At 34.8% G+C, this 50766-nt stretch overlaps 2 protein-coding genes across 4 annotated transcripts; both read right to left on the reverse strand.

Annotated features, from left to right (window-relative positions):
- Positions 1–795: 795 nt before the first annotated feature.
- LOC127710013 (ras-related C3 botulinum toxin substrate 2-like) lies at positions 796–11965 on the reverse strand. 2 transcript variants are annotated; one of them, XM_052215730.1, is made up of 5 exons: positions 11918–11965; positions 11102–11173; positions 7665–7782; positions 5800–5862; positions 796–3789 (listed from the first exon to the last, which is right to left on the reverse strand). In XM_052215730.1, the coding sequence occupies exons 2-5, from the start codon at positions 11146–11148 to the stop codon at positions 3502–3504; spliced, it is 516 nt and encodes a 171-aa protein (XP_052071690.1). In that variant the 5' UTR covers positions 11149–11173; positions 11918–11965; the 3' UTR covers positions 796–3501. The 2 variants fall into 2 exon arrangements, with proteins under 2 accessions (XP_052071690.1, XP_052071691.1); XM_052215731.1 differs by lacking the exon at positions 11918–11965 and adding an exon at positions 11556–11683.
- Positions 11966–24110: 12145 nt separating this feature from the next.
- On the reverse strand, positions 24111–32191 carry LOC127710010 (ras-related C3 botulinum toxin substrate 2-like). 2 transcript variants are annotated; one of them, XM_052215726.1, is made up of 5 exons: positions 31980–32191; positions 30803–30874; positions 28939–29056; positions 26811–26873; positions 24111–25162 (listed from the first exon to the last, which is right to left on the reverse strand). In XM_052215726.1, exons 1-5 carry the CDS (start codon positions 32012–32014, stop codon positions 24869–24871), a joined length of 582 nt encoding a protein of 193 aa, XP_052071686.1. In that variant the 5' UTR covers positions 32015–32191; the 3' UTR covers positions 24111–24868. The 2 variants fall into 2 exon arrangements, with proteins under 2 accessions (XP_052071686.1, XP_052071687.1); XM_052215727.1 differs by lacking the exon at positions 26811–26873.
- Positions 32192–50766: the final 18575 nt, after the last annotated feature.

Consider the following 50766-nt stretch of genomic DNA (forward strand, 5'->3'; position numbering starts at 1 on the left):
ATGTTAAAAACTGTTAATAATTACTGAAAATGTGACCAAAACTGACGTTACATCACAAATAATGCGTACCTGAGGAATCATTTCTTTGTCATTATAAAGTGATGTTCCAAAAAGAAGTTATTTTGTATTGATAGCTATATCACAACTTTTTCTAAATGAAATTTGTTGTATTTTGGCTTGATTAAAAAAAAACATCAACATCTTAGGGACAATTTCCACATTTCGTGAACTTACTCCAATATGATAACTTCAAAAATGAGCATACTATTTCCCACACATTTTATATCTGATTAACAATAGGTATGGTGAAAGATTAAACAAACACGCAAAATATATTTGTTAAAACCAGAACAATAATTATAATGTCTGTAAATAATCGTTTATAACCAACGAAAATTATCAACGACATAATTATTAATACTAAACATTTATAACTCACCCATCACCGACAACAACGCATTTAACATGCCGCATTTCTAAGTTTATATTATCGACAAATAAATTTATAACTTCTGTTTGTTCCACTTAAAACATATTGTCATTTTTGATACTTTGTTTTAACGTTTAACTTGATTATAACATATATTGTAGGGCTTCCGGGATAAACTGCAAAGATTTCTGATAATACATGTACACGTACTGTTTGTTCCACTTAAAACATATTGTCATTTTGATACTTTGTTTTAACGTTTAACTTGATTATAACATATATTGTAGGGCTTCCGGGATAAACTGCAAAGATTTCTGATAATACATGTACACGTACTTCTAAATATAAGCAATTTTAACGTCAAATGATAGAGATCAATTTTATTAAAACAGGAACCAAATAAAGCCAACAGTAGTATACCGGTGTTCAAAAGTCATAAATCGATTGAGAGAAAACAAATCCGGGTTACAAACACATAGCTACAGATCAATAAATATTTGAATAAATAAATCTAAATTTTGAAGTCATATAATTTAGCCATGCGTAAGATATACCTTATTCACTATTATATCTTTTTAATGTACATGTCATATAAATATCCCTGAATTTAGATGGTACAAGGCACTTACAAAATGATTATCAAGTATCCTCAATCATTAAGGAAAGAATCTTATTATTACCACAAACTACATACATTCCACATATTTAAATTGCAGACATATTTATTATTGCGGTTATCGTTATATACATCATTTTCCTGTTGTTAGATTGTTGTTCAGGTGCAAATATTTTAACAAAATTCAGAACAAATAAACAGTTTATTGGGTCTAAAAAAGGGATAACCGAAGGAATGGACAGATAGTGTAGCTTGTAGATTGTCATCACATTTGAACTCAATTCAACGGAAATAAGTTCACAATATTTGCATTCAACATTCATAACATTGATTTTTTCGTATTTGAATTCACTTAATTTGCAAAAGTCATTATTCCATGGTTTTTCAGAACAAGCACTTCACTGACAGGTAATATCGGAAACTAACTTTTTTCAAAATATCGGACTTTTAACAGTGCTTACTTTCTGCAAATGATTTGAATAAACAAATACCCAAAATATTATAAAAATTCTATGTTTACCTTGTGAGAGTGTATATATTAAGGGGAAATAACAACTCATCACAACCGTCACATAATATTTAAATGGTGCTGTTGTACCTTTAGTTTTAAAAGCCATACTGTCGTTGTAGTTCAATAAGTTGATCATGTTGATGTGATAAAAGATGTTGATAAAAGATGCTGAGTAAATCATTAGTCTATATGAATAAAAAGAGATGGGAAGTATTCCATTTGTGGATATGAAATAAAGGAGATGACTGGTAAACATCTATGAAACAACAAGTCTCCCTTCTTACTGTTTCTGAAGCATGACCATGTGCTAGTAAATGTAACAGTTTCCGAAAATATACGTAGACTGCAAATTAATTCATGTGATTTAGTTAATGTAAATATTGTTCCGTTCTTGCCGTACATATTAACCATTCCAGATGATAACTTAATTGATTATAGACTGTATGAATTTTATAGAAATTAGGAATTTGATAAATATCTCATTAATACAAAAAAACATATCCAAAAAAAATGTCTCTAATAAAAATTATATGTTTACCTTGTGAGAGTGTTTATATTAAGGGTAAGTAACCGCTAATCACATCCGTCACATAAGATTTATATGGTGCTATTGTTCCCTTGGTTTGAAGGTAGCACGGTAGTATTTGCCATCCAGAATTTAGGTTGCTCTTTTGTGTACCCTACTTAAGTCAATGTAACTGAACAGTGTGATTGGACAAAAAATACAGTATCAACTGAACATACTTTCCCAAACTGAGGGATGAATCAGGTGTAGAAAAATATGAAATAATTTTACATACAGGTGAAAATGAATTTTTGAGAATTTTTTAAATTTTGTATTCACTGCTTGATAAATGACCTAAAAGCACTAGTGGCCTTAGGTTTTTAAAGATATAAAAAAAAGTAAACGGTCATGATACATATTCAAATTCATTTCTGAATAGTATAATGAAAGTACTTCAGTTAACTGTTTATGTAGAATTTTTTGCAGTGTTAGAAAGTGGTGAAAATTCTCAAAAGGCTATCATTATCCCTTATGGGCCAGGAAATACTACCGTGCCCCCTTAAAAGCCGTACAATAATTCTAGTTTAATAAGTTGATACAATAAAAGATGTTGATAAAAGATGTGGAGTAGTCTATGAATGAAAAGAGATATAAACAATCAAACAAGCAAACACATTTTTTATATCAGTTTATGGCTTTACGCTAGACGTATATTTAATTATAAAATTGTGATTAACTTTACAAAAAATGTCTTCTATTTTATTTATTTATCAACATTGAAACGTAATCGTGAAATATTTTCCGTCTACACGAAACAGTGCCTATTTTACGATACCAAGCCGTACATCTAAGTTTCTAGAAATACTGATCAACGTGAAAAGTTGTAAATTTTCTCTGGCGTCAAAGCTAATATTTCGCGTTTAAATGTGTCACCGGCAGATGATCATGTTGATTGTCTGATTACAGACCACTTCCACTTCCCACAACAGCAAATAATGTCTACTGTCCGTCATTTATCAGAAGTTCTAGGTTAAGGGAAATTACTTAAAAACCAATTGTACGTTTGGATAAGCTTATTTCAATAAGTTTCCAAGTAGCAAAGATTGTCTTTTTATAAATGCTTTAAATATTTTGTTGAAACTGCATGACTTTTCCAATTGCATTACTGATTCTATAAAAACTAATTTCCCTTGCCCTAGGTTTACTCCCTTAATTGGAAGATGGTCCATTGACCTAGATTTCATTTTACACGAGACACCCATCGATTATTAAGAGAACAAAGATAAACTAGTCGAAACATGTCAAAAGAAAAACAGGTCATTGCAATATATTTGTACTATCTTGTTGTGGTGTTTTGTTCTTTAATCAGGTAATAAACTTCCAATTGTATCTTTAATACTGTACACAATTAAAACATATTATATAATTCTGAGTAATTTTCACAACAAAATGCATGATCTGTGTTGTGGTTTGTGCTTAGTTGCAAATAACGCAGCCCTTGCAGCCTCCTCAAATACAGATTGAAGCCCTTCCTGAGTCATTGCAGAACATTCTATATATTTTACGGCATCTATTCGTTTTGCTAAAGATTGTCCCTCACTGAATGTTATTGGATGACTATTTTTCTCCATATGTTTTGAATTTCCTGGTCCTTGTCGAATGTCGAGTTTTGTGCCAACTAAAATAATTGGCGTTCTTGGGCAGTGGTGCCTTATTTCAGGAATCCACTGTAATGAAAAACATTGTGACTTCCATTTTTTAACCAAGAATACTAATTCATTTGTTTAAATCAATAAACATGGATTCACCTGACTTCATCATGTGATTGGACATGTGGTTATCTCTGTCCACATCCCGAGCCACGTTTTTCCAACGCTTGTTCCGTATATATTTTAATAGTTTGTCGTGTATTTGATAAATGTTGTTGATAAACTGTTCTGGATGTGTTTAGTTGTTAGAATTATAAAAAAGTAAATGCTGCAGATCTACATTGTGTATCTTGCTGTGTAAATTTCTATTTGACCGTACGTATGGAAATTATTCTAATCCAACAATGATATTTCTATTTTATTAGAACATAACCAGGTACTTTTGCAATATTTGAATAATGAGAAAAAATTGTTTTTCTCAATTTTGATGTTACTGTAATTCACAAAAATATTACTATTATGCTGCTGGGACCTTGCACATTTCTTAATTGTGAGCGAACCGAGCTTATGGATGAACGTGTTTGTGAAGAAAAAGGTAAATATAACCCTATAGGCTGCCAATTGTAAAGATAGCATGTTTCACAAACCACGCCTCCTTAGGGAATATACTTAATATTCATATATATTTTGTGTTGTTTCCATACTGGTTCCCAGATATGATCGCCATATTCATATCATAGAGACATAATTTTGGAATTTTGCCAGTATAAATTCAGTTGGATACCGGTCAAATTGAAATCCCAGGAAGACTCAAACCAAAGGGAGGGGTAGCACAAATTTTTTAGTATAACTTTTTGATGTTCGAGTCATATAAATGTTGAAAATACGGCGCACAGCCCTATGTTTTGACCTTTAAGAATAAATGGTAGTGCATGTGAAATTTACATTCCAGAATTTTATTTTCTTTCTACGAAACTTCATAGTAAAAATGGCTTAGTTTTAGCCGTAAAAAGGGTTAAAACGGGAAATTGCACTGTCTATATTTACAGAAGTGCAACTGTTATACGATGCCTTCCCAAAAGTTTACATGGTTATAAGTGCAACTATATTTTCATCATGGTTCCTCTTATGTCGCATGTGTCTTTGGATACATAACATGTTTACGTGATAAAGCGTTATGTAAAAGTGTAACTCGACACAAATCTTTTCTAAACAGGTCCAAGAACTAACATTTAAGCCAATGCCTAGTCGATATCACATTCAGTAAAAAAAAACTCATCAAAGGTTACATGAATGTGAAAAGTTAAATCTGACTTATTTCTTTAAAAAGTGTGTGTGTTGTCACAGCATTTCTGAAAGTAGTTATTGTATACCTCTATATATCACTTCCGGTTCTTATAATCCATGGCTTCCAAATATTCTGATCTGAGCGTTCCTAATGAAGGTTTATCCAGAAAGGCGCTTCAGACGCATGAAATTTATAGAGTTTTTTTTTTTAAATTTTTATGAATGTATATCAGAGTGAAAATAATTTTTCGTCGATCTTTCGCAAAAACAGCAAAACATTACATTTTTAGGAAGTTGCATATAAAATACTGTAGCTTAATAATGATTTTTAAAATTTTAATTCTCTATTAACCGTTTACAAATTCTGCACGCTATTTAAAGCTATATGCAACACGGTATCAATAATTAAATAGATCTACATAGCACAACACACACTAACATCTATATTCGATCATTTTATTTTGTACAAAACTGGCGAAAAAGTGTTCACTGAGAATACGAATGATTACATCTCCCGTGAAATTAGTCTGAGGTTCAATTATTTGTCAATAAAATTGGTTTGTGTATCGCATAAAACCAAGAGCTAGAAAAAGAAAAAGCACATTAATTCCCCGTTTTCTCCTTTTGCAGAAATATGACAGTCCATGTATTGCAATTAAAATAAATCAGAAAAAAACTTAATAGATTAAATAGGGGAAGGTATTACAGACGGATGAACTGACCAAACGAACGGACACAATGATCACAAGACACCTTGTCTTCGCTTAGTTGGGATTAACAAAAGTATCTGTTATTACTTACTTTGTAAAGTATGTTATCAAAACTTGATCGATAAACTAGTGAAAAACAAGCAAGGAATACATCCTAAAAATAGAAGAATAGTTATGAAGAGATATTTTTTAAACTGTTTTTAGGTTCACCTGTATATGAACATAATAGTCATGTTCATGTTTCATCTAAATTCCACTTGATCATGTATTTCAGGTGATGTTTGCATGGTAGAATGAGATGATTAACATATTAACGTTTGCGGATGTTCAATTAAAAATCCACGAAGCTTATTGATTTTTTTTGTGATCGCTATGAATACCACTCATCAGTTAATGTAGTGCATCAAGTTCTATTTATCTTTAGCAATAAGGTAAGGATCATTTATCTTTTGTTTGCGGATTTTTTAAAAATAAATTGTTGAATTCTTAACTCTTTGAATAAGATTTTTTTAAAGTTTGATAGGGAGGTAAAACATGGTTTTTAAAGTTGAAAAGTGTCAACAACAAAAGATAATGAACGCGTCATTCATTTAAAACATTATGTTTGCGTATGTTCTCGAAAAAAAGAGTGTATACAATTAAAGTTGAGAAAAATGTTTGGCTGCAAAAATAGGATTTGTTTGTCACTGAATGTCAAAATAAAAACAAGATAGACAGTTCTTTAAAAATATAAAATAAACCCACCAAGATTGTTACAATTACACGAATGAGACTTAGATGAGTTGGTGGAGACATGCTTGTTCATTAATTACGAAGTGAATAAATGGTTATTTAAACTGATGTCACGGTGTTGAAAGTGTCACAGACGACATAATGATTGACCGTCTGAAATATGTGTTTAGTTGGTGACCATGGATAAAATCTGTTTGTTGTTCGTACACCACAGTCTTCCTTTTGTTATTGATGGCATCACATAATGCAACATCTCGCCAAGTTGCGGTACGTCAGTAGGGACTAAAATATTCGCATATTTCCCCAAGAGCATTCGACTACACTTACTGTGTTTTGAAGTGTTTGTGTCTCGCTATTATTTGTTTTGTTTTCTCTGTTAAACGTTGGAGGCTCTATGTCTTTTGTCTTTTTTCTTTTGACAGTGCGTTGTCTTTTTTTCTTTCGACAATGAGTTGCTTTTTTTTCTTTTGACAATGCGTTGTCGTTTTTTTCTTTTGACAATGCGTTGTTTTTTTTTGTTTTGATAATGCGTTGTCGTTTTTTGTTTTGACAATGCGTTGTTTTTTTTTGTTTTGATAATGCGTTGTCGTTTTTTGTTTTGACAGTGCGTTGTCTTTTTTTCGTTTGACAATGCGTTGTCTTTTTTAATTGTGGTTTTTGATTGCCTATTTAGTATCTTTTTTCAAATTATTTAAGGTTTTTCTATTAAAACGTATTATTTTATTGGTTGCAATGCATTACCGTGATTTCCCAGTGAAATAAAAACCGATAATCACATGTGAAATAAACTCGGTTATTTCACTCCTCTGACGTCATACAAGGTGTTGTCAAGACGTTGTCGATGACGTCGCATCAAAGCAAATAGTGAATGCGTAGAAAAAAGATATAGTTCCTTTTATTTCTACTTTAATTCCATTACAAAGCCAATTGTCAATGTAATAAAAAAAAATAACTAATCAAAGAATTCAAATATCGAAAAAAAACTCGTGAAGGAACAACACTGATAATTTAATCATGCGCTACGCGCATTCGTGAATTACGGTCACTCGTTGAATATTTTCTTTATTTGAGTTCTTCGATTAGTTATTCTATAAATCCACAAAATAACAAACGCAGATTGTGATCCGAATTATCACACGTCATACCACCGGTCTTGTTTGTATATCCCCATTCACTAGAACTTTTTCATTCGAACGAAAAATCTAGACAGACCAGAAAACTTACCGTTTGTGGATATGACAATGGACGGAATCGATCGTAAGTTTCTTGGCCTGCTGTATCCCATAATCCTAACCCTACATAAATGTCATCCACCTTTACAGTTGTTTCATAATTATCGAATCTAAAACAAATATAATTAATATACATTTTCACTTTCATGTAAAAATAAAAAAATGTGGTATTGTTGCCAATGAGAAAAATTTCCACCAGAAATCAAATGATGTAGATGTTAGCAACTATATGTCACAGTACAGACTTTAACGACGAGTAAAAACTCATACCAAATAGCAAGCAATTAAGCATCCGGACATGACATATGTGAAACAATACAAATGAAAAAAAAATAATGTTACCATTTAACAAAAGTTTTAAAAAAATAAAATAATATTCCAAATATATAAAGTTGCAATGAAATTCAGAAGTTTGTATATTTTTGAAAAGTTGCTGAATTTCAACTTTGCACTTGAACTTGTCTCAGTAAAGAGTCGTCATTCACATGTGTGCGCATGTCATGTATTTTTACAAGCACAGTTAGAATTACTAAACGAATGTACACAACTTTACAACATGTTTTATGCTTCAGAGGAGGATAAATGTTTACGATTACCTATAAACAATAGTAAAATTTTCCACTGTTGCCCTGAAATTGTTTTTGATTTTTGACAGAATATGGCATTAGGTACAAGAGCGGATTTTGGCCTAGTCTACAAATACTAAAAATCCTCGATTTTGTTAGATCGTCATTTTCTCTTATTTTAGCCCATCGACAACATTAGAAGTTATTTAATTTGGTTTCTATAACTCAAGAATCGGGAATGTTAAAATAGCTTCCTTTTGTTTGATGTGAAGCTACCTGATTGTGCAAATGCTACAGGTTTGTACATGCGATATCAACCATTAAAAGATGTACAGTTTTTGTACTCTTCCCAAATAAATTTGTATGTGAACCGCCAATGGAAAAAATATATATCCCATGATGTAAATAACATTTGAGATTTGAATGCTGTTGTTATGTTAACATTAGCTATACTGTATGCTAACAGCTTTGAAACCTAGGATATATACCGCAGTAATTAAATTCAGTGGTAGGTTTTATCATCTCATGGCCTCGAGCATCCACGAAGAGACATTTATTGTCGAAATGCACATCTGATGCAGAAAAATGGGTACCGTTAATGTTATTACTACCACTGGGTCGATGGCTTTGCAGGTGGACTGTTTGTCTCCACGGGTTTCACATGCCCAGTAGCCAGTACTTCGGTACTGCCATGCAAATACGGATTTTGTCATAGTTAAAATTTAGCAAAGTTTAGCTAGCTATCAAACCAGGTTTAATCCACCATTTGACAAGGGACTTTCCGTTTTGGATTTTCCTTGGAGTTTGGTATTTTTGTTATTTTACTTTTTGTTGTTATACAATTTTGGAAATTATGTTTACATTTGTTATTTCGGGGAAGTTATTAGCTTGCAATGTGGTATGTGTTTTCTTATTGTTGAAGGCCGTACGGTGACCAATATTTGCTGTGTCCTACCTGATTTGGTTTCTGATTGAAAGTCACTGGCAATCACATATTTTTTTATCTTTTAGTGCTACCAGCATCAACAGTGGTTAGGTTAAACCGGATTTTTTTTACATGTTCTTGTACCTGTAAACATTCCCTTTTGCCTATTGCATTGTATTTAGACCATAGGATGATAAACATTTTGAAACAAAATGTTTTACATTAATGACGAAGACATACTATAAATTGATAAAAATACTGCATTCGCTGATTGTTGATAGAAAATTGTGGCTGATAATTAACTTCTGAGTTTTGGATGATGATGATAATGGATGGCAGCTTAACATCCAGCGGCAAATGAATATGCTCGGGTTTTGGTGACGAAGATTGCCGATCGTTACATTGATGAACAAACAACGCAGAATCAAAGACAACGTGAAAAATAAGTGAGAAAATAGATCGAGCGATTTTTTTTCTTTCTTATTTCCTATTATTATTTCCATTTGTTAATTGATTTTGTCATAAAAGTTGTTAAATGAATTGGTGTAAAAATGTTTCTTTCAGAATAAATGAATACATTCTAACTTTCACGTTTGTTAATCTGTTTTCACTCGCTCTTGCACAGTGTGGTTGCCGAAGTTTCAACGACAGGTCTCGTGGTTGAGATTACTGAATACATTAAAACCGTCGGTAAACTAGAGTACAGGAAAACAATAATTCAATACAGTACATGGAACAGTGTTTCATAGTAAACCTTAGCCATTGACAAGTATATAAATAAAGGCAATAGTAGTATACCGCTGTTCAATAGTCATAAATCGATTAAGCGAAAACAAATCCGGGTCACAAACCAAAACACATCAACTTTAAGAGGAGAACAACGGAACAACAGAAACACTAAACTGCAACAAAAACAAACGCCAACATACATAGAAACGGACTATTTGGTAACAACTGCCATATTCCTGACTTGGTACAGGACATTGTAAGAAAAAATGATGGGTTGAACCTGGTTTTATGGCTAGCTAAACCTCCCGCTTATATGGCAATGTTAAAAAGACCGCTAAAATGACAACATTACTTGACAGGAATACAGTACAAATAAACGCATGAACACTCAGGACAGAGAAACACATAATTAAAGAATATAATAGTACATTACAACGTGTGAACCACAGAATAACAACGGACACCTCCCATGAATCATCGACAGCACACCAGGAAACCACAAACATATTATAAACTAGGCGTAACACGAATGTATCAACGCCACAAAAAGTGACGTATTTTTTGTGACGTTTATATTATCAAAGGTAAATTTCTAAAAATATAATAGATTTATTTTATTGTAGACACATACAAGAATATAAGATGAGTTTGTAATTGTGTTATTTTATGTATTTGCTAACCATGTTTGAACATATTCAACACTTTTTTAATTTGAAGTATTGTGATTGTAAGGTTTTGAGTCAAATGCACTTCAATAGTTTGAGAGAAACAGATCTGATTACATGCACAGGAAATCAATTAACGTATTTCCGAAATTTTTTTTTATATAGATCAATCATTGACGGGCAACTTACTGTGGTACAAACATACTCATGATATCATCTACTGCAAAATACAACACAGAAGATACCTTACTTTTTGAAGAAATTAACGCTTCAACAATATATTGTAAAAGCGAGTTAATTTTTGATTATTTTCTTCGTGCACATTGTTTTCTTTTAGAACTAGTTTTTCACCCTTTATATTTTTCTTGTTATATAAACAAACAATCATGTATTTCGGCTTTTTGAGGACGAATGAATGTGCTTATTTTGAAAAAATATTTATGATATGGGTGCGAGCAAAAGCAAAGAAATCCAAATTCAATCAACAAGGCCTTTGTTCAACAAATACATGTACAATCGATAATAAAAATGAATGGGTGCTTACATTGTTGGAATATATTTTTCGTCGAAACCATTACTGGAATAAACCATCAACAAGCATGTTTTCCCAACAAAGCTGTAAGAGAAAAAGGTGTTTTGATTATGAGCATAAATTGGAGAAGGATCGACATGAGAGTATATACTTTGAGTATGGAAAACCTTTACAAACATGGATGAAAAGATGTTCGATCTTGATTTTTATTTTTTTTCGAAATATTTACATCTTTTATAAAATAACATAAAAGAGCATTTAACAGACAAATTTATATTTGAAAAAAAACATATTATTTCCTTTACATTTGTTTATCTGATTGTCTAAATGTTTGACGAAAGGTTAAACAAACATGCAAACTGTATTTGTTAAAACTATAAAAACGTTTATTACATCTGTATATAACCGGTTTATGAACAGCAAGAATTATCAAACATACAACTATAAATAGCAAATATTAACTCACCCATCACCAACAACAACACATTTAACATGCTGCATTTTCAAGTTTAAATTATAGAGTAACAAAAAAAGAATAACAAAAATACTGAACTTCAAGGCAAATTCAAAAAGAGGAAGTATATCTGTTCCACGTCAAATTTATTGTCATTTTGCGTACTTTGTTTTAACTTGAAAGTAACATATATTGTAGATCTTCCGGGATTCACTACAAAGATTGCTGATAATACATGCACACATACATCGTTAAACGTGAAATTAAAGAGATCGATTTGATAAAAGCAGGAACAAAACATAGATAAAGATAAATATTTTGAAAAATAAATCTAAATTTTGAAGTCATATAATTTAGCCATGCGTAGGAGGTACCTTTTTCACTATTATATCTTTTAAATGTACATGTCATATAAATATCCCTGAAATTAGATAATACAAGGCCATATCAAAATGAATATCAAGTATCCCCTATCATTAAGGAAAGAATCTTATTATTACCCCGGGCTACATAAATTGCACATATTTAAAATGCAGACAGACTTATTATTGCGTTTATCGTTATATTCATCATTTCCCTGTTGTTGGATTGTTGTTCAGTTACAAATAATTAAACCAAATTCAGAACAAATAAACCAAATAAACCCAGTTGATTGGATCTGACAAACAGATTACCGAAGGAATGGGCAGACAGTGTTGATTGTAGTTTGCAATCATATTTGACCTCAATTCAATGGAAATAAATTCACAATAATTGCTTTCAACATTCATGACATTGATTTCATAGTTGAAAACACTAAATTATCCATGTAATCAAAGACATTATTATTAATAGCAAACATTTACTCACCCATCACCGACAACAACGCATTTAACATGCTGCATTTCTAAGTTGATATTATATAAACACACTTAAAATATATATTGTCATCTTCGATACTTTGTTTTAACTTTTAACTTGATGATAACATATATTGTAGGTCTTCCAGGATTCACTACAAAAGATTGCTAATAATACATGTACACGTACTTCTAAATATAAGCAAGTTTATTTGAAATGAAAGAGATCAATTTTATTAAAACAGGAACTAAACGTAGTTATAGATAAATATTTTTTGAATAAATAAATCAATATTTTGAAGTCATATGATTTAGTCATGCGTTGAAGATACCTTTTTTTCACTATTATACCTTTTTAATGTACATGTCATATAACTATCCCTGAAATTAGGTAGTTAAAGGTCATAACAAAATGATTATTAAGTATCCCCTATCATTAAGGACAGAATGTTTCATTAATACCCCACGCTACAAACAATCCACATATTTAAAGTGTAGACAGATTTATTATTGCATTTATCATTATATTCATAATTTCCTTGTTATTGGAGTTTTTCCGTTACAAGTATTTAAACTAAATTCAAAACAAATAAACCGACAAACAGTTGACTGGATCTGACAAAGGGAATTCGGAAGGAATGGGAAGATAGTGTAGATTGTAGATTGTCTTCACATTTGACCTCAATTCAACGGAAATACATTTACAATAATCGCATTCAACATTCATGACATTGATTTCATAAATGTATTGACTTAATTTGCTACAGGAAATATTCCATGTTTTTTCAGAACAAGCATTTCATTGACGGTTAATATCAGAAACTTACTTTTCAAGGTTTTGGACTTTTAACAAATTCTTTCTACAAATGGTTTAAATAAACCAATACCCAAAATGTAAGTTTAACTGTACAAAATGTCTCTAATAAACATGTGCCTTATGAGAGTGTGTGTACTAAGGAAAAATAGCCGCTAATCACAACTGTCACCCAAGATGTATATGGTGTTGTTGTTCCCTTTGTTTTAAAGTCCGTACTGTAAATTCTAGTTCAATAAGTTGAAAATTCGTTTGATGTGGTGGAGCTTTTGATATTGCCATTTGTTAAGGGACTTTTTGTTTTGAGTTTTCCTTGGAGTTCGGTATTTTTTTTTCTTCTATGAATCAGCAAGTCTACCTACTTCCTGTTTCTGAAACATGACCATGTGCGAGTGACTATAACAGTTTCTTTAAACTTTAAAAAAAGTGGGGGTATATTGTATTACCTCTCTCTGTCCGTCCATCCATCCGTCCGTCCATCCATCAATCCGTCAGTCCATCAGTCTGTCCATCCGTCTTTCTCAAGAAATACAATACAAGTATTTCTGAAATTTGGTTTCAGGGTTTATATAAGTCAGTTATACCATGTGATGCGTTTTCAGATTGATCACTCAACAACTTCCTGTTTATCGTCAAGTATTGGGGCTAGGGGTATCATCAGTGAGCAGTAGCTCACACTTTTACTTGTTTCATTTTTTTCAAAGGTTTAGATTTTGGCGTTTTCTTGTTATACAGAATAACAATTCCAGTTGACGTCTAAATTGATTCTAGACTGTATGAATCTTATAGAAATTAGGGATATGATAAACATCTCATAAATACAACCAAACAATCATATTCAAAACAAACAAACAATTAAAAGCCAGATCTGACCTATAAAACTTACCATGTGATAAGCAATTAAGCATATTTGGAATGAGGGGTGGAGCTAAGTTATAAATATCACACACATCATCTGTTGACATAACAACACATGGCTAAACTCAGTTTTATCAGTGGCAATAATACAAGGTTATACAGTATAAAATTCCAATCAATGAAATAGACAAGGAATAAGTTTTTAAATTTACCTTTTAATTATTCTGAATATTAGACTTCAGTGAAAGAAAATAATAAATAAATCAAGTACAATTACATATCAACTCCAACTCTGTAAATTGTAATTAATTATTGTTCCCTTTCCCTTTATTTTGTCTTTTCTTTTTGTATATATCGTTAATATAGCGAGACCAGATTTTATCTCTAAATTTATACGTTGCTTTTTTGTAGTTTTTCTTTCCCTTTTTACTCCGTGGTCTCCTATGATCATTGAGATGGGACACTGATGTATAATCACGATCAACGTTTTCGTTCCAATGACACACGGCTAAGCTATTCCTTGCATTGTACTGTAAATCCCCAAAAGAAATTCTCTTATTTTGATAAATGTTTATTACATTATTAAAACTTTCAAAATAAAAAGTGTCTCTGCCAAGAGTGTAGTCATTTGCATATTTGTAAATATTCGATCCGAGGATAGCATTCACAAGTAGTTTTTTAGCTACTGGATCCGAAATCACTATCCGCGAAGGTTCATAATTAGTATCTTTCTGGCATCTAGAACTTTCAATACAACCAGTATGGATATTTTTGTAATGGTCTACAATATTCAACAAGGACGATTTCAACATTTCTTTCTGTTGGTTACAATTTCTCATGCACCAATGTACGTGTGTTGCCACTGGCTCTACTTTATCATGTTTATCACTCAACTGAAAAGACCACGTTTTGCCTTTAGAATATTGAGGCCCGGATGAAATCTTTTTCATTGCTGTTTTCATTGCCTTCACACAATGCCAAGCATCATTTTGGTTGAGCGTTTCAGTTTCTTCTCGGATGTATTTGTTTATTGACAAATTTCTATCGTGGCCATGAACACCGACTCGTACATCTTTATCCTTCATGTACTGGTAAATACGCACGGTTCCAACTTTTGCATGGCGCTGGGAAACGATATCATGAGCCTTTGTATTATGCTCACATTTTAAAACTTTGTGAGTTTTTTCTCCAATTGCTACAACACTGGTGTCTTTCGCATTTTTCCTCCATCCATGGCGTGCATCGGACATAATGTCTATTGAGTCAAGGTATTCATTTGAAGCAATTTCCTCTAATAAGGCAGTGTCAATACATTCATTATATTCCTCTTGTATATGTTGTTGGTGTTTATTGAAGAAGCTTGTTCTCTTTTCCTCATTTAACATGCCTATTCCGGAACCACTAACAAATCGTTTGTAGTCCGAAGGAAGTATACCACTGCATACAATACCATGGTTTACCCTGCTGTTTATTAGATACTCCTTTGGTGGTAAATAAGCAGTCGACGACCAAAACAAAACATGTGGTGTCTCCTTGTTTCCACATTTCAAATTGGTTTTAACTACATGTCCCTTTTGAATAAGTCTATTAGTACACAGGTAATGACTGCACTGCCTTGCATGCCATTCTATAACTTGAATGCAACGGCGAAATGAATCCTCAGCAATAAAGAAAATTTATGGTTAACATCAGTCTTCTTGGTCCTAATATATGTGCTTGGACACATTGCTGGCCCAGGATTTTCATCTTCATTGTAAAACCATTTTTCAAACAAAGCTTCAAGTACTTGTAAGTTTCCCATGGGCCTATTGTATTTCTTTGTAAGTTCATTTCGAATTTTAGTTAGTTTATCAAAAATGATATTTTTCTTTTCCTCACTTCCAGAAAGTTCAATTCTGAAATTAGGAGTTCTTTTGCAAATGTTCTGCTCATTCTCTGACATTTTCTCTTTGTTTCTTTATGAATACGTTGTGATGTATATAAATTATACAAATGAAATGGATACATGAAATGAGACCTAAGACATTCTTCCAGGAATATTCCATGAAATGGAATAGGGGAATTTGAATTTTTTCTTTTTATTTCATTATAGTAATATATTTGGCATAAATCATTAAAACATACTTTTTTAATGTTCATTATAAATGAATATACTTTTTTATTTTATTTAGTCATCTTCTTTTTTAATTTGAAAATCTTTAACCAACTGTTGCTAATTCCCCCCTACTTGACAGTTCCACACTAAAAGTCAGCAGGTGTATTATGATGCTGTGGAATGTTCCCGCCAAATATTTCTGATAGTAAGAAAAATATATGTATGTGTAATATAATAACTGAGGCTTACTTAAAGGTTATCATTTTAATTGAATAATATATTTAATTAATTTAGTAAATTTAGAAAAGATAAACATGTTTTATGTAAAGGGAAATTTATCAGCAAAATAAATTGTGATAAAAAGCAGAATTTCTTTGACAATTTATTCTCAAATAAAATACTTGTCCCAAGTTTACCCTAACTACTGAGTGTTCATTAAGATAAAGAGTCAGAGAGTGACATATATTTAAAAATAAAAAGGAGGAGACAGTAAATAATTCAAGATCTGTTTTGTCATTAGAAGTTACACAAGAGCAGAGGGAGGCAATTTATCATTTGTTTGCACACAATGATTGGGAATTTAAAGACATATCTGGTGAAAATGCTAGTGTTGAGGAAAATGAGCCAAATGAAGGAGTTTTCTTCATTGCACAAGATGAAAACTCAGAGGAATGTCCCAATTGTTTATGCCGGCCATGCATAACAAATGAAAGGAACAGACAGTTGTGGTGGGAAAATGAAAATCACCCTGAACATGAACGGAATGCATATTTGAGAAAAGACAAGTATAAACGTTTTTGGACCAATTTGTTACATAGGGGAGTTTGGAAAGACCCTAGGTACTTATTGCGAAAGAGAGAGGCACTAAGAAGAGATCCTAGAAGACATAAATGTGTATATCATTGCAGATATTTAATGCCTAAATGTGTGCTTGAGCTAGTGAGGCAGTGGTTTCCAAACTTACCAGAACAACAATACATGGGTCACATGTGGGAATAATAACTCAGAAACATAAGTGCTGATTAGAAATATATTTAATTGACATGATGAATCATTTGGTGTTTGTAAATTGGATGCCAATAGTTCTCCTGCCTCTAAGGTAAGCTGATTTGTTATCAGCATGCTGATATGCAGGAAAGCATGGTATTTCCTACTTCCTGTGTAAACAATAACAATAAAAGCTCCGCCTTCATCTGTCAGTCTAGGAAATTCAAAATTTGAAAATCTTGCCCCTTGAGTATTTACAACCTTGATATTTCTTCAAATACAAGTTATTTTTCAGCAATTTTTTGTGAATAGGTGTGTTGTTGTTGTTCCTCATTGAGTGCTAAATTTCATGTGAATAAAAAAAATTGTTGAAAGTAATATTTGAAAAAATGTGCTCTAATTTTGAAAACTGGAAGAAAACCTAAGAAACCATGATATTTTTCATTGGCAGCTATTTATATACCCCAAGTCCGGTCTTTAAACATATGATAACAAATAAGAAGCATACAAGTTACTGATATCAGTTGATGGTATTAAGCTAGAGGTATATTTGATCATAGGATTGTAATTAACTTACATGTCTTCATTTCATTTTTTATTTAAACAACATTAAAATGTAACCGGTGAATATTTTTCGTCTAAACGATTTAGTGCCTGTTTTACGTATTTTACCAAGCTTAATTTCTAAAAATCCTGATAAAGAAAAAATGCTACTTTTCTTTGTCATCAAAGTAGTTTTTCGCGTTTAAAAGTGTCACTGGCAGTTGATTGTCTGATAAGAGACCACCACTCGTTCCAATAATAGGAAATAATTTGTACTGTCCATCATTAACCAGAAGTCCTAGGTTAAGGGAAATTATTTAAAGAATCAGTAGGAGCTTTGGATCAGCTTATTTCAATAATTGGTTTCCAATTTTTTAAGTAGCACAGATTGTTTTATAAATGCTTTACTAAAATATTTTGTTGAAAAAAGAGAGGCGAAAGATACCAAAGGGACATTCAAACTCATAAGTCGAAAATAAACTGACAACGCCATGACTAAAAAAGAAAAAGACCAACAGACAAACAACAGTACACAAAACACATCAGAGAAAACTAAAGACTGAGCAACACGAACCGCAACAAAAACTTGGGGTGATCTCAGGTGCTCCGGAAGGGTAAGTAGATCCTGCTCCACATGTGGCACCCGTAATGTTGCTCATGTTAGTACAAACCCGGTAAGAAGTCTAATTCGGTAGGGCACATTCGAGGAAAGATGACGGGATTGTAGTTACGACATTTGGAACATATCCACTATCATTTGTGAAACGGATATTCCATAATGGTCAACCAACTCATGATGGTGTCCGTAAAATTTACGAAGGGATGATTTCAACTTCACCACTTGGAACTCTTGGTTTAATAGCTTCCTTGTGAGCAGCAACCCTCTATCACGGAAATCATGATAAAAAAAACAAGCCATGGAATATTGTATCAACTGGGAGATACTAGTATATACACCATATGCAGGCACTGCTGGAATGTTGCTACATAGAAATTGAAAGTTCACAATTGGGAAGCTGGAATTACTCTTTTGTCGTCAAGTTTTGTTTTCAACCGACCCTTATTGTCAATTTCTAGATGTGAGTCAAGATATGAGGCTGATTTAACTATATCTGTTGTATCCTTAATCGATAGGATAGATGCGTTCAACATAGTCACCAAATTTTGAAATATTTAATGAGAGAACATAGTCTATATAGCAGAAAGTAAAGTTAAAGGATACTGCTAACTTATTTTCTTTCTTCCTAAGAAGTTCCTGTATGAAGTTAGCCTCATATGAACAAAGGAACAAGTCGGCAAGAAGAGGGGCAAAGTTGGTTCCTATGAGGATGCCGATTGTTTGTTGAAAAACACGTCTTCCAAATGTAACAAATATGTATGAAACTGCATTACTGAATTTTTCAAACTCAATTCCATTGGCACAGACATAGGTCCTTAATTGGAAGATGCTCCATCGACATAATTTCATTTTAATCGACATAACACCCATCGATTAATAAGGTTTATTATCAAATTCATAACAGTGATGACGAGACCATTCGTTGGCGCGCTCAGTTCTCTAATTGACTATGTCAGATCAGGTAACCGTTTGTCTGTTACGCCAACTTAATACGTTGTTTTTACAAGGGACATTTAAACGTACGGGGCAACCAAAGGTTTCTCAACACCCGAAAAAAGTACTACAGGCGTATTGAATAACTTTGACAATTTTGACATTCGTCACCGACAATCGATAATCAAATTATTTATCATATCGCACCTTCTTTAAACATTAAAATAAAACTTCACTAGCTTCAAAAGTAGTAATGAATGTTTCGGATTTCAAAGCGATTTTACAATTGTCGCTTTCTAAAATTTGTACTGGCTCTTCGTATCTTCCAACTTTTATCTTGTCTAAAAGTATTTATTTTTAGAACGAATGCATGGTAAACTTTAACTCGTGGTGCAAAAAATTAAGAAAATATGCTTTCGTACGGTCTTTTTTGTTCTTGCAAAATATAGGACAGTAAAAAACTACACGTATTTGTACCTAGCTTGATACAATTTACATTTGCTTTATGAAATAGGAATCTTCAAATCCAATATCTAAATATAATTAAAAGAGGGGCGAAAGATACCAAAGGGACATTCAAACTCGTAAGTCGAAAATAAACTGACAACGCCATGGTTAAAAGAAAAAGACCAACAGACAAACAATAGTACACAAAACACAACCGTGAAAACTAAATACTGAGCAATACGAACCCCACCAAAAACTGAGGGTGATCTCAGGCGCTCCGGAAGGGTAAGCAGATCCTGCTCCACATGTGGCACCTGTCGTGTTGCTCATGTTAGTACAAACCCGATAATAAGTCTTATTCGGTAGGTCACATTCGGGAAAAGAGGACGGGATTGTAGTTACGACTCTGCAGCATATCCGCTATCATCTGTGAAACGGATATTCCGTAACAGTCAACCAACTCGTGATGGGGTCCGTAAAATTTACGAAGGGATGATTTTAACTTCACCACTTGAAACTCTTGGTTTAATAGCTTCCCTGTGAGCAGCAACCCTCTATCAAGGAAATCATGATAGGAAATACAAGCCCTCGAATAGCGTATCAACTGGGAGATATATACTCATTATGCAGGCGCTGCTGGAATGTTGCTACATAAAAATGGAAAGTTTACAACTAGGAAGCTGAAATCATCTGTTTTGCCTTAAAGTTTTGTTTTCAACCGACCCTCGTTGTCAATTTCTAGATGTTAGTCAAGATATGAGGCCGACTTAACTGTATCTGTTGTATCCGTTATCTCAAGTTCGATGGGATAGATGCGTTCAACATAATCACCAAATTTTGAATTATTTAATTGTTGAATAGATTTATTTACATTTCCCAACTTATTCGATATTCAAGAGCTTGCAGCTCTTATTCAGACTTTGTAAAACGTCACCAGTGTCTGAGCAGAAAGTTGATGAACCAGGGGTATGTCAAAGAACGTCTCGTCCTTTTTCTAAAAAAGTTCATCGGAAGGTACCAAGACCTTGTTGATAAATATTCCGTATCAACTTCACAAACAATACATGATGGTCTTGAAGTATAGATTCTGCATACTGACGTTGTTTATCATCTTAACAACGTGTAATATTGTTCTTTCATTTGTCTTTGTTCTATTATTAATATTACTTTTACTGTTTGGTTTGTTTTCTGTGATATCCATTTGACGTGGCTAGGTACTTATACATCCCGTCAATGTGTTTGTATTATCTTTAATTTTTACTGGTGTGTTTTGTATATGCGACTTTTTGTGTTTCTGTGGTTCTTATAACGTGACTCTGTACTTTAAAAGATCCCGTCATTATGTTATTGTTCTATTATATGTCATTATGTTATTGTTCTATTATAAATTTGAAAATACTTTGAACGACAAACGACAAATTTATTTTACTCGCGTAGTGGTATTTACCATATGTGGATTCTTAAGGGTTCTGAAGAACTTCTGGACAATTATAAATCTCGGTCTATTTCTGAAATTAATTCTAACATAACTTTTGATTTTTTAACCCTGTATACCAACATTCCCCATGTGAAATTATAAAATTGTTTTGAATAGACATTGAATGACAAACTTTTTTCTTATGTGACGTTTACATTTTCTGACGTCAGACACGCGAAGCAATGAATGTGGGTCTTAATTTGATAGATGCTTTTGTGCTTTTTTTGTAAATAATTGTTTGTTTTGATATTGTAACACAGTGATGACTGCTGTACCCATATTTTGACTATTTTATTTATAATGTCTGTTTTGTTCACGCATCGTTGTAAATATAACGAAATTTGATAAGACTGTCGTACAAGTGAGAGGTTTAGCGCTATAAAACCAGGTTCAATCCACCATTTTCTACATTTGAAAATGCCTGTACCAAGTCAGGAATATGACAGTTGTTGTCCATTCGTTTGATGTGTTTTGTCATTTGATTTTGCCATGTGATTAGGGACTTTCCGATTGAATTTTCCTCGGAGTTCAGTATTTTTGTGATTTTACTTTTTACTAAAAAGCTAGAATTCAAATTAGATAGTCCAACGTTCCACTGACTGACATTCGAACTAGATTATTTAGAATAATACATTATAGTTTGATGAATGGGAAAGTGGAATCTTTTTGCTAACCACTCAACGTGATATAAACCCAATGCCTTGTTGCAGAACCTTATTCTCTGAATTCATTGATTACGCACATACCATTCATTTGTTCAATGTGTGCGTTTTATTTTAATTTATTTTAATTCATTTTTTAGGGGGGAAAGGGTGGGGGGGGGGGGGGGGGGGCGGGGCATTGGTTGTTTTCTCATGATCACACAGAATCAATATTTTTTAATCTCAGTGTCGTATTTTTTTTTGTCCCTAATTCTAAACTGAAATTAATTAGGATTGTCACTTTTTTCTGAATGATTGAGGACAGCTTAAAAAAATATATATCTAGTACACTATCATTCATTGGCATACTAACATTCCCGCTTATATAATTGTTTGTTTGCATAATAAGCTATATTCATTGCCTTGGAGAATTGACCAATCCATTGAATGAGTTGCAATGCATGATGGACTACTACATACTTTATCGAGAACACGTGTTTTTCTGCTTTTGTGTCTTCGTTTATTAAAGCATAAGTTGAATGCTCAGATTAAAATAACAAACGGAGATCTGATGAACTGCAACACCTGATAATTTGTAGTTTTTACGAAAACAAAACTCGTAACCGTGTTAAAACCTATGTGTTACAATTAATCTGTTTAGTATGAGGCTTTTGGTAATTATACATTCTACTACTTAGATATTGTGAACACATTATTTAATGCATGAATAGATTACAAAAAAAAATGTAAGTACATTTCTTTATTAACACATACTTACAACTTCTCGTCCAATCAAATTGCTTGAATTTGCCTTCGTATTTTCATAGTACACACTTTTCCCGTGTACTAATTAACTACGCATGAAGGACCACAAGGTTAAGATTTCGTTATATCGTAATCAAGATATTAAAACAAAAATTGCCACTGGCTATTTTGAAATAAAATGATGTGTTCCAAATTAAGTTAAATAGTTGGTACTTAGTTTTCACATTGATTTTTAAATATCCTACTATTAAAATCTTTGGATCTAAAAAAAAATTTTTGACGATTGTAAGTTTCTTTCATTTAAAGAAAGAGTAACAAATATGGTTCTTCATACCTTGATAAGAGTACAACGCCATCTTAAAATTGTGATAATTTATCATCCATGCAATTACTTTGTACACAAAAAAATGGGTACTATGAAACCTTGTGAAGGGAAATTAAGGCAACTTGATTTATTTCGTCATAAACATGATAAATTGATTGATTGATTGATTATTTGTTGCTTAATGTCCAGTGGCAAATATTTCATGCATGTTCAGGACGATGTCATGAATTGAAAAAACCGTAATAATGTCTGAAGAGAATGTGCGACTTATATACATATATATACATGTTCTGATAAATCTTTTAGTTTTTACTTTGAAATAAAAAAAAAACATAAACCCTAGTATCTTTGATCTATTGGTAGTTGTTTTTTAATGACTATTCCCTACACTATCTATGGGGACATACCAGGGGCAGATCCAGCCATTATTAAAAGGTGAGTTCCAATCCAGGATAAGGGGGGGGGGGGGGGGTTCCAACCATATGTCCCCATTTAAAAGTACTGATCGTCCAAAAAAGGGGATTTTTCAATTGAAAAATGTTTTCAAGCTTCCACTGCAATTTAATTATTGCCTGCTTTTGGTCAATTTAATTTGTCATCTAACCATATAAAGAAATACATGTATAGTAAAACACTGCTTTATATCAATAAATATACTTACATCAGCAGCTACCATCTTTTCATTCTGGAGTCAAGGGCCTTTTGAAATCACATATTTAACAATGATACTAGTGAGTAGATTTACAAACTTCGTTAATGAGCTCCGTTTTACAAACACCTGTGACACAAGATTACTCGAGTTGTAAATATGTGCTAAATTGGATAGTCTATGAATAGGTATATACTATGAAATTAAGAACTTGGGGCAAGCCCCTCGCTCTAAATTTCATATTATATACCTTTTCATAGACTAACCTAGACATAGAATTTTGTGATTCAACTCTGCATTAAACAGGTCGGGACATTTCCAGAGGCGGAATAATGAGGGGGATGCTGTCCCCCCTTATGGAGCTTCATATATGGTTAATGCATAGACTTTTTACTTGTACCACCCCTAACGTTGATTAGTTTTCCCCCTCCTTTTCAAAATCCTGGACCAGTATCTGATTTGCTTATACGGGTATTCAATATTTAACATTCTAATGCTTCCATGTATCAGTGTTTGTTTTAAAATAATGCATTTGTTTTTAATTTTTTATTTATTCATTCATTTCCAATCTACAAATAGAAAAGTATACTCTAATATTCTTGAATATTCAAAGCACACTGACCGTACGAGTCTTTTAAATGACTCAACGATTCAAATGATGTGTCATGCGAAAAATAGGAAGATTTTTTTCATTATTCTGGGCTCTTTTCACAAACAAATCTTGTCCATTAAATAAACGGTAGGTTAATCTTAAATGTTGACGACGTGGGAGTATTTTCTTCTATGTAATATATTTTTTTGTGAAATAATCCTATAAACTTGATTTCTAAAAAAAATAAAAATCGACATGTTTTACATTTAATATATTTTTCTTTAATTCAAGGATATTAGCTCTGCATATTTATTGTTATTTCAAAAGAAACTGTTGGTTGTGATGACAAAAAGAATGTTTAAAACAAATTTCTATTACATTTTGATGAAAGAAAGTTTAATTTTAGGTATCGAAATGTGAAACAAGTGATTATTGACATCCGAACTGGAAGGCCTCTGACAGAATGTATGAGCGTAAAATCATTGTTATCGATAGCCGATGACAAACAAGTTAAAGGGAAATTATTCGCTATTATTAACAACAAAAGTATTGGTGTCGTCCACACTGTTACGGATTTGCCTCTAAATGATAAACCAGTTAAATCATATCAAAAGAAAGAGATGCCATTGCAATATATTTGTACAATCTTATTTTTTTTTCTCTCTAGTCACATGATAAACTTTCAATGGTATTTTTAACACTGTATACAATTTAAACATATCATATTATTCTGAGCAATCTTTATAATAAAATACATGATCTATGTTGTGGTTTGTGCTTAGATGGAAATAACACAGCCTTTGCAGCCTCCTCAAACACAGCTTGAAGCCCTTCTTGAGTCTTAGCAGAACATTCTACATATTTTACAGCTTCTATTCGTTTTGCTAAAGTTTGTCCCTCACTGAATGATACAGGATCACTACTTTTCTCAATGTGTTTTGAATTTTCTGGTCCATTGTCTTTTCGAATGTCTAGCTTAGTGCCAACTAAAATGATTGGTGTTCTTGGGCAGTGGTGTCTGATTTCAGGAATCCACTGTAACAGAAAAAAGCTTCAAAACTTCAACATAACTGAACATGTTACACATTTTGTTTGGCTGCGATTTGAAGTTATTTGGGTTTTAAAAAATTAAGACAATTATGTCACAATGATTACTGTTTCATTTGTTGTAATCCATATTGATTTACCCGACATCATTGATATGTGATTATCTCAGGGGCTATATATACATAATTACTCTAAATATCAGCACAACAATATTAAATCTGCAAATTTGCGAAAGCAATTTTTTGTTCTTCCCTCGCCGGGATCGTAGAGTTGTTACTTGTTTAGAGGTACTTATATATATATATATATATATATATATATATATATATATATATATATATATATATATGTATACAGATCTAACATTGTTGGGCTATTATTTAAACGAATTATATATATACAGAAAGTATTTTCAGCCTTGTATCACTATCACTATCACTGCTGGTGATCCGATGGATAAAATCTGTTGTAGTGTCGTCACTGGTTCAGACGTACTTATATATATATATATACAAGTCTAAATTGAAAACAACGTTCAAACCTATGATTGGGTTTGATAAAAACCGCAATTATTATACGTGTGTATGCAAAACAAATTTCTTGGTAGAGGGTCTAATTACAGCACACACAACATTTTCCAAAAGACCAAAAGAGTGAAAAAGTATTTTTAAACAAAACGCATTTGACTAGCAGGCGAACAACGGATGTTCTTAAACCCTGCTGACTGCCATTGGCAATTGCCAAATAAACTGAACACCAGATGTAACAAAATGGATCTTAACTATTAATTTAATACCAAACAGAAAACAATAAACCTACGGAAAAGATGGTATACCGCAAACAAAAGGTGCAAAAATAAGTACATCATATCCGGATTTCGACAATTTATGTCTCTTCAGTGATGTTAGGAATCGAAACGGTATTTGGAAGGCCATATAATTTACCTCAATTTATGATAGACTCTTGAATTTTGAGGAGTCAAAATAGGATGAATGGATCATATAAACTCATAAGCAGATATAAAACAAGCCCAAGAGAAAAACTATAAATATATATATATAGACATACAACAATGTATTTGTATTTGTCGATAAATATAAAAATAAGGAGACTTGGTATGATTGCCAATGAGACAACTATCCACCAAAATTGAAATAAAGTGGATGTAAGCAAGTATAGGCAACCGTACGGCAATAAGAGAACTATATACCGTATAGTCGACTATAAAAGCACCCGACATGAAAAATATTAAATAATTCAATTAAGAAAACTAACGGCGTAATGTATGACAAAACAATTTACTAAAAACAAATATGACAGACATGAACAAACGACAACCTTGGTTTTTATATAGAACATAATCAAGGGCTAGAACAGGTGTGAGCCAATAATTCGCCTATTTCTCCATTTGCAGAAATATATATGACAGTCCCTGTTTTGCAATAAAATTCAGATAAGAATTAAATTGATAAATTAGGTACACAAAATGATTTTGTATCTAAAACTTTCATCTAAAGATTCATTAAAAATCAGTCACTGGTTTACTTTAAACTATGCAGACGGAAAGGACACAATGATCTCAATACACCTTGTTTCGCTAAGTAGGAATAAAGTAAAAGTAGCTTTAATTTCTTACTTGGTGAATTACGTTATCAAAACTTGATCGACAAACAATTGAAAAACACGAAAGGAATACATCCTGAAAATAAAATAATAGTTATGCAGATATATCTTTTTAATCTGTTCTAAGGTTTATTAAGTTACATGCTACACCTAAACTCCGCCTAATTATGCATTTCATGTGATGTTTGCATAGAAGCTTTAGACGATAACCGTAATTAGACAACCAGCTTCGCTGCGTTTGCGGTATGTGCAATCTAAAAACCATGACGCTTATCTATTTGTGTATATTAAATGTCTCTTTTCGCATTTGTGAACGCTTTGTAGTCACTTAATGTAATATCATCAATTTCTACTTGTCGTATGCAATAAGACAAAGACGACAAGACTTTTATGGGCGACTCTTAATTTTTATGAATACATTGTTTCATTCTCAATTCCTTAAAGCTTTTTTGCTCAATCGGGTGATGAGAAAATAGTTTTCTTTTAAATGAAATTACCAAAAATTAAAGATAATCATTTAAAAATATGTTACTAAATTTTCTTACAAAAATTGTTTTGAATAAAGTTGAAAAATAATGTTTGTCCCGAAAACTAAAACTACGACTGCCAACTAAAAGAAAAAACAAACCTACAAAGTTTTAAGTTAAAACAAAATAAAACAACACGATTTCTTAAATAACACGAATGAGTTGTATCATTGGACAAATGTGACTTAGATGAGATGTTGGGGCTATGCGTGTTTACAAAATTACAAGGTGAATAAAAGGTTATCTAAAATGAAATTTATAGACGACATAAGGATTTTGTTGACCGAATATATGTGTCGTAGGTGACCTTGGATATGTTCTGTATGTTGCAGTTACGACCCGGTCTTCTTGTTTTGTTTATGGCATCAGAAAATGCGACGTCATACAGAATTTTGGCCTGTCTTTAACATAACATGGAGTCAGAACTGCGCAACCTTCCCCTAAAATACCCGAATACATCTCCTGTTTTTTGGATGGGTTTGCGTTTTTCAATTATCTATTTTCTGTTTAATGTTTGTGGACTGTGTATAATTTATGTAAATATCAAAAATAGAAAAACAAATTACCTGACAATTGTAAAATGATTATGTTCTAATCATTGTAATGTGACATGTTAATTTGTTAATTGGGGGAACCTCTAGATTTTCATGGCATGTTTAAGAAAATTGCTCGTCCATTTTTTGTAAGAAAATCTCAAAAAATTGATTTTTGATAGTTTATCACAAGGTACATGTATTTATTTAACTGTTTTAAATGAATCATTTATGTAAATATCAAAACTATTAAAAAAATGTACTACAAATTGTAAAAATTATTATCTTCTAAACATTAACTATAAAAATTTGATCCGAATTGTCACCTATCATACTACCGATTTTGTTTCTAAGTTAAGACTTCCATTCTACATGTTCAACTGTTAATGGCGTCTTAACACTAAATTAAGTCTCAGATACATGATTTGTATTAGTTGTTATTAGCTTTCAACTAGCTTTCAATAACTGTGAGTACTCTAAGATCGTTATTGTGTGTCTTTTGTGTTTTTGTCAGCTATTTTTGTGCGTTATATCGATCTGATGAGTGACGCCCTTTTGAACTGATTACTACAGTTTGTTATATTGTGATGTTTTACCACTGTCCTAGGTTATGGGAGTGCTGGGCGCCTGCAAACATGTTTACATCCACTTCATTTGAGGAATTTGGTGGAATTTATTCACTGGCGATCATACCACATTTCCTCATTTTTATATTCACATGTAAATATGTTAAACGCCGCCACATTCTGTATGTGCCTGTAATTCGGGTTTTCCGTTTGTTGCTATATATCATTTTGTTATTTCGTTTATTGTTTTGTAAATAATTTAAACCATAATTTAAACCATTAGTTTTTTCGTTTGAATTGTTTAAAGTTCTTCATTTCGGTGCCTTTTTTGGTTTCTACGCGGTTTGGGGTTCACTCACTCATTGTTGAAGGGCTTACGAAGACCTATAGTTGCTAGCTTCTATGACGTTTGGTTTCTGGTGGTGCGTTGTCTAATTGGCAATCATACCACATCTTTTTATTTTTATAGAACTTTTATTTTTGAACGAAAAATCTAGATAGACCGGAACGCTTACCGTTTGTGGATATGATAATGGACGAATTCGATCGTAACCTTCTTGGCCTGCTGTATCCCATAATCCTAACTCTACAGGAATATCATTCACCATTACAGTTGCTTTATAATTATCAAATCTATAATGAATATATATATATATAATGCATGTTCACTTTCATGTAAAAATTAAAAAAATTGTATATTGGTTGCCAACGTGACAACTTTCCACCAGAGACCAAATGACGTAAAAGTTATCAACTAATCTATAATGAATATTCTTAATACACTATCCTGAGCAGTTTACATGTAAAATAAAGTTCATGATAAAAAATTACCAATAAATATGAAACAGTTCAAAACCCAACACAAACCACCAACATCTGATCCACCGATAAAACCTCAGATGTTCCAACAACAACAAACAACACCAAACAATGTTTGGAGGAAATGGAGGAGGTAGGCGGTGCCCACAAACATATTTACCCCCCTCCCCCCTTTCGTATGAATCTCTCAAACGCCAGGAGTCTGTAATTCAGTGGTTGTCGATTTATGACTTTTGAACAGCGGTATACTACTGTTGCCTTTATTCTTTTCATATTTCTATTGCAGCAGTTTATGTGTTAGGTGCACAAGCCTTTTATAGCTATAACTATATGGTATGTGTTTTCGCATTGTTGAAGGCCGTACGGTTACCTTTAATTCATCTTCGTCATTTGAACTGTGTATCATTGACAATCTTACCACATCTCCTTACTTGTATTAATCCACAGAAGAACTTATGATTCTATATTATATATTATATTTCCTATATATTCTTATAAGAAAATGCCTGTACCAAGTCAGGAATATTACAAATAGTTGTTATCCATTAGTTTGATGTGTTTGAGCTTTTGATTTTGCCATTAGATAAGGTACTTTCCTTCTTGAATTTTCTTCGGAGTTCAGTATTTTTGTGATTTTATTTTTTTGTAAGGGTTACGATACATATATTTAAATTTTAGTGGATTTTATTGGAATCATAAGGATGTAAAGTTACTTTTGTGGAGTTTATTAATGTGTAAACCAGTCATTTCCCTTTCTCATACGGACCTTAATCAATGTATGAGTGGGTCGTCCTCCGTTTTTACACATTGTACACTATGTTAAGGTTGTTAGTCAAGGTCAAGTTTACACTTCAATTAACCTTTTCAAAATAAGCGTTCAGTATAATTATTGTTTGCAGTGAACTGAATTAAAACGACATTTTTCTAAAAATAAGTTATACATTTTAACGATAAGTCAGCTGGTAACACTAAAACATTATGCTTTTTGAAATTTTGCAAAGTTGAGATAATTGATCTGGTGTCATACAGAGGGAATACGTAATATTTTTTGTTTTATTTATATTAACTGATAAACGTATTTCCGAGACATTTACCCAGATCAATATGTGACGGGAAATGAACTTTGGTACATTAATGATAATATCTACTGTGAAATACAACACGGAAGACACCTTCCCTTTGTAAGATTAAATAAATACAATTTAGCTTTAACAATTGCATTTTATTTGTTTTCAACCATGACAGAAAACAATAAAACTGAGAGAGAATTTGGTATTTTTTTTCTTGAATACAATTTTTGTCTTCTTTGATAAGCAGTTAGTACAAATGATGACAGTCTTTTTCAACTTCCCTGGGATCTCCCTTTCAATTTGCCTTATTTGAAGTAAAACAAACCATGCATTTCGACTTTTTTTTTTGCTGGTGACAGATGAAAATTGTTATTATAAAAAGTATTAAATATATGGGAACAAGCAAACCCAAAGAAATATTTATAAATAACTGTGGCCTTTTTTTAACAAGTACATGTAAATTCGATGTTAAAATAAAATGTGTTCCTACATTGTTGGAATATGATTTTCGTTGAAACTATTAGTGGCATAACACATCAACAAGCACGATTTCCCAACATTGCTGAAAAAGAAAACAATGTATTTTTGATATGAGCATACATGGTAGAAGGATCTACAGCATGTACAAGAGGATATATAGTATGGTAAAGAAAAACTTATACAAACATTGAGAAACAGATTTTTTTTCGGTTTTACTTTTGTTCTGAATATGTATGAAATGTCATAAAAATCATACGTTTTCGCGAAATTACTATCTTATAACACCAACGGTGAGCATACTATCTCCCGCCGATTTGTATATCTAAATAGCGATTGAAGTATGATGAAAAGTAAAACAAACATGCAAAATTCATTTATTGAAAGAGAGCTCAATAGTTAGCACCTGTGTCATATTAAAGTTTATTGTAAATTGTGGTTTATTTGATGTTTGACCATTGGTAGAAATTCATCAAAGATACCAACCTCATAACTTGGTACTGTTGTCTATATCTCAGTGGTGCTCGTATCAAAACAGTTCAGAAGCCAAATTAAATTAAAATTTGAAGAGCATTACAGGCCGCAAAATTCTACAAAACGATGTGCCTAATTCGGCTATGGCAATATCCTCGTACATTTTTTCCTCAAATAGAAGGTTTACCAAGGATTAAATCTACGATAAACCATGAAAAGACATAAATTATTTCGATTCATATTGAAAACTGTGCAATATGACAAGATTGCGTGGTGTATCGGAAAACGTCATCAAAATTTGGTTTGTGCACACAACGTTATGACGTCATCTTTTCCTTTCGGTCACGTTGAACTGCGTATTTCACATGGGAATTATCCTAGTAAAAAGAACGTCATATTTGTATTATTGAATAACCTTGTTTTGTGCTTTGATAGACACATGAAGAAAATCGTGTATAGTTCCAAAATTTCCATATTTTTTTGAGTGAAAGGTTTTGTTTCAAGAATCAGTAACACAAACTATGGGAACTATTCGGTTATATCATCCTTACTTTCAGAATTTCATTTAAATTTTCAATAAAAAGATATTTGGATAAATCAAGAAAATAATTTAAGGTTTTTATGCGAGGTTAAATACACACAACATGTTTTCACACTGAAATAATGAAAGACAGTATTCAAAAAACACTAAACGTCTTTCTAATAATATAACTCACCCATCACCGACAACAACGCATTTAACATCCTTCATCTTATAGAATTTCGATTATAAATCAACGTGTTCATAACATCTTTTGTTCCTCTTAATATTTACTGTCATTTGAAATATTTAGTTTTAACTTGTTCCCTGATAATATCATACTATTTTCTTCCTGGATTCACTATACAAATTTCTGATGAGGTTTGTGACATTTGCTGGAAGATAGGATTGTTAACTTGTTCTTCGAAACAGGAAACAAACAAAGGTATAGATAGATATATATCTAGTAAATAAACCTTTATTTTGAAGTCATATAATTTAACCTAGTGTCGGTGTTACCTCGTTACCTACTACATCTTTTTTATTTACACTTTCATATGAATATCCTTTAATTTCTTTGCTGTACAATATTCCAAAACCAAACGAAAAATTGTTAAGGAAAGACTATTCCATTGATACCTCAAGGTACAGATATTCCACATCCTTAAAGTTCACAGCGATTCATCATTGCATTCGTCATTATGTTGATCCATTCATTGTTATTTCTAAATGTCCAGTTTCAAATATTTTTAAAAAATATACAGAATAAATAAACAAAAATCAGTTGATAGGATCTGAAAAGCGGGTGGACCGACAGAACGGACAGACAGTGTAGATTGTCATCACTTGTATCATATTTTGAATTCGAATGACTAAAGTCGTATATAACACTACAGGGAGATAACTCTGTAAAAATCAGCTGAACGTTTTAATCACGTTCTATTGGTCAGGAGATATTAAGCTTCTCAATGATCAAAATTAGCATTTGTTAAACTGCTATATATATCCAATGAAATTTTTCCGGTAAAGTGTGTAGTTCTTTTTTTTTTGAAATTTTTATATTTGTGTCAAAGGGTCAAAGCAAATATTTTGTCAATATTTTATGAAAATTAAACGAGCCAAATTAATTTTAGTCAAGGTGTTTGGTACCACCTTAAGATGAATTCCTTCGAGTTCGGTATTTTTGTTATTTTACTTTTCGCTAAATACAATCAAAATACTTGGAAGCAAACACACGGTAACTGCATTGAACACTGATTTTATATTGGAGTTTACTAAATTTGCAACAGCAAATATTCTATGCTTTTTTTCAAACCAGATAGAATTAAGCTTAACTATACTGTGCAGTCAGTGGAATAAGAGCTTGATGAAAAGTGGTAGTCGGTATTTCACTTGTAAGTTGGATAAAAGGCAGGGATTTTGACTTACAAAATTTCAATTTCAACCCCTTCAAAGAAATATTGCAACGGTTCAACAGCGTAAATAAAGCGTCGCATCTTCATTGCGTCGATTCAACGTTCCAATTCTGACTTGAATTAATCGTGTTTCTAAACTACAGCAAAACTGCAAACGACTTCAGCATATGGCTAAATAACCACAGTTCTACTAACAGAATTCATGTGCCCATGTAGTCAACCACTGATGTTCCCTGATCACCCACTGAGAGTTCATTATGTCATAAGTGAACAACATATGTCCTGATTGTTCTTTTTTTAACTCGTCTTTGCGATTAGAATGAAAAGTTCCTAATGTTCAGAATTATTTGACTGATATTCTACCAGTTTTCGCTGCAAACAATGATTAGCACTGACCCACAGAACAGTGATGGATCAACGTTTGACAATAAAACTAGTTGAGGCATGTTTATTGAAAATTAAGATAATACTCTTTGATATGTAATTAAGCAAAGAACTTTCATTACTATGCTGATATGTTTTGTTATATGGACACAACATACATATATATAAAAAGGTATAATAAAAATACCAAACTCCAAGGCAAATTCGAAAAGAGGAAGTCCATAAAAAGTGACAAAATCAAACGTTACCAACCAAAGGAGCGAGTGACAAACAATTATTATATTAATTCCTGAATCGGTACAGGCTTTTTTTTTGAGAAAATGGTGCGTTAAATCTGGTTTTAAAGCAATTTAAACCGCCCACTTGTATTACAATTTTATATGAAATACCAGTGGATTATTAATATAGTTCTCTCACCCAACAGTAAAATCCATGCTTAAGAGAGGCGTCCGTTTTACAATGCGAGATGTAAAAATACGTTACGTTCCGACGATATGTAAAAATTAAAGTCGATTTCTCCGATCAAAGACGAAGAACGTGATCTTCTTTCATTGTACTGGATGCCGAAATTATATAGGTGTCAATGTTATATTGCTGAGTTCGACGAAAACTCTTTCAAAACTATAAGCATCTATTTTATCAGCAATCAATGGCGAGCTCCAGAATTATTGTGAAATTAACTACTTTAGGGGCGGTGTGAATCAACTGTAGAAATTGAAAAAAAAATTAAATGATCAATTAGGAAGAGCACATTCAGTGTAAGCATCTTTCGTCTTAACCCTACGCTAGTATAACCAATTCTAAAACTAAAGACAGATGAAAAAACTAGTCCTCTATAAAAATAAGGAGATATGGTATGATGGCCAACAAGACAACTATTCACCGATGTTCAAATGAAGTGGATGTAAGCAATTATAGGCAACCGTACGGTCTTCAACAATGAGAAAAATCCATACGGAATAGTCGGCTATAAAAGGCCCAGACAAAAAAAATATGAAACAATTCAATTGAGAAACCTAACTTGGTTTCATAAAATGGTCAAGGTAGATACAAATACCTTATTTTAGGATGGCAAAAGCATACTTTTTAGTCTGTTGGTGGACCGTTATCCCACGAGGGTATCACCAGCCCAGTAGCCAGTACTTCCATACTGGCATGAAAATATGGATAATGTTTTATTAAAATTTAGTATTAGACAATTCCAAAAATCATCTGATATTAAGGAATATATATTACGCTAATGCAAAGTTCTGATTCATTGTCCGGATTCGGCTACACATTAAGTCCTTTTTGGTTTGATCTGCTATTCAACGTACGTGTAAGTCGTGGTTTTGAAAATACAGATGGGTGCAGTCCTAACCTGTACAGCTAGTTAACTTGATGACCAGACTTTCACTTCATTTGAACTTTGACGGATAGTTGTTTTATTGTCAATCATACCACATATCCTTATTTTTATATTTATTTCCAGTGATAGTTATCTTGGAACAGGATTTATGACTGCTCCGACTGGTCCTTTGACAGAATTCTTGTTAACTTTAAAAGTACACTTGGTCCTAGGACTGTTTTTATGACCGAAAAGTAAACTTAATGACTAGTACAATATTGAAGTTAACTGTGGATGAAGTCAACTTTGCGACCACCAGTCATAAAAAACAAGTTAAGTTGCTTTTAATAACAGTTATTGATCTGAACTGCTCTGTCCGAACAAGACCTCTTCCTATAAAAGTAAACCTTTGTTTGGTCTGCTCCAAGATAAATTTAACATGATCCAAAGTTAACTAGTAAACATGATTGCTTTGATTGATGAATATCATCACATACATGTATTAACAAGTTCTGACAAGGACCGATTAAAAAGCAGACCCGTCCACATAACTGACATGAGTGGTCTGTCAAATAACAGACTTGTCCACAGGACAGGTTAACAGCAGACCTGTTTTCTAATGTTAACTTTGAGAGTAATCGTCATGATTGCTCTAAGTTAACTTTTGTACAGGTTAGGACTACATCCATCTGTACGTTGGCTTCGAGAATCACTGATGAGACGTTCGTTGTCTTAATGCACATCTGGTGCAGTAAAATAAGTATCGTTTATGTTATTGTAAATAAACCACTAGGATTCAAACAAACAAAATTACCTGAAACAGACATTCAGGATGCTTAATTATCTGATTGACAACAAATTTGTTACTTTCGGATGACGTGCTTTTCAACAAACAATCAGCAATCATATCGGCACATTTGTGTTCCTCTTGTATCTTTTCTTCTATTCATATAAGAACGACTGCATACAGGAGCCTTTATCTTCATGTTCCTCTATATAGATGATGTCTTCTCACGTAATATTCCAAATTCTGGTGACTAAGCTGAATCCATCTACCCTATTGAACTTGAAATAAAAGATACCACAGATAAATTTAAGTCTGTTTCGTATCTTGAATTGCATTTCGAAATTGACAACGAGAGTCGGTTTGATAACAAAAGGGATGATTTCAGCTTCCAATTTCTGAACTTTCCATTTCTAAGTAACTATCAATGTTTGGCTTTAGTTGATTAGTACTTCGGTTTGTGTAAATAGAAAGATGTGTGTATGTATTCAAACTCTGTTTATTAGACTGACTGAAGACGTTTTGTATACACTATAGCATTATAATGATATGATGTTACAATACGTTACAAAAGTCACGTTACAGTCTTTGAAGTTAACAATAAAGGTAGCTTAAATCAGAGTCTGTATTGCGGCAAATTCATGATATTCAACATTGTAGCAGCGCCTACATTTGGAGCATGTGGAGTTTAAAACTCCAATTTGATACGATATTCCAGAGCTTACGTTCCATATCTGATTTCCTAGATAAAGGGTTGCTGCATACAAGGGAGCTTTTGAAGGAAGTCGTAAGGTTGGAGCCATTCCTTCGATAGTTTTACGGACACCACCACGAGTTGGTTGATCGATATAGAATATCTGTGTTACAGATGACTACAGGTATGTTCCAATTGTCGTAAATATAATCCCGTTCTCTTTTCCCCATTTATGACATCACCGAATGAGACTTATCACCGAATGTGTTTTTGTGGTGTTCGTGTTGTTCGATCTTTAGTATTGTCTGTGGTGGTCGTGTTGCTCAATCTTTAGTATTTTCTGTGGTGGTTGTGTTGCTCAATCTTTGGTTTTCCCGTGGTGGTCGTGTTGCCTAATCTTTAGTGTTATCTGTGGTGGTCGTGTTGCTCAATCTTTAGTATTCTCTGTGGTGTTCGTGTTGCTCAATCTTTGGTATTCTCCGTGGTGGTCGTGTTGCCCAATCTTCAGTATTCTCTGTGGTGGTCGTGTTGCTCAATCTTGAGTATTTTCTATGGTGTTCGTGTTGCTCAATCTTTGGTATTTTCTGTGATGTTCATGTCGCTCAATCTTTGGTATTCTCTGTGATGGCCGTGTTGCTCAATATTTAGTATTGTCTGTGGTGTTCGTGTTGCTCAATCGTTGGTATTCTCTGTGGTGTTGCTCAATCTTCAGTATTCTCTGTAGTGTTCATGTTGATCAATCTTTGGTTTTCTCTGTGGTGGTAATGTTGCTCATTCTTTAGTATTCTCTGGAGTGTTCGTGGTCCTCAATCTTTTTTATTCTCCGTGGTGTTCGTGTTGCTCAATCTTTAGTATTCTCTGTGGTGTTCGTGTTGCTCAATCTTTAGTATTCTCTGTGGTGTTCGAGTTGCTCAATCTATGATACTCTCCGTGGTGTTCGTGTTGTTCAATCTTTAGTATTCTCTGTGGTGTTCGTGTTGCTCAGTCTTTGATATTCTCCGTGGTGTTCGTGTTGTTCAATCTTCAGTATTCTCCGTGGTGTTCGTGTTGCTCAATATTTAGTGTTATCTGTGATGGTGGTGTTGCTCAATCTTTAGTATTCTCTGTGGTGTTCTTGTTGCTCAATCTTTAGTATTATCTGTGATGTTCGTGTTGCTCAATCTTTAGTAATCTCTGTGGTGGTCGGGTTGCTCAATCTTTAGTATTCTCTGTGGGTTTTTGTGTTGCTCAATCTTTAGTATTCTCTGTGATGTTCGTGTTGCTCTATCTTTTGGTGTTGTCCGTGGTTTTCGTGTTGCTTAATCTTTAGTATTCTCTGTGGTGGTCGTGTTGCTCAATCTTCAGTACTCTCTGTGGTGTTCGTGTTGCTCAATCTTTAGTAATCTCTGTGGTGGTCGGGTTGCTCAATCTTTAGTATTCGCTGTGGTGGTCGTGTTTCTCAATCTTTAGTATTCTCTGTGGTGTTCGTATTGCTCAAACGTTGGCATTCTCTGTGGTGGTCGTGTTCCTCAATCTTCAGTACTTTCTGTGGTGTTCGTGCTGCTCATTCTTTAGTTATCTCTGTGGTGTTCGTGTTGCTCAATCTTTAGCATTCTCTGTGGTGGTCGTGTTGCTCATTCTTTAGTTATCTCTGTGGTGTTCGTCTTGCTCAATCTTTATTATTCTCTGTGGTTTTTTGTGTTGCCCAATCTTTAGTATTCTCTGTGGTGGTGGTGTTTCTCAATCTTTAGTATTCTCTGTGGTGGTCGTGTTGCTCAATCTTTAGTATTCTCTGTGATGTTCGTGTTGCTCTATCTTTGGTGTTCTCCGTGGTTTTCGTGTTGCTTAATCTTCAGTATTCTCTGTGGTGGTCGTGTTGCTTAATCTTCAGTACTCTCTGTGGTGTTCGTGTTGCTCAATCTTTAGTAATCTCTGTGTTGGTCGGGTTGCTCAATCTTTAGTATTCTCTGTGGTGTTCGTATTGCTCAAACTTTGGCTTTCTCTCTGGTGGTCGTGTTCCTCAATCTTCAGTACTCTCTGTGGTGTTCGTGTTGCTCATTCTTTAGTTATCTCTGTGGTGTTCTAGTTCCTCAATCTTTAGTATTCTCTGTGGTGTTCGTGTTGCTCAATCTTTAGTATTCTCTGTGGTGGTCGTGTTGCTCATTCTTTAGTTATTTCTGTGGTGTTCGTGTTGCTCAATCTTTAGTATTCTCTGTGGTGGTCGTGTTGCTCATTCTTTAGTTATCTCTGTGGTGTTCGTGTTGCTCATTCTTTAGTATTCTCTGTGGTGGTCGTGTTGCTCATTCTTTAGTTATCTCTGTGGTGGTCGGCTTGCTCAATCTTTTGTATTCTCTGTGGTTTTTTGTGTTGCTCAATCTTTAGTATTCTCTGTGATGTTCGTGTTGCTCTATCTTTGGTGGTCTCCGTGGTTTTCGTGTTGTTTAATCTTTAGTATTCTCTGTGGTGGTCGTGTTGCTCAATCTTCAGTACTCTCTGTGGTGTTCGTGTTGCTCAATCTTTAGTAATCTCTGTGGTGGTCGGGTTGCTCAATCTTTAGTATTCTCTGTGGTGTTCGTATTGCTCAAACTTTGGCATTATCTGTGGTGGTCGTGTTCCTCATTCTTCAGTACTCACTGTGGTGTTCGTGTTGCTCATTCTTTAGTTATCTCTGTGGTGTTCTAGTTCCTCAATCCTTAGTATTCTCTGTGGTGTTCGTGTTGCTCAATCTTTAGTATTCTCTGTGGTGGTCGTGTTGCTCATTCTTTAGTTATCTCTGTGGTGTTCGTGTTGCTCAATCTTTAGTATTCTCTGTGGTGGTCGTGTTGCTTATTCTTAAGTTATCTCTGTGGTGTTCGTGTTGCTCAATCTTTAGTATTCTCTGTGGTGGTCGTGTTGCTCATTCTTTAGTTATCTCTGTGGTTGTCGGATTGCTCAATCTTTAGTATTCTCTGTGGTTTTTTGTGTTGCTCAATCTTTAGTATTCTCTGTGATGTTCGTGTTGCTCTATCTGTGGTGTTCTCCGTGGTTTTCGTGTTGCTTAATCTTTAGTATTCTCTGTGGTGGTCGTGTTGCTCAATCTCCAGTATTCTCTTTGGTGGTCGTGTTGCTCAATCTTCAGTACTCTCTGTGGTGGTCGTGTTGCTCAATCTTTAGTAATCTCTGTGGTGTTCTAGTTCCTCAATCTTTAGTATTCTCTGTGGTTTTCGTGTTGCTTAATCTTTAGTATTCTCTGTGGTGGTCGTGTTGCTCAATCTTCAGTACTCTCTGTGGTGTTCGTGTTGTTCAATCTTTAGTAATCTCTGTGGTGGTCGGGTTGCTCAATCTTTAGTATTCGCTGTGGTTGTCGTGTTTCTCAATCTTTAGTATTATCTGTGGTTTTTGTATTGGTCAAACTTTGGCATTCTCTGTGGTAGTCGTGTTCCTCAATCTTCAGTACTCTCTGTGGTGTTCGTGTTGCTCAATCTTTAGTAATCTCTTTGGTGTTCGTGTTGCTCAATCTTCAGTATTCTCTGTGGTGGTCGTGTTGCTCAATCTTCAGTACTCTCTGTAGTGGTCGTGTTGCTCAATCTTCAGTACTCTCTGTGGTGGTGGTGTTGCTCAATCTTTAGTTATCTCTGTGGTGTTCTAGTTCCTCAATGTTCAGTACTCTCTGTGGTTTTTTGTGTTGCTCAATCTTTAGTATTCTCTGTGATGTTCGTGTTGCTCTATCTTTGGTGTTCTCCGTGGTTTTCGTGTTGTTTAATCTTTAGTATTCTCTGTGGTGGTCGTGTTGCTCAATCTTCAGTACTCTCTGTGGTGTTCGTGTTGCTCAATCTTTAGTAATCTCTGTGGTGGTCGGGTTGCTCAATCTTTAGTATTCTCTGTGGTGTTCGTATTGCTCAAACTTTGGCATTCTCTGTGGTGGTCGTGTTCCGCAATCTTCAGTACTCTCTATGGTGTTCGTGTTGCTCATTCTTTAGTTATCTCTGTGGTGTTCTAGTTCCTCAATCTTTAGTATTCTCTGTGGTGTTCGTGTTGCTCAATCTTTAGTATTCTCTGTGGTGGTCGTGTTGGTCATTCTTTAGTTATCTCTGTGGTGTTCGTGTTGCTCAATCTTTAGTATTCTCTGTGGTGGTCGTGTTGCTCATTCTTAAGTCATCTCTGTGGTGTTCGTGTTGCTCAATCTTTAGTATTCTCTGTGGTGGTCATGTTGCTCCTTCTTTAGTTATCTCTGTGGTGGTCGGGTTGCTCAATCTTTAGTATTCCCTGTGGTTTTTTGTGTTGCTCAATCTTTAGTATTCTCTGTGATGTTCGTGTTGCTCTATCTGTGGTGTTCTCCGTGGTTTTCGTGTTGCTTAATCTTTAGTATTCTCTGTGGTGGTCGTGTTGCTCAATCTCCAGTATTCTCTTTGGTGGTCGTGTTGCTCAATCTTCAGTACTCTCTGTGGTGGTCGTGTTGCTCATTCTTTAGTTATCTCTGTGGTGTTCTAGTTCCTCAATCTTTAGTAATTTCTGTGGTGTTCATGTTGCTCAATCTTCAGTATTTTCTGTGGTGGTCGTGTTGCTCAATCTTCAGTACTCTCTGTGGTGGTCGTGTTGCTCAATCTTTAGTAATCTCTGTGGTGTTCTAGTTCCTCAATCTTTAGTTTTCTCTGTGGTGTTCGTGTTGTTCAATCTTTAGTAATCTCTGTGGTTGTCGGGTTGCTCAATCTTTAGTATTCTCTGTAGTTTTTTGTGATGCTCAATCTTTAGTATTCTCTGTGATGTTCGTGTTGCTCTACTTTGGTGTTCTCCGTGGTTTTCGTGTTGCTTAATCTTTAGTATTCTCTGTGGTGGTCGTGTTGCTCAATCTTCAGTACTCTCTGTGGTGTTCGTGTTGTTTAATCTTTAGTAATCTCTGTGGTGGTCGGGTTGCTCAATCTTTAGTATTCGCTGTGGTTGTCGTGTTTCTCAATCTTTAGTATTCTCTGTGGTTTTTGTATTGGTCAAACTTTGGCATTCTCTGTGGTAGTCGTGTTCCTCAATCTTCAGTACTCTCTGTGGTGTTCGTGTTGCTCAATCTTTAGTAATCTCTTTGGTGTTCGTGTTGCTCAATCTTCAGTATTCTCTGTGGTGGTCGTGTTGCTCAATCTTCAGTACTCTCTGTAGTGGTCGTGTTGCTCAATCTTCAGTACTCTCTGTGGTGGTGGTGTTGCTCAATCTTTAGTTATCTCTGTGGTGTTCTAGTTCCTCAATGTTCAGTACTCTCTGTGGTTTTTTGTGTTGCTCAATCTTTAGTATTCTCTGTGATGTTCGTGTTGCTCAATCTTTAGTATTCTCTGTGGTTTTTTGTGTTGCTCAATCTTTAGTATTCTCTGTGATGTTCCTGTTGCTCTATCTTTGGTGTTCTCCGTCGTTTTCGTGTTGATTAATCTTTAGTATTCTCCGTGGTGTTCGTGTTGCTTAATTTTTAGTGTTATCTGTGGTGGTGGTGTTGCTCAATCTTTAGTATTCTCTGTGGTGTTTTTGTTGCTCAATATTTAGTATTCTCTGTGATGTTCGTGTTGCTCAATCTTTAGTCATCTCTGTGGTTGTCGGGTTGCTCAATCTTTAGTTATCTCTGTGGTGTTCGTGTTGCTCAATCTTTAGTATTCTCTGTGGTGGTCGTGTTGCTCATTCTTTAGTTATCTCTGTGGTGGTCGGGTTGCTCAATCTTTAGTATTCTCTGTGGTTTTTTGTGTTGCTCAATCTTTAGTATTCTCTGTGATGTTCGTGTTGCTCTATCTTTGGTGTTCTCCGTGGTTTTCGTGTTGTTTAATCTTTAGTATTCTCTGTGGTGGTCGTGTTGCTCAATCTTCAGTACTCTCTGTGGTGTTCGTGTTGCTCAATCTTTAGTAATCTCTGTGGTGGTCGGGTTGCTCAATCTTTAGTATTCTCTGTGGTGTTCGTATTGCTCAAACTTTGGCATTCTCTGTGGTGGTCGTGTTCCGCAATCTTCAGTACTCTCTATGGTGTTCGTGTTGCTCATTCTTTAGTTATCTCTGTGGTGTTCTAGTTCCTCAATCTTTAGTATTCTCTGTGGTGTTCGTGTTGCTCAATCTTTAGTATTCTCTGTGGTGGTCGTGTTGGTCATTCTTTAGTTATCTCTGTGGTGTTCGTGTTGCTCAATCTTTAGTATTCTCTGTGGTGGTCGTGTTGCTCATTCTTAAGTTATCTCTGTGGTGTTCGTGTTGCTCAATCTTTAGTATTCTCTGTGGTGGTCATGTTGCTCCTTCTTTAGTTATCTCTGTGGTGGTCGGGTTGCTCAATCTTTAGTATTCCCTGTGGTTTTTTGTGTTGCTCAATCTTTAGTATTCTCTGTGATGTTCGTGTTGCTCTATCTGTGGTGTTCTCCGTGGTTTTCGTGTTGCTTAATCTTTAGTATTCTCTGTGGTGGTCGTGTTGCTCAATCTCCAGTATTCTCTGTGGTGGTCGTGTTGCTCAATCTTCAGTACTCTCTGTGGTGGTCGTGTTCCTCATTCTTTAGTTATCTCTGTTGTGTTCTAGTTCCTCAATCGTTAGTAATCTCTGTGGTGTTCATGTTGCTCAATCTTCAATATTCTCTGTGGTGGTCGTGTTGCTCAATCTTCAGTACTCTCTGTGGTGGTCGTGTTGCTCAATCTTTAGTAATCTCTGTGGTGTTCTAGTTCCTTAATCTTTAGTATTCTCTGTGGTGTTCGTGTTGTTCAATCTTTAGTAATCTCTGTGGTTGTCGGGTTGCTCAATCTTTAGTATTCTCTGTAGTTTTTTGTGATGCTCAATCTTTAGTATTCTCTGTGATGTTCGTGTTGCTGTATCTTTGGTGTTCTCCGTGGTTTTCGTGTTGCTTAATCTTTAGTATTCTCTGTGGTGGTCGTGTTGCTCAATCTTCAGTACTCTCTGTGGTGATCGTGTTGTTCAATCTTTAGTAATCTCTGTGGTGGTCGGGTTGCTCAATCTTTAGTATTCGCTGTGGTGGTCGTGTTTCTCAATCTTTAGTATTCTCTGTGGTGTTCGTATTGGTCAAACTTTGGCATTCTCTGTGGTAGTCGTGTTCCTCAATCTTCAGTACTCTCTGTGGTGTTCGTGTTGCTCAATCTTTAGTAATCTCTTTGGTGTTCGTGTTGCTCAATCTTCAGTATTCTCTGTGGTGGTCGTGTTGCTCAATCTTCAGTACTCTCTGTAGTGGTCGTGTTGCTCAATCTTCAGTACTCTCTGTGGTGGTGGTGTTGCTCAAACTTTAGTTATCTCTGTGGTGTTCTAGTTCCTCAATCTTCAGTACTCTCTGTGGTTTTTTGTGTTGCTCAATCCTTAGTATTCTCTGTGATGTTCGTGTTGCTCTATCTTTGGTGTTCTCCGTGGTTTTCGTGTTGCCTAATCTTTAGTATTCACCGTGGTGTTCGTGTTGCTTAATTTTTAGTGTTATCTGTGGTGGTGGTGTTGCTCAATCTTTAGTATTCTCTGTGGTGTTCTTGTTGCTCAATCTTTAGTATTCTCTGTGATGTTCGTGTTGCTCAATCTTTAGTCATCTCTGTGGTTGTCGGGTTGCTCAATCTTTAGTTATCTCTGTGGTGTTCGTGTTGCTCATTCTTTAGTTATCTCTGTGGTGGTCGGGTTGCTCAATCTTTAGTATTCTCTGTGGTTTTTTGTGTTGCTCAATCTTTAGTATTCTCTGTGATGTTCGTGTTGCTCTATCTGTGGTGTTCTCCGTGGTTTTCGTGTTGCTTAATCTTTAGTATTCTCTGTGGTGGTCGTGTTGCTCAATCTTTAGTACTCTCTGTGGTGTTCGTCTTGCTCAATCTTTAGTATTCTCTGTGGTGGTCGTGTTGCTCAATTTTTAGTACTCTCTGTGGTGTTCGTGTTGCTCAATCTTTAGTAATCTCTGTGGTGTTCGTGTTGCTCAATCTTCAGTATTCTCTGTGATGGTCGTGTTGCTCAATCTTCAGTACTCTCTGTGGTGGTCGTGTTGCTCATTCATTAGTTATCTCTGTCGTGTTCTAGTTCCTCAATCTTTAGTAATCTCTGTGGTGTTCATGTTGCTAAATCTTCAGTATTCTCTGTGGTGGTCGTGTTGCTCAATCTTCAGTACTCTCTGTGGTGGTCGTGTTGCTCAATCTTTAGTAATCTCTGTGGTGTTCTAGTTCCTAAATCTTCAGTATTCTCTGTGGTGTTCGTGTTGCTCAATCTTTAGTAATCTCTGTGGTGGTCGGGTTGCTCAATTTTTAGTATTCTCTGTGGTTTTTTGTGTTGCTCAATCTTTAGTATTCTCTGTGGTGGTTGTGTTGCTCAATCTTCAGTACTCTCTGTGGTGTTCTAGTTCCTCAATCTTTAGTATTCTCTGTGGTTTTTTGTGTTGCTCAATCTTTAGTATTTTTTGTGGTGGTAGTGTTGCTCAATCTTTAGTATTCTCTGTGGTGGTCGTGTTGCTCAATCTTTAGTATTCTCTGTGGTTTTTTGTGTTCCTCAATCTTTAGTATTCTCTGTGATGTTCGTGTTGCTCTATCTTTGGTGTTCTCCGTGGTTTTCGTGTTGCTTAATCTTTAGTATTCTCTGTGGTGGTCGTGTTGCTCAATCTTCAGTACTCTCTGTGGTGTTCGTGTTGCTCAATCTTCAGTAATCTCTTTGGTGGTCGGGTTGCTCAATCTTTAGTATTCTGTGTGGTGTTTTGTGTTGCTCAATCTTTAGTATTCTCTGTGATGTTCGTGTTGCTCTATCTTTGGTGTTCTTCGTGGTTTTCGTGTTCCTTAATCTTTAGTATTCTCTGTGGTGGTCGTGTTGCTCAATCTTCAGTACTCTCTGTGGTGTTCTAGTTCCTCAATCTTTAGTATTCTCTGTGGTTTTTTGTGTTGCTTAATCTTTAGTATTCTCTGTGGTGGTAGTGTTGCTCAATCTTTAGTATTCTCTGTGGTGGTCGTGTTGCCCAATCTTTAGTATTCTCTGTGGTTTTTAGTGTTGCTCAATCTTTAGTATTCTCTGTGATGTTCGTGTTGCGCTATCTTTGGTGTTCTCCGTGGTTTTCTTGTTGCTTAATCTTTAGTATTCTCTGTGGTGGTCGTGTTGCTCAATTTTCAGTACTCTCTGTGGTATTCGTGTTGCTCAATCTTTAGTAATCTCTGTGGTGGTCGGGTTGCTCAATCGTTAGTATTTGCTGTGATGGTCGTGTTTCTCAATCTTTAGTATTCTCTGTGGTGTTCGTATTGCTCAAACTTTGGCATTCTCTGTGGTGGTCGTGTTCCTCAATCTTCAGTACTCTCTGTGGTGTTCGTGTTGCTTATTCTTTAGTTATCTCTGTGGTGTTCTAGTTCCTCAATTTTTAGTACTCTCTGTGGTGGTCGTGTTCCTCAATCTTCAGTATTCTCTGTGGTGGTCCTGTTGCCCAATCTTTGGCATTCTCTGTGATGGTCGTGTTGCTCAATCTTTAGTATTCTCTGTGGTGGTCGTGTTGCTCAATCTTCATTACTCTCTGTCGTGTTCGTTTTGCTCAATCTTTAGTATTCTCTGTGGTGGTCGTGTTGCTCAATCTTCATTACTCTCTGTCGTGTTCGTGTTGCTCAATCTTTAGTAATCTCTGTGGTGTTCGTGTTGCTCAATCTTCAATATTATCTGTGGTGGTCGTGTTGCTCAATCTGCAGTACTCTCTGTGGTGGTCGTGTTGCTCAATCTTCAGTACTCTCTGTGATGGTGGTGTTGCTCAATCTTTAGTTATCTCCGTCGTGTTTTAGTTCCTCAATCTTCAGTACTCTCTGTGGTTTTTTGTGTTGCTCAATCTTTAGTATTCTCTGCGATGTTCGTGTTGCTCTATCTTTAGTTATCTCTGTGGTGGTCGTGTTGCTCAATCTTTAGTACTCCCTGTGGTGTTCGTCTTGCTCAATCTTTAGTATTCTCTGTGGTGGTCGTGTTGCTCAATTTTTAGTACTCTCTGTGGTGTTCGTGTTGCTCAATCTTTAGTAATCTCTGTGGTGTTCGTGTTGCTCAATCTTCAGTATTCTCTGTGATGGTCGTGTTGCTCAATCTTCAGTACTCTCTGTGGTGGTCGTGTTGCTCATTCATTAGTTATCTCTGTCGTGTTCTAGTTCCTCAATCTTTAGTAATCTCTGTGGTGTTCATGTTGCTAAATCTTCAGTATTCTCTGTGGTGGTCGTGTTGCTCAATCTTCAGTACTCTCTGTGGTGGTCGTGTTGCTCAATCTTTAGTAATCTCTGTGGTGTTCTAGTTCCTAAATCTTCAGTATTCTCTGTGGTGTTCGTGTTGCTCAATCTTTAGTAATCTCTGTGGTGGTCGGGTTGCTCAATTTTTAGTATTCTCTGTGGTTTTTTGTGTTGCTCAATCTTTAGTATTCTCTGTGGTGGTTGTGTTGCTCAATCTTCAGTACTCTCTGTGGTGTTCTAGTTTCTCAATCTTTAGTATTCTCTGTGGTTTTTTGTGTTGCTCAATCTTTAGTATTCTTTGTGGTGGTAGTGTTGCTCAATCTTTAGTATTCTCTGTGGTGGTCGTGTTGCTCAATCTTTAGTATTCTCTGTGGTTTTTTGTGTTCCTCAATCTTTAGTATTCTCTGTGATGTTCGTGTTGCTCTATCTTTGGTGTTCTCCGTGGTTTTCGTGTTGCTTAATCTTTAGTATTCTCTGTGGTGGTCGTGTTGCTCAATCTTCAGTACTCTCTGTGGTGTTCGTGTTGCTCAATCTTCAGTAATCTCTTTGGTGGTCGGGTTGCTCAATCTTTAGTATTCTGTGTGGTGTTTTGTGTTGCTCAATCTTTAGTATTCTCTGTGATGTTCGTGTTGCTCTATCTTTGGTGTTCTTCGTGGTTTTCGTGTTCCTTAATCTTTAGTATTCTCTGTGGTGGTCGTGTTGCTCAATCTTCAGTACTCTCTGTGGTGTTCTAGTTCCTCAATCTTTAGTATTCTCTGTGGTTTTTTGTGTTGCTTAATCTTTAGTATTCTCTGTGGTGGTAGTGTTGCTCAATCTTTAGTATTCTCTGTGGTGGTCGTGTTGCCCAATCTTTAGTATTCTCTGTGGTTTTTAGTGTTGCTCAATCTTTAGTATTCTCTGTGATGTTCGTGTTGCACTATCTTTGGTGTTCTCCGTGGTTTTCTTGTTGCTTAATCTTTAGTATTCTCTGTGGTGGTCGTGTTGCTCAATTTTCAGTACTCTCTGTGGTATTCGTGTTGCTCAGTCTTTAGTAATCTCTGTGGTGGTCGGGTTGCTCAATCGTTAGTATTTGCTGTGATGGTCGTGTTTCTCAATCTTTAGTATTCTCTGTGGTGTTCGTATTGCTCAAACTTTGGCATTCTCTGTGGTGGTCGTGTTCCTCAATCTTCAGTACTCTCTGTGGTGTTCGTGTTGCTTATTCTTTAGTTATCTCTGTGGTGTTCTAGTTCCTCAATTTTTAGTACTCTCTGTGGTGGTCGTGTTCCTCAATCTTCAGTATTCTCTGTGGTGGTCCTGTTGCCCAATCTTTGGCATTCTCTGTGATGGTCGTGTTGCTCAATCTTTAGTATTCTCTGTGGTGGTCGTGTTGCTCAATCTTCATTACTCTCTGTCGTGTTCGTTTTGCTCAATCTTTAGTATTCTCTGTGGTGGTCGTGTTGCTCAATCTTCATTACTCTCTGTCGTGTTCGTGTTGCTCAATCTTTAGTAATCTCTGTGGTGTTCGTGTTGCTCAATCTTCAATATTATCTGTGGTGGTCGTGTTGCTCAATCTGCAGTACTCTCTGTGGTGGTCGTGTTGCTCAATCTTCAGTACTCTCTGTGATGGTGGTGTTGCTCAATCTTTAGTTATCTCCGTCGTGTTCTAGTTCCTCAATCTTCAGTACTCTCTGTGGTTTTTTGTGTTGCTCAATCTTTAGTATTCTCTGCGATGTTCGTGTTGCTCTATCTTTAGTTATCTCTGTGGTGTTCGTGTTGCTCAATCTTTAGTATTCTCTGTGGTTTTTTTGTTCCTTAATCTTTAGTATTCTCTGTGGTGTTCGTGTTCCTCAATCTTTAGTATTCTCTGTGGTGGTCGGGTTGCTCAATCTTTAGTATTCTCTGTGGTTTTCTGTGTTGCTCAATCTTTAGTATTCTCTGTGATGTTCGTGTTGCTCTATCTTTGGTGTTCTCCGTGGTTTTCGTGTTGCTTAATCTTTAGTATTCTCTGTGGTGGTCGTGTTGCTCAATCTTCAGAACTCTCTGTGGTGTTCTAGTTCCTCAATCTTTAGTATTCTCTGTGGATTTTTGTGTTGCTCAATCTTTAGTATTCTCTGTGGTGGTGGTGTTGCTCAATCTTTAGAATTCTCTGTGGTGGTCGTGTTGCTCAATCTTTAGTATTCTCTGTGGTTTTTTTGTGTTGCTCAATCTTTAGTATTCTCTGTGATGTTCGTGTTGCTCTATCTTTGGTGTTCTCCGTGGTTTTCGTGTTGCTTAATCTTTAGTATTCTCTGTGGTGGTCGTGTTGCTCAATTTTCAGTACTATGTGGTGTTCGTGTTGCTCAATCTTTAGTAATCTCTGTGGTGGTCGGGTTGATCAATCTTTAGTATTCGCTGTGGTGGTCGTGTTTCTCAATCTTTAGTATTCTCTGTGGTGTTCGTATTGCTCAAACTTTGGCATTCTCTGTGGTGGTCGTGTTCCTCAATCTTCAGTACTCTCTGTGGTGTTCGTGTTGCTCATTCTTTAGTTATCTCTGTGGTGTTCTAGTTCTTTAATCCTCAGTATTCTCTGTGGTGTTCATGTTGATCAATCTTTGGTTTTCTCTGTGGTGTTCGTGTTGCTCATTCTTTAGTATTCTCTGTGGTGGTCGTGTTGCTCATTCTTTAGTTATCTCTGTGGTGTTCGTGTTGCTCAATCTTTAGTATTCTCTGTGGTGGTCGTGTTTCTCAATCTTTAGTTATCTCTGTGGTGTTCGTGTTGCTCAATCTTTGGTATTCTCTGTGATGGCCGTGTTGCTCATTCTTTAGTTATCTCTGTGGTGTTCGTGTTGCTCAATCTTCAGTATTCTCTGTGGTGGTTGTGTTGCTCAATTTTCAGTACTCTCTGTGGTGGTCGTGTTCCTCAATCTTCTGTACTCTCTGTGGTGGTCGTGTTGCTCATTCTTTAGTTATCTCTGTGGTGGTCGTGTTTCTCAATCTTTAGTATTCTCTGTGGTATTCGTGTTGCTCAATCTTCAGTATTCTCTGTGGTGGTTGTGTTGCTCAATTTTCAGTACTCTCTGTGGTGTTCGTGTTGCTCAATCTTCAGTACTCTCTGTGGTGGTCGTGTTGCTCATTCTTTAGTTATCTCTGTGGTGGTCGTGTTTCTCAATCTTTAGTATTCTCTGTGGTATTCGTGTTGCTCAATCTTCAGTATTCTCTGTGGTGGTCGTGTTGCTCAATCCTCAGTACTCTCTGTGGTGGTCGTGTTGCTCATTGTTTAGTTATCTCTGATGTGGGCGTGTTTCTCAATCTTTAGTATTTTCTGTGGTGTTCGTGTTGCTCAATCTTCAGTATTCTCTGTGGTGGTCGTGTTGCTCAATCTTCAGTACGCTCTGTGGTGGTCGTGTTGCTCATTCTTTAGTAATCTCTGTGGTGTTCTAGTTCCTCAATCTTTAGTTATCTCTGTGGTGTTCTAGTTCCTCAATCTTCAGTACTCTCTGTGGTGTTCGTGTTTCTCAATCTTTAGTATTCTCTGTGGTGGTCGGGTTGCCCAATCTTTAGTATTCGCTGTGGTGGTCGTGTTTCTCAATCTTTAGTATTCTCTGTGGTGTTCGTATTGCTCAAACTTTGGCATTCTCTGTGGTGGTCGTGTTGCTCAATCTTTAGTACTCTCTGTGGTTGTCGTGTTGCTCAATCTTCAGTACTCTCTTTGGTGTTCGTGTTGCTCATTCTTTAGTTATCTCTGTGGTGTTCTAGTTCCTCAATCTTCAGTACTCTCTGAGGTGTTCGTGTTGCTCAATCTTTAATATTCTCTGTGGTAGTCGTGTTTTTCAATCTTTAGTATTCTCTGTGGTGTTCATGTTGCTCAATCTTCAGTATTCTCTTTGGTGTTCGTGTTGCTCAATCTTTAGTATTCCCTGTGGTTTATTGTAAACTTGTTTGTATTTTTGCTTATTTTTGTTTTTTTTTTCGATTGCGTTGTCAGTTGTCTTCGACTTGTGAGTTTTCAATGTCCCCTTGATATTCTTTTTTTTTTGTTTTTACTATTCGTACAGAAAAACTTTCATTGTTAATTTTTTCTTGGGATCAATGCTGATATGTTTCGTTTATAAAAACCATTATCTGATTACAGACCAATTACCGTTCCCATGGTAATACATATTTCATAAGGTCCGTTATTAAGAAGGCAGACATAGATATAGGGAGGGACACAACTTTAGGAATTTTCGTACGTTTGAATCAGCCATTTTCATGAATAATTTTTCAGGTTTCTCAGTAACACAGATTGTTTTAATTCTCTCCAACATTAATGCTTAAC

This window comes from Mytilus californianus, unplaced genomic scaffold (assembly GCF_021869535.1).
Source record: "Mytilus californianus isolate M0D057914Y unplaced genomic scaffold, xbMytCali1.0.p SCAF_7, whole genome shotgun sequence".
In the NCBI taxonomy this organism is placed as follows: domain Eukaryota; kingdom Metazoa; phylum Mollusca; class Bivalvia; order Mytilida; family Mytilidae; genus Mytilus; species Mytilus californianus.

Excerpts from the sequence above, each read along its gene's own strand:
- LOC127710013 (XM_052215731.1), bottom strand. The coding sequence starts at position 11,590 with ATGCAGCATGTTAAATGTGTTGTTGTTGGTGATGG. Across the intron at positions 7,783-11,101 it reads GAAAAATATATTCCAACAAT|ATTCGATAATTATGAAACAA; the intron begins GTAAGCACCCAT and ends TATTTGTTTTAG. Across the intron at positions 5,863-7,664 it reads CATTGTCATATCCACAAACG|GATGTATTCCTTGCTTGTTT; the intron begins GTAAGTTTTCTG and ends TTCTATTTTTAG.
- LOC127710010 (XM_052215726.1), bottom strand. The coding sequence starts at position 32,014 with ATGAAGGATGTTAAATGCGTTGTTGTCGGTGATGG. Across the intron at positions 26,874-28,938 it reads CATTATCATATCCACAAACG|GATGTATTCCTTTCGTGTTT; the intron begins GTAAGCGTTCCG and ends TTTTATTTTCAG. Across the intron at positions 25,163-26,810 it reads TTGATAACGTAATTCACCAA|TGGATTCCTGAAATCAGACA; the intron begins GTAAGAAATTAA and ends TTTCTGTTACAG.